This window comes from Oncorhynchus mykiss, chromosome 12 (assembly GCF_057628025.1).
Source record: "Oncorhynchus mykiss isolate SJ-2025 chromosome 12, ASM5762802v1, whole genome shotgun sequence".
Taxonomy (NCBI): Eukaryota; Metazoa; Chordata; class Actinopteri; order Salmoniformes; family Salmonidae; genus Oncorhynchus; species Oncorhynchus mykiss.
Window position 1 is genome coordinate 90,449,487 of NC_143033.1, and position 71,718 is coordinate 90,521,204.

The 71,718-nt window shown below is 46.2% G+C and overlaps 2 protein-coding genes across 10 annotated transcripts in view; both read left to right on the forward strand.

Annotated features, from left to right (window-relative positions):
• The window catches only part of LOC110538761 (centrosomal protein of 112 kDa), a 198,183-nt gene extending 195,061 nt beyond the window's left edge, over positions 1-3,122 (forward strand). For 3 of the 4 annotated variants that reach the window (XR_016485399.1, XR_016485398.1, XM_090193994.1), the window contains 2 exons: positions 1,105-1,169; positions 1,645-3,122. Coding sequence is in view for 2 of the 4 variants with exons in the window: in XM_090193994.1 (XP_090050120.1) it covers positions 1,105-1,169; positions 1,645-1,648 (69 nt within the window). In the remaining 2 variants the exon portion in view is untranslated. Of the gene's footprint in view, positions 1-1,104; positions 1,174-1,644 lie in introns of those variants that run through there. The other variant, XM_090193995.1, reaches the window with a different exon arrangement.
• Positions 3,123-10,935: 7,813 nt separating this feature from the next.
• Positions 10,936-42,347, forward strand: LOC110485226 (axin-2). 6 transcript variants are annotated; one of them, XM_090193996.1, is made up of 10 exons: positions 10,936-11,547; positions 12,971-13,905; positions 19,218-19,349; positions 25,632-25,734; positions 27,740-27,880; positions 28,062-28,792; positions 29,066-29,290; positions 29,518-29,649; positions 30,256-30,441; positions 40,493-42,347. In XM_090193996.1, exons 2-10 carry the CDS (start codon positions 13,082-13,084, stop codon positions 40,617-40,619), a joined length of 2,601 nt encoding a protein of 866 aa, XP_090050122.1. In that variant the 5' UTR covers positions 10,936-11,547; positions 12,971-13,081; the 3' UTR covers positions 40,620-42,347. The 6 variants fall into 6 exon arrangements, with proteins under 6 accessions (XP_090050122.1, XP_090050125.1, XP_090050126.1 ...); XM_090193999.1 differs by having other exon boundaries at positions 29,521-29,649; XM_090194000.1 differs by lacking the exon at positions 10,936-11,547 and adding an exon at positions 11,561-12,797 and having other exon boundaries at positions 29,521-29,649.
• Positions 42,348-71,718: the final 29,371 nt, after the last annotated feature.

Sequence of the window (71,718 nt, forward strand, 5' to 3'; positions counted from 1 at the left end):
CTATGAATTACTCCCTAGCCCCCTACTCCCCTATGAATTACTCCCTAGCCCCCTACTACCCTATGAATTACTCCCTAGCCCCCTACTGCCCTATGAATTACTCCCTAGCCCCCTACTCCCATTTGAATTACTCCCTAGCCCCCTACTGCCCTATGAATTTCTCCCTAGCCCCCTACTCCCCTATGAATTACTCCCTAGTCCCCTACTCCCGTATGAATTACTCCCTAGCCCCATACTCCCCTATGAATTACTCCCTAGCCCCCTATGAATTACTCCCTAGTCCCCTACTCCCGTATTAATTACTCCCTAGCCCCATACTCCCCTATGAATTACTCCATAGCCCCCTACTCCCCTATGAATTACTCCCTAGCCCCCTACTCCCCTATGAATTACCCCCTAGCCCCCTACTCCCCTATGAATTACTCCCTAGTCCCCTACTCCCGTATGAATTACTCCCTAGCCCCCTACTCCCCTATGAATTACTCCCTAGCCCCCTACTCTTCTGTGAATTTCTCCCTAGCCCCCTACTCCCCTATGAATTACTCCCTAGCCCCCTACTCCCCTATAAATTACTCCCTAGCCCCCTACTCCCCTATGAATTACTCCCTAGCCCCCTACTCCCCTATGAATTACTCCCTAGTCCCCTACTCCCCTATGAATTACTCCCTAGTCCCCTACTCCCCTTTGAATTACTCCCTAGTCCCCTACTCCCCTATGAATTACTCCCTAGCCCCCTACTCCCCTATGAATTACTCCCTAGCCCCCTACTCCCCTATGAATTACTCCCTAGTCCCCTACTCCCCTATGAATTACTCCCTAGCCCCCTACTCCCGTATGAATTACCCCCTAGCCCCGTACTCCCCTATGAATTACTCCCTAGCCCCCTACTCCCATATGAATTACTCCCTAGCCCCCTACGAATTGCTCCCTTCAACCCCTACTCCCCCCTACTCTCCAATGCTTGCCCCCTATTGCCTTAACCCTTTTCTATCTCAACCCCTTCTCTATCACTCTACTCCTATACCCTCTTACTGAGCCCCTACTGTGCATTGACCCCTGACCCCCTACTGTGTGTGTTGACCCCTTACTCTGTGTTGGCTGCAGGTGAACTTCCTCCAGAAGAGAGCTTCTGTGTTACAGGAGGACCTGGATGCCTGTCACAGCAGGAGGTAAATGTCCTGTAACGTGACTGTGATCGAGGCCTGGCGGTGGAAGCCTTTGATGTCTCGTCCATCCATCATGCTGTCAGAGACACTGGATGTGTTTATGGAAAGCATCTATACATACCCTGTGATGAGAGTGGCCATTCAAATAGTCTGCTGCTGCCACCTGGGACAATGCTGTGATCTATCTGGGTGAACATAGGAGGCGTCGAAGTCACTCAAATTACACCACCCAAACCCAACTCAGTCATTTCATTTACTACATTGATTTGACAGGGACAATACACATCAATCAATATTTCTGTAAATGTGCCAGATTTTCCATCTGTAGTCCCGGGCAGGTAGTCAAAACTGAATCTTCTCTATCCTCTTTGAGTAATATAATACTGTTGAGAGATGTGAAGTTCATGAAACATGACATGTGCTTAAACAACCCTCCCTTTTCTCTCCTGTCCTAAACCCCTCCCCTCACCCAATCTAGGTAACCATGGACTGTTCTTCCCTTGGCCACACCCATTATCCGGACATGAAGAATAAGACAGTCTATCAGATGTGAGAATCATCGCCACAGTTACCAGGCATCACACATCTGTCATGCCATGGGTGCACCAATCAGTTGTGCCAGTTATGTTGGCCACACCCACACTGTTTTTAACCACTATGGATTTGTACATATTTATTCACTGTCAGATTTTTTTTCACATTCCCAGTTAGAAATCAATCATTTTTCATAACTTTTTGTGGATGTTTAATGTGCGTACTATCCATACATACACTATAAATACAAAGTTATGTGGACACCCATTTAAATGAGTGGATTCTGCTATTTCAGCCTCACCCGTTGCTGGCAGGTGTTTCAAATCTAGCACACAGCCATGCAATCTCCATAGAGAGACATTGACACTAGAATGGCCTTACTAAAGAGCTTAGTGATGTTCAACAATTCAGTTTGTCAAATTTCTGCCCTGTTAGAGCTGCCCTGGTCAACTGTAAGTGATGTTATTGTGAAGTGGAAAAATCTAGGCGCAACAACTGCTCAGCCACAAAGTGGTAGGCCACACAAGCTCCCAGAATGGGACCGCCGATTGCTGAAGTGCGTTGCATGTTCGTTGGGAGCTTCATGAAATGGATTTCCATGGTCGAGCAGCCACATACAAGATCACCATGCGCAATGCCAAGCGTCGGCTGGAGTGGTGTAAAGCTCGCCGCCATTGGACTCTGGAACAGTGGAAATGCGTTCTCTGGAGTGATGAATCACACGTCACCATCTTGCAGTCCGACGGACGAATTGGGTGTGGCGGTTGCCAGGAGAACGCTACCTGCCCCAATGCATAGTGCCAACTGTAAAGTTTGGTGGAGGAGGAATAATGGCCTGGGGCTGTTTTTCATGGTTCAGGATCGTTAGTTCCAGTGAAGGGAAATCTTAATACTACAGCATACAATCACATTCTAGACGATTCTGTGCTTCCAACTGTAGCAACAGTTTGGGGAAGGCCCTTTCCTGTTTCAGCATGACAATGCCCCGTGCACAAAGCGAGGTCCATAAAGAAATGGTTTATTGAGATCGATATGGAAGAACTTGACTGACCTGCACAGAGCACTGACCTCAACCACATCAAACCCCTTTGGGATGAATTGGAAAGCCGACTACAAACCAGGCCTAATCACCCAACATCAGTGCCCGACCTCACTAATGCTCTTGTGGCTGAGTGGAAGGAAGTCCCCGCAGCAATGTTCCAACATCGAGTGGGAAGCCTTACCAGAAGACTAGAGGCTGTGGTAGCAGCAAAGGGAGGACCAACTCCATATTAATTCCCATGATTTTGGAATGAGATGTTCGACGAGCAGGTGTCCACATACTTTTGGCCATGTAGTGTATGTTGTTTTTTGTGATTCCATGAGACATACTGAATGTACATACCGAATGCATTGTTTTATTAAAGTCATTTTTCCATCATATTAATTTGTTTGATTGTCAATGAACACATAATTTCTCATCTTAACAGTGTTTTGATCCCATATGTAATAAAAATATTGTATTATTTTTGAGTTGACACACAACCTCAGCTTGCAACGAATTGAGATCTACTCTTTACGACCAAGCCAGAGACCTTGAATCTTCATTGCTCCCATTGGAGCGTGGCAGCCATTTTCTATTCTGAACAGTAGTTCTGTTGTATTGGGGGTTTGTGGTTGGTGCAGATAGAGACCTCTGGTAGTAATGGTGGAACATCCAGCCAAACAGAACAGTAGTTTAGTATGGTTCTGAATGACTCTGGCTTATACCATTGTCTCCACTGGAAACCCATGATGACCTCAGACGTTCCTGTCCATTAAATGGCAGCCGTTTGTGGCATTGCTGTATTTAAGCAGTCCCCCCTGGTCAAATATATTAACACAATGGTTTTGAATGACATGAAAACAACTAGTACTATTACTACTTTTTCAAACTCCCGTCACAAGTAGATGCTTCAAGATGTAAGAATAAGGACTGTGCAAGAGCAATATTTTGTGAACAGACACAGCATAAACATTGCTACTGCATAGCGGGTTTGATTGAATTCCAGGCCAAGTCTCAGATGCCTGCAGAGCGAGGCTGGTAAGGATGATAACGTTTGTGTGTTTAGGGAGAGGCCTGTATAGTTTACCACTCTTATTACGTATCGTATTATGCTGGACAAGGAGGAATGCATGGGTTTCAATGCTGGCCGGTTCAAGGGAATCCTCATTTCCTGGAAGAAGACGGGTTAGGTTTGAGGCATTATTATTATGTTCCAAAACAGCAGATTTCATTTCAAACAAGCCCTGCGTCCCCATTAGCATTGGAATTGCTTTTCTTGTACGCGTGCTGTTGCGCACTTCCTCAAATTCCCATTGTCCGTGACCTGCTCTACGGTTTCCAAGCGTAACACTACACCACTCCGTATTTATTTTATGTGCTGATTCTGCTGCCTGGGCAGAGAGAGAGAGACTTTCACACCGACAGGAACAGGAATTTAGTGTTTGGGCACCAAGCCTTTGTAGAGTCTGTTGTTTGTGGAAGGGGAGCACGGAGGACTCTCATTCCACCACAGTTGCATCCTAAGACAGTACTAGGACCCCTGGGAGTACTTGGCCTATCCACAGGGGGTACTTGAGAAAACTCATTCAACCATTGGCTTCTTGATAAAATGCACATGAGGGGTACTTCAGGGATGCTCCGGGCAGAGTAAATTCAGTTGGTGTACAGTAAGAAAAGGTTGGGAACCACTGTCCTAAGAGAACATGTGTGACCCTTCTCAATGAGATGTGCTAGCAGAGAAGCTGGGGTTGGTGGGTGGTTGGAGGTTAGGGGTGTGTTTGGGAAGAATGAAGTCAATGGTTTTGGATGTGAATGTGTGTATTTAGGTTGTCTGAATGAGCTCAGCTTTAGGGTGTGTGTGTGTTCATCACTACAGACCCTGGTTTGATTCCAGGTTGTACCACAACCAGCCGAGATTGGGAATCCCATAGGGCGCCGTACAATTGGCCCAGCATTGTCCGGGTTAGGGTTTGTCCGGGGAAGGCCGTCATTGTAAATAAGAATTTGTTCTTAACTGACTTGCCTAGTTAAATAAAGGTTAAATAAAAAATAACTCAGGCTTCGCATGATGCCCAGGCTAGAGCATTGGTGCTAAAGGTCAGAGGAGGAAGTGACCCCAGATTCGCTCATTTACATTTAGGATGCATCTCAATAGTCTAAAGTAACTTTCATCTACATTGATGTGAATGGACTAGACAGGTGTCAAATTCCTGATAGACATTCCACCATATTATCTTACGTCATACTGTGTTCCGACAAGTCACTTCAGACTGTTGAGATGCCAAGAATGTACTCCTTTATATCTGTCTACACATAAAATAACTGAGAGTACCTTTATGACACTTCTTCCACACAGCCAACCCAACTGCATAGATCAAAGGTCTTCCTCCTCTCCTCCCTCCTCTCTGTGTTATCTCCCCATCAGAGACAGAGTGCCGACACTGTGACATCATAAAAGGGAGACGGATGTTCCACTGTCCCAGAGTTCTGTATCCCTCCGCCTGGTGGCACAGAACCGAAGCACACCCAGGCAATCCCAAAGAAAGTGTGTGCTGGGGATTTGTTAGTTCCAAATCCATGAAGCACAAGTGTCTTGAGTGATTTTTGTTTTGGGATATGGTCTCTGTGATGGAGAAAGGTCATAGGGGTACTGTTTAGGGAATTGCAAGGTGATTTGAGGTTGAGTTGTCTTGCTGTCCTGCTAGTATAGTTTGTGGGTTATGCATGGTGATGTGTGGAAGCCTACTGTCTCTGACTGTGTGTGTGTGTGTGTGTGTGTGTGTGTGTGTGTGTGTGTGTGTGTGTGTGTGTGTGTGTGTGTGTGTGTGTGTGTGTGTGTGTGTGAACACGCTAGTAAAGTCAGTGGATCTTTTTATAGAGTTGTTTTCTGACTTAGTCCCCGGGAGACCTGTGTTTGGCTGCTCCGCTCTGCACAAACTGCCTGCATAAATAACCCTGTTTATCACTACAGCATCTACTCACACACACACACACACACACAGCAGTGTCTCCTCACTATTTATTTATTCTGTTTCCCGTCATGTTTTTCCTCTACTCCTAGAGGTTCTAGAGGTTGATATGGCGATGATCACTGATGTTGACGGCAAACAGTGTTGCTAGTTTTTTCCAGGCCATCACTCAACTCCTGAGTTGTCCCTGAGTTGCAGTAATGCTGATACGGTAGCCACCTGAGAGGCCCACACACACACACGAGGCCTGGGATGGCTGTTAGACACTGGGATAGATAGCAGCTAGCTGTGGTGTTTGTCTGAGTGAATTTGTGTGATTGCAGGATGGAGTTTTGTCAGTGCTGATAGTATAAGTTGAAGTGAAGCCCAGAACAGAACGCTGTGCAGGGCGTTAGTATAGTTCCTCTCTACTCCACCCTGTTCAACTCAACTTCACCCAAGCCAGACCTGAACAGAAAGGTCTGATTCCAGTTAAGTCTTGGGTTGAGATGTCTGATTATCAGTCACATACGCTTGTAGAGATCTGTCTTTCTCTCTGTCTCTCTCTCTTTCTCGCTCTTTTATTTTTCTCTGTATCTCTCTTTCTCCCTCTCTGTACCTCTCTCTCTCTCTCTTTCTCTTTTCCTTCTCTGTACCGATATCTGTCTGTCTCCATCTCTCTCTTCCTCCCTCCTCCCTTTCTCTGTCTAGAACACTGTCTGACCCATTGTCTTACCCTCCAGCAATACACTTGGTATGAACTTAAAATGTACCTCAAAACGCTTATCATATATTTATAGACACACCCCATCACCACATTTTATCAGCCCAGGCAGTCTACAACTAGGCATGGCTAGTACATATTTTAAAGGAGTCATTCATTTGTGTAGTAATGTTATGAAATACATTAGCTAGAATGATACTGAATATGAGCGTATAGGTATAAAAGTCTACGCCTAGTATGAGATTTTAAACTAAAGCCTTGGTGGCATGTCCCTTCTCAACCCTCAGGCCGTTAAAGTAAACCCTTGGTGGCATGTCCTGTCTCAACCTTCATGCCCTTAAACTAAAGCCTTGGTGGCCTGTCCCCTGTCAACCTTCAGGCCCTTAAACTAAAGCCTTGGTGGCCTGTCCCCTCTCAACCTTCAGGCCGTTAAAGTAAACCCTTGATGGCCTGTCCCCTCTCAACCTTCAAGCCGTTAAAGTAAACCCTTGATGGCCTGTCCCCTCTCAACCTTCAGGCCGTTAAAGTAAACCCTTGGTGGCCTGTCCCCTGTCAACCCCTGAGGTTGTGTGTCCACATCAGACTATGGTCCACCATCACCATGGTGATAATCCTGATGATGCTCCTGACCACGGTAGTGGAGAAACAGGAAGTAGAAAGTGGATCTATCTGAGAGGTAGTCACTAGATGATCATGTTAGAAAGGACAAAATGGTGACTTTGTTCATATTCCAATGCACGTTTAGGGTTAGAGATAGAGATATCCTTAGAGTGAGGGTTAAGGTTTGTGGTTTAAATCCTTAGGGTTAAGGTTAGTGGTTAAAATCAGATTGGTGGTCACAGCGTTCCATACTTCTGCCCTTTTCTCGCAGGCCAGATATGGATGTCTATCTGTGACCAACCACACATTTTATTGTAGTGAACACCTGAGAAAATACCTACGTTCTGTCCTTACCAGCATGGCCAGATAGTGACGTCCTCTCTGAAACGGGTGTCCATCAGCCCTCAACCCCAGAAAGGCGGTCAGAAAGAGAAATGCAGTAAGAGGAAATGAAAGTTATTTGAGAGGAGAGCTTCATGGCCAAATGGGATTTGACTGTGCATCCCACATTGTTTTATACATTGGTAGACTTAAAAGCCATGTGCAAAATGGGATTAAAACTGGGGGGAAAAGACAAATAAATAACCTTCAATAATAACCTCTCTCTTTTTCTCGAGGCCTACTTCTCTTCTTTCGCTTTCTTTCATCTCCCCTTTCTCCCTATCTATTTAATTCTCTTCATCCTCCTCTCTCTCTTTCATTATCTCTTCCCTCTCTCTCTCCCTCCTCTACCCAGCCTCAACATTTATCACACAGTCGCTCCTCATCAGAATGCACCGGTTGCTGTTGAACTCCTGTACTCCCACACTACAGCTGCCGCTGTGCCGCCACAATCCTTCAGAGGCTATTTGGGGTTGAAATTAAAGTTATTTTCCTCAAATTGAACCTTTTAACAAGACACCCTCTTCCCTCCTCCTCCTCCCTTCCAAACAGCCCCATAACAAGCTGGTGAATTGTTGCCCTTCTTTAGCTCACTCTAAGGGTATTAGGCACCATGTCCAACTTCAAAGCCTCTCTTAACTCCACACTTTAATTGTCTGCTCTCCCGGCTCTCTCACAGCATGCCATCTGATTCTGCTAACAACTGCACTTCTCCTTCTCCTCCTTTCGTTCCATCTCTTTTTCCCCTCTTCCCCTCCTCTCCTCTGTCCCCATGTTGTCCAATTCTTCCATATCTTCTTCTCTTCCTCTGTCCCTCTGTTGCTGTTGTTCAATTCTTCCATATCTTCTTCCCTTCCTCTGTCCCTCTGTTGTCCAATCCTTCCATATCTTCTTCTCTTCCTCTGTCCCCCTGTTGTCCAATCCTTCCATATCTTCTTCTCTTCCTCTGTCCCTCTGCTGCTGTTGTCCAATCCTTCCATATCTTCTTCTCTTCCTCTGTCCCTCTGTTGCTGTTGTCCGTTCCTTCCATCTCTCTTCCTCTCCTCTCACCCCCTGTCATCCTCTCTTTCGTTCCCCATCTCCTCTCCTCTCATCGGCCCCTGGCTCCTTTAAAGGCATTGTCCCCTTGTTGTCACCTCTTTAAAGGAGGGAGACACCATTTCCTCTTTGGAGTTGTTTTGCCTCTGGTGTGTACACACCAAACAAATTAGAAACAGTAAACCCATGTCCTCTCAATTCAATTCTCTGCCTCTCTCTCACTCTACCCCACCCCCCACCTTCTCTCCAAACGGACATTCACACTTACTTGTACTCACGGGCCCTCGTTGATAATTGCCATAAGCCTCCCTCTTGGTTTCATTTTCCATTGTCCTCCACCAAATTCTTGGGTCTGGCTTGAGATAAAGGGATGATGACTTCAAAGGGAGCTGCTAAGAGTTTAACCCCGAGCTGAAAAGGAGCAGCAGACAATAGGATAATTGAGAGCAGTTACTGATCACAGGGCTACAGCACTGAGAGGAGAAGGCAACTAGCACACACACACAGTGACACACTTTCACACGGATTTCCACACTCAGACACTCTCACACACTCATACTCACAGATGTTCACTCTCGCACACACTCACACATACATTCTCACACACATGCTCACGCACACACTCTCACACACAATCTCACATACACACACACACTCTCTCTCTCTCTGTTTAGTGTGGAGTTTACAACAGCAGCTGAGATGGCCGGTAGCTAGCATGGGGAGGACAGGTCAGAGCTGTTCAGGATACAATATACCCCCAGCCATAAAAGCACCAAAACATCAGGGGTAGCTAACCCTGCCCTGCTCCTCTCCCCTGTTATGTATTGTTTTATAGGGCCAGGGCAGAATAGGGGTCACTAGGGCCAGGGCAGAATAGGGGTCACTAGGGCCAGGGCAGCTCTGTTCCAGGTCAGAATAGAGGTCAGGCTCAGTAGGGCCTGAAGGTGGAGACTGAGGTGTCCTCGAAGGGGGCCTTGCCATATCAAAGGCCCTGAGTGGGACACGGGGGCCCATCTGGCCCCTGGCAGCAGCAGGAGGTAGGAGGTATAGGGCTATTTCCATGGGGATGGGGTTTTATCTCTGTGCGTTTACTGTCAGAGGTTAGGTTACCCCCCCCCCCCCCCCCCCCGTTACACCACGAACGGTAAACAAAGGGTTATGGTGTTGGGTTAATGTTCTATGAGTGAGAAGGGATAGATAGAACATCTGCACAGCCAATGGCTTTGAGAAGGAGCTGCATGGATATCCCAATAAACACTGACCTAGACAGCCATCTTGTTCAAAGACTAGTTTACAGCGTACTTTGTTGCTCTACTAATCACTGTATGGAGTCCCAGAGGGGACAAACAAGGCAGTCTTCTAAAGTAACATCCAGATGTCCATGAAACCACTGTCTGCCCCAGACAAAACAAGCCCCACAGCTGCTTGCGTCAGTCAATGAGCGCATTATGGGTAGAATGGCTGGGTTGTCTACTACAGGCCTTCTCTCCATCCCATCACATACTCCTCCTCCTCCTTCCATCATACTCCTCCTCCCCCCTCCTCCCCCCTGGTGTATAAAGCCGGGCATTGATATCATTGATGTAAAAGGTGGCCTCGTGTGCCAGGGTTGTAGAGCAAATGGGACATTGATAGAAAGGAGATGATTGATAAAAAGGAGAAGAGGCTGAATGCTAAATCAAACATAGTGGTTGTACTCTTCAGTCCACTCTATCCATATGATATAGCCTAGCTATTAATCCTACATTGAGGGAAAGATTTCTCTAGTGTGAAATCAACATAATAGTTTTAAACAGATGTATTTTCAAGCTGTTAACCATGGAGTAAATCAGACTCATTTCTCTTTTCAGTTATGATTGGGTAAGGCGGCAGTTCTAAGCTCATGAGACATTAAGAAATGATATTTAAGCAATAAGGCCCGAGGAGATATACCACAACTAAGGGCTGTTCTATTGCACGATGCAACACGGAGTGCCTGGATATTGGCCATAGATCAGAAACCCCCGAGGTGCCTTATTGCTATTATGAACTTGTTACCAACAATACATTAACACAGTAAAAATACATGTTTTGTCTTTCCTGTGGTATATGGTCTGATATACCACGGCTGTCAGCCAATCAGCACTCAGGCTTGAACAACCCAGTTTATAATCTTCAATGACCAATGGGTTATATTATATTGTTAATTGAAATGAACATAGAATTGCAGTAACTATTGCAAATTGCGTCTTTAATAACCCATGTGTATATCATTCCTTTACCCAACCTGGCCACTTGAAGGAGCTGTGGAAAATGTGCTGCTGAGATGTATGTCATACATGCATTTCAACTGCACATGGCATATATGGATTGTCGTTTTATTTGATAATTTGGCATTCTAGGATTACCCTGGGGAAATTGTATACCAGATTAGATAGCCAACACAACGGTGTATTTTGCGCATCCCAAAGATAGAAATGGGTTAATCAGGAAACTATTCGAGTCTTTAAAAGAAAAGAGGCCTGTGTCTTTAAAGTTTATGTAGCAACAGAGGGATTGCAGGGATAATGCTATTGGGGCGGCAGATCTGTTACTTCTGACGTTCCAAAGCCTCAGGGAGTTGGCTCAAGAGTTCTTGTCTTTGATAAGGTCCTAGAAACTTTGTTGTAACTTTGTGATCTGTAAAATCGCCAGTAAAAATTATTAGAATGTTTTTAGTTTTTTTCACCGCGGCCATCAATTCACCATCCTCTGAAAACATGAAAAGATAAATGATGAATATGTGTTGGTGAATTTGAATGCGCTGTGTTCTTTTTGAAAGGGAAAGGGGGAGTATTGTTTTCTATGTTGCTTCCGGGACTAGGCTGTCGGTTCCTTACTTTGAAGTGCGCTGTTTTACGCGGAGCCCAGAACGTATTGGAATAGCCTACAGGAGAGACCTACGGTATGGCATGGCAGACTGAAACATTTGCAAAGAAAAGGGGGAAACTAAGCAGGATTTTTTCCCCCCTGGAAAACTACATTTTTCTTTCTGCAGCTAACACGAAAAAAATCGGACTGTGAAGGGGTCTGTCGTGGAATCGACTATTGTGGATTATTTTTCTGTGGATAAAAAAACGGATACTTTTGGAAGACCGAACTCGTGGATCGATGGTAAGTTACAAGAGTGTGTTCCTCGCGCTGGCCCCATTGGAGTTCCTTTGATGTTCTGTTGACTTTCTTTGAAGTAATGTGGCTGTATGCAATTAACTTAGTTTGCAGGATATAGAGCTCAAACAACTATCATTTGCTGTGTTGTGCGATTACGTTTCGTTGTGATAAGTATTTGGGCACTTTATCTAAACTTTGATACGCTTTTTAGAGGACTATTCATCACGAAATAAGTATTTGGAATTCCTCCCCCCGTGAGATCTGAATACTTTTCTGTGTGGTTGGATGAAGCAATGTAGCCTATTTTACCCACTAAAGATAGAAGAGCGTTATGGAATTAGGTAGTTGCACATTTATATTATTTCTGGTGCAGAATATAAACGGCGATGTAGGCTAATGAGGATCTCGATTCGGCCGATTTATGGATTGAGGTGATTTATTCGCTTTCGCCTCAAAGCAAGTGTTACAACTTCGAAAGGTGATCTTGTTACAGTTTCTGATCGGAGAATACAGTGTAGCGTTTAGCAGCCATCGGTTGTCGGCTCTGCTTCCATGTCTATAGCCTGTTTCTCGTGGATCGTAGCTTGCTTCTCGGAGGCCTTTAAAAATGTGTTTATCAATTTGTGGTTCATGATGTTGGTAGAACAGAAATCAGAGAACCCGCCTATAATTTTTTACCTTGGTTAGCCTACTTCAAAAGGCAAGTTCAGTTCAAAATCAACGCTCTCCATCAAGTTTTCAAAACATGTCCTGTAGCCTAGTCTAGTAACGTTAGTCTGTTTCTTGGATATGTTTAGGGTTGTGTAATCTATTCCATCTATTCCATTTGGACCGTTTGGCTGTTTTGTGACGCGTATGATGAGAAAATAGTGAACGGAAAGTGGCGTCACGCCTCGTTGTGGGTTGGTGTCTGTTGGTCGGTGGTGTACTGGACATGTGCTGCGGCGTGTTCAGGATCAGATTGGGCTTGATGGCCAGCTAATTGTTGAGGTGTTCACGAGAACACCGGCTCACAGATAGCGATCTTCGGTATGCTATTGTGTACAAATGTCTCTCTCTTGCACTTGTGTTGTATTCCATCTAGTCTACTTGATATTTCCGCACAGAACATGTTTCTGTGGTCTTGGATTTATCATTTTCCTATGTAGTTAATGAAGTGGAGCGAGATGATGGGAACATCATCTGTTTTATGAGTTTATGCTAAATCGTGTGATGTTAATGATCACTTTCAACACCAACATTGGCTAAGGAAGGTATGTCAGTGAGCACCCAAATAAAATCTGAGTACTTATGTAAATCTGCCGCACCTCTCCTCTCTCTCTCTCTCTCAAAGTCTGTAAAGGTTCTGAAAATACTTCTACTGCATGTATGCCTTTTGAAGTTTGTGGTGGATCTGAGTTTGATTAGAATAATACTTATGTTTCAGAGAGAAGACTGGCAGAGAAGCTCCCCGGCTGACTATAGAGAGTGAGGAGATTGTTGTAGCGCTCTGAGGCGAACAACGCACAGGATTTCTGTTGCTGCTGCCTTCGGAGCCATGAGCAGAGCGCTTATATCGGACCATATCGCCAATAGCTTCCGAGAAGATGCTCCCCGTCCCCCGGTCCCGGGGGAGGAGGGCGAGGTGCTGCCGTGCTACCCCGGCAAACTCGCCATGATGAGACCCCAGGGTACCGCGGTCAAAGCGCTTTTGCTCGCGCCTCCCGGTTACATTGCGAAGAGGAACGAGGATGGACTTGGGGAACCCGAGGGGAGCGCGTCACCGGATTCGCCGCTAGCCCGGTGGACCAAGTCGTTGCATTCTCTTCTTGGGGACCAAGACGGTGCTCATCTATTTAGGACATTCCTGGAGCGCGAGAAATGCGTCGACACTTTAGACTTTTGGTTCGCCTGTAATGGTTTCAGGCAGATGGACCTCAAGGATACCAAAACGCTGCGAGTCGCCAAAGCTATTTACAAGCGCTATATTGACACCAGCAGCATAGTTGCCAAGCAGCTCAAGCCTGCGACCAAAACCTTCATTCGGGATAATATTAAGAAGCAACAGATTGATTCGGCTATGTTCGACCAGGCACAGACTGAGATCCAGACCAGCATGGAGGAGAGCCCCTACCAGATGTTCTTGACCTCGGACATTTACCTCGAGTATGTGAGGAGCGGGGGCGAGAACCCTGCTCATGTGAACCCTAACGGGCTAGGTAGCCTGAAGCTGGTGTGTGGGTACCTGCCCACCCTGAATGAGGAAGAGGAGTGGAGTTGTAATGATTTCAAAGCCAAAGCGCTGGCTTCTGTGGTTGGACTTTCTGCCCAGGCACTGAGGGCAACAGTGTCTATGAGGACGGTGATGGAGAAGGGGTACAGGTAAGACGCTGGTCCCTTCCTATTTCACGTACTATAGCCAACTATTAGGGAAATGTTGGGGAATGCAGTGACTAGCCTAGCGTCAATGGCTCTTTGTAAGTCATGGATAATAACTAGGATATAACATCAAAAGAGCATATAATGTCTCAAAATAGACAGTTTCCAGATGCGTTTATCTCACCTTGCTTGTTAGCTTTGTTTGAGAGATACTTTACACACACACTCCCCCTCTTGCTCTCTCTCTCTCCCTAGCTCTCTCTCTCTCTCTCTCCCTAGCTCTCTCTCTCTCCCTAGCTCTCTCTCTCTCCCTAGCTCTCTCTCTCTCCCTAGCTCTCTCTCTCTCCCTAGCTCTCTCTCTCTCCCTAGCTCTCTCTCTCCCCTAGCTCTCTCTCTCCCCTAGCTCTCTCTCTCCCCTAGCTCTCTCTCTCCCCCTAGCTCTCTCTCTCCCCCTAGCTCTCTCTCTCCCCCTAGCTCTCTCTCTCCCCCTAGCTCTCTCTCTCCCCCTAGCTCTCTCTCTCCCCTAGCTCTCTCTCTCTCCCCCTAGCTCTCTCTCTCCCCCTAGCTCTCTCTCTCTCCCCCTAGCTCTCTCTCTCTCTCCCCCTAGCTCTCTCTCTCTCTCCCCCTAGCTCTCTCTCTCTCTCTCTCCCCCTAGCTCTCTCTCTCTCTCTCTCCCCCTAGCTCTCTCTCTCTCTCCCCCTAGCTCTCTCTCTCTCTCCCCCTAGCTCTCTCTCTCTCTCCCCCTAGCTCTCTCTCTCTCTCCCCCTAGCTCTCTCTCTCTCTCCCCCTAGCTCTCTCTCTCTCTCCCCCTAGCTCTCTCTCTCTCTCCCCCTAGCTCTCTCTCTCTCTCCCCCTAGCTCTCTCTCTCTCTCCCCCTAGCTCTCTCTCTCTCTCCCCCTAGCTCTCTCTCTCTCTCCCCCTAGCTCTCTCTCTCTCTCCCCCTAGCTCTCTCTCTCTCTCCCCCTAGCTCTCTCTCTCTCCCCCTAGCTCTCTCTCTCTCCCCCTAGCTCTCTCTCTCTCCCCCTAGCTCTCTCTCTCTCCCCCTAGCTCTCTCTCTCTCCCCCTAGCGCTCTCTCTCTCTCCCCCTAGCGCTCTCTCTCTCTCCCCCTAGCGCTCTCTCTCTCTCCCCCTAGCGCTCTCTCTCTCCCCCTAGAGCGCTCTCTCTCTCCCCCTAGCTCTCTCTCTCTCTCCAATCTAGCTCTCTCTCTCTCTCTCTCTCTCCCATTTAGCTCTCTAGCTCTCTCTCTTTCTCTCTCCCATTTAGCTCTCTCTCTCTCTCTCTCCCATCTAGCTCTCTCTCTCTCTCTCTCCCATCTAGCTCTCTCTCTCTCCCATCTAGCTCTCTCTCTCTCTCCCATCTAGCTCTCTCTCTCTCCCATCTATCTCTCTCTCTCTCCCATCTATCTCTCTCTCTCTCCCATCTATCTCTCGCTCTCTCTCCCATCTATCTCTCGCTCTCTCTCCCATCTAGCTCTCGCTCTCTCTCCCATCTAGCTCTCGCTCTCTCTCCCATCTAGCTCTCGCTCTCTCTCCCATCTAGCTCTCGCTCTCTCTCCCATCTAGCTCTCGCTCTCTCTCCCATCTAGCTCTCTATCTCTCTCTCTCCCATCTAGCTCTCTCTCTCTCTCTCTCTCCCATCTAGCTCTCTCTCTCTCTCTCTCCCATCTAGCTCTCTCTCTCTCCCATCTAGCTCTCTCTCTCCCCCATCTAGCTCTCTCTCTCTCTCTCCCATCTAGCTCTCTCTCTCTCTCCCATCTATCTCTCGCTCTCTCTCCCATCTAGCTCTCGCTCTCTCTCCCATCTAGCTCTCGCTCTCTCTCCCATCTAGCTCTCGCTCTCTCTCCCATCTAGCTCTCGCTCTCTCTCCCATCTAGCTCTCTATCTCTCTCTCTCCCATCTAGCTCTCTCTCTCCCATCTAGCTCTCTCTCTCCCATCTAGCTCTCTCTCTCTCCCATCTAGCTCTCTCTCTCTCTCTCCCATCTAGCTCTCTCTCTCTCTCTCTCCCATCTAGCTCTCTCTCTCTCCCATCTAGCTCTCTCTCTCTCCCATCTAGCTCTCTCTCTCTCTCCCATCTAGCTCTCTCTCTCCCATCTAGCTCTCTCTCGCTCTCTCTCTCCCATCTAGCTCTCTCTCTCCCATCTAGCTCTCTCTCTCCCATCTAGCTCTCTCTCTTCTGTCTCTCTGTGTCTCTGTGTCTCTGTGTGTGTGTGTAGTATATAAATGGTGTTCTCTAGACAGAGTGCAGCCCTCTGCTGGCTTGCCTCAGTTTCCGGAGCTTTGAAATAGTTCAGCAGATAGAGGGATCGCCTTCCACGGGAAGTTAACAGAGCACGCCTGGCCTTGGCCCCAGCCTGTCAGCCAATAATACATGATGCCACTACTCTGCTATGCTGTGCCTCAGCCACACACGGCTTTGGCCATTTCTAAGGATAGGGATACATCTCCTTGTATCTCAAACATGACAAATAGTAGGCTAGTCATTTTGAAATGTTCAGAGCCACTTCAGAGCAGTGGTTCGGTTTCACTTATCTGGACATCATGGTCATATGTGTATGTAATATCTATACATGTCAGATGTTCAGTGGGTGACAAGGGAGTGGTGTTTTGCAGAATGTAGACCACGTAGCTACAGGTGAATATTTATTCATATCATACCTCAGTTGTATCCTCCCCTTACTGCTCATATATAAACAGATTGTATTTGCCTTATCTTAATGGGAGTGAAATATGACAACTTGCTAATGTGCTAATCCAACAAGCCATTGACTTGCTGGTCTGTAATGGATGAGGGACCCGAATCAGCTGATGAGGCCCAACCCAAGGCCAGCTGGTTGTCATGAATCAATGGCCATTGACTTGTCAGGCGAACCACTTAAGTTTAACATTTCTAAAGAGGGAGTCTATCAGGCTTTAGAGCCCTGGTGCCAGACTGGTGTTTGGCCTGCAGGGAGGGGAACTGGGCAACTTCTTAGTGGTTTTGGCTGGATTTTGGCTAGAAAGTGTCAATAGAATCAACACACTATAGGGGAGGGACCAGGAAGAACTTGTGTTGACAACCCAGCCTGCCCCATAGGAGGATTGAGAAGGACATGGGTTCATGTCCCAGTGAGGCTTCAGTTCAGACCGATCTCCATTATTCCATCACCTGGTTAGGTGTTGTTTTGAATCAGACTGGTGTCCCTGACTCCCCATCTAGCTGCTTTCCTCTCCCTGGTATGTGGAACTCATTTCTTCTCCCTGAATCAGATTATTCTCAAAAACCACCGAGCAGCGACACCAGACTCATTCTCTCTTTCAATGTTTTTTTAAAACCCCCAATCTCTCCCTCGCTCTCTTTTCACCCTCTCTCTCACTTGTTTACTGTGATTCTCCTCTGATTTCCCCTTCTCATTTTTTCTCTCCTCTTTCTTCCCCACTTTTATCTCTTCCCTTAGAAAACGCTGGGATGTGGGGACTAGATGTACTTTAGAGGGATATCGAGCGGAAAGGAAGGACAGAAAGGGGTTGTGGGGACTGGGAGGAGGTGGGTGGGGGGGTCTCTTCCTGAAAGAAAGCAAAATAATGAATGGGGGGGGTGAGAGAGAGGGAGGGAGAGAGAGATGTAAGGCCAGCTGTGCTAAATACCTGCGTGTTTGCAAGCCCCTCTGAAGGTCAGGTTGGAGCTGGGGCCTATGGCTTTAGTCATGCTGGGCGCCTCTCTCTCTTCCTCTCCAGCTCTCTGGCTCTCTCCTGCCAGTGGGCTGCTCATAAAGAAGAGGCCCTGCTTCCCCTTTTTCTCTGCTCTCCTTTCTTTCCTTTCCCTACACACTCTCACACTTCCTATTTTTTTCTTCTCCCTCTCTTACCTGGCTGTGAGCTCAGGTTCTCTCTCTCCCTCTTTCTCCTCTTCTCTCATTCCCCCCTTTCTTAGTTTCCTCTGCTTGGGTAGGAATGCATCACAGCAGGAGGTGATGGGCTGTGAAGCAAGAGTTTTATTATTATTGTTTATTTCACTTTTGTTTATCTATTTCACTTGCTTTGGCAATGTAAATATAGATTTCCCATGCCAATACGGTGAGAGACAGCTAGAGGGATTGGTCAGTTTTAGGGCCAGTTTGACTCTGATCGGTAACCTAGTGGTTAGAGAGTTGGGCCAGTAACCGAAACTTGCTGGATTGAATCCCCGAGCTGACAAGGTAAAAATCTGTCATTCTGCCCCTGAGCAAGGCAGTTAACCCACTGTTCCCCGGGCACCGAAGACGTGGATATTGGGTTAAATGGGGAAGACAAATTTCAGTTGAAGTCATTCAGTTGACTAGGTATCCCCCTTTCCCCTTTTCTACTAGCCCCCCCCCCCCCCCAGGGAGAGAGAACCCTGTCACATTCCTCAGGCCCTGGAGTGTGGTTGAACTCCAAGTCATTACTGTCCGAGACACACACCACACTAGTGTTGTCGCGACACCACAATCACCATACTAGTGTTGTCGCGACACCACTATCACCATACTAGTGTTGTCACGATACCACTATCACCATACTAGTGTTGTCGCGACACCACTATCACCATACTAGTGTTGTCACGATACCACTATCACCATACTAGTGTTGTCACGATACCACTATCACCATACTAGTGTTGTCACGATACCACTATCACCATACTAGTGTTGTCACGATACCACTATCACCATAGTAGTGTTGTCACGATACCACTATCACCATACTAGTGTTGTCGCGATACCGCTATCACCATACTAGTGTTGTCGCGATACCGCTATCACCATACTAGTGTTGTCGCGATACCACTATCACCATACTAGTGTTGTCGCGACACCACTATCACCATACTAGGAATCAAAGAAAACAAAACATGAAGTGGACATAATTTCTTGAGGAAAACGGTCCTAATGTTGGAAAAAAACTGCCTTATGTTGTCACCAAGAGTCACATTAGTTTTGTTTGGGCAAGCTATAGCACATATCTTACGAAAGTAGGTTTTGAAGGACCTTAGATTTCAGTCTGCTTCGTGTTTTCTTTTTTTGCCAAGGAAAATCTGGTATGGTAGTATCACAATACCAATGTCGTGACAACACATTCTCACACACGTTCTCTCTCTCTCTTTCTCACACACACACACACACACACAAAGGGAGTAGTTTCAAGTTGGCAGCATAGGTCCACAAATATCTACAACCCAGTTTCTCTTATTTCACAAGAAGAGAAATAAGCGCCCTATGGCCTTAGCTGTGGTCTAAACAGATGAAAGGTACTAGTGTATTTCTGATATATTGCTACCTTAAACACGTATTTAAACTGCATTGTCCTTTGTGTGTAGGTCCCACAGGCGAGGGGACCCGGTCAACCCGTACCATGTGGGCTCATTTGCCCCAGCCACCAGCACCAACGACAGCGAGGTGTCCAGCGACGCCACGACAGACGACTCCATGTCCATGACAGACAGCAGTGTGTAAGTAGAGGGTCATGTTTTAAATGGTGTGTTTTCTGAGGGAAAGGACTGGAGCCTCTCTGGTTTGGAGTATACTGATGGTTACTATCGTGAGAAGAGTGTCATGGGAAGTCATGTTTGGGAACGTTCTGGGAAAGAGTTTTGATTCAGAGCCTCTTAGCTGAACCTGAACAGTGTTTGGGAACGTTCTGGGAAAGAGTTTTGATTCAGAGCCTCTTAGCTGAACCTGAACAGTGTTTGGGAACGTTCTGGGAAAGAGTTTTGATTCAGAGCCTCTTAGCTGAACCTGAACAGTGTTTGGGAGCGTTCTGGGAAAGAGTTTTGATTCAGAGCCTCTTAGCTGAACCTGAACAGTGTTTGGGAACGTTCTGGGAAAGAGTTTTGATTCAGAGCCTCTTAGCTGAACCTGAACAGTGTTTGGGAACGTTCTGGGAAAGAGTTTTGATTCAGAGCCTCTTAGCTGAACCTGAACAGTGTTTGGGAACGTTCTGGGAAAGAGTTTTGATTCAGAGCCTCTTAGCTGAACCTGAACAGTGTTTGGGAACGTTCTGGGAAAGAGTTTTGATTCAGAGCCTCTTAGCTGAACCTGAACAGTGTTTGGGAACGTTCTGGGAAAGAGTTTTGATTCAGAGCCTCTTAGCTGAACCTGAACAGTGTTTGGGAGCGTTCTGGGAAAGAGTTTTGATTCAGAGCCTCTTAGCTGAACCTGAACAGTGTTTGGGAACGTTCTGGGAAAGAGTTTTGATTCAGAGCCTCTTAGCTGAACCTGAACAGTGTTTGGGAACGTTCTGGGAAAGAGTTTTGATTCAGAGCCTCTTAGCTGAACCTGAACAGTGTTTGGGAGCGTTCTGGGAAAGAGTTTTGATTCAGAGCCTCTTAGCTGAACCTGAACAGTGTTTGGGAACGTTCTGGGAAAGAGTTTTGATTCAGAGCCTCTTAGCTGAACCTGAACAGTGTTTGGGAACGTTCTGGGAAAGAGTTTTGATTCAGAGCCTCTTAGCTGAACCTGAACAGTGTTTGTGGTTTTCCTGACTTGTCCTGGTCTGATGCTAGCTCCTCTTTGATGGGGTTCTAAGGAGGTTCTCCGGTTCTAGGCCTCGGTACAGCTCACCTGGAATCTCGCACTGTCAGGAATAGGGAACCCTCTTGAGACCACCAATCTACACACACACACAGCCCTGCTAGTGGATGGGAGAGTAGGAGCCCCCCCCCACGTGAAATAAGCCTGGCTGTTCCTCCTGACACCTCAGAGGCCTACTGGCCAGAGTAGAACCAGACCAGGGACAGGATGGCCTGTAGACCTAATCCCCAGGCCCTAGCCTTGGCTCTAACCATTAGGCTACACCCCCGTTTAGCCCCCCCTTGGGCCCTAGACCCCAGCCTTACAATGCATGCTCCAGCCCCATTCCCTAGTACAGTATGTTTGTAGTCTGATTTAGAGGAGAAGTGTTGCCATGGTGGGAGAGATGAAATCTTCGAGTCATGGCTGTAGTTTCTCATGACACATGGCCGTAATCAGAGACACGAGAGAAAGCAATACATTTCATGAGCTCCTTTTTCTCTGCTTCATATAAAGTCAATGAACTAAGTAGACCAGACCCAGCTGCTAATGCATTGGTGCCTATGGTAGAGCCACCCCTTAAGTAGACTGGAACTGGGGAGCATTTTCCCCGATGGTAAACAGCCTTTATAGGATATCTCCATTCATCACCTGTCTTTGACAGTAATGTAGTCTTAAAGTCAGCTCTTCAGGATGATCTTGGGCCTTTGGATCACATGACACTTATCACTGGAATTGCTAACTCGCAAACTGTCGTTCCTGTGAATCACGACCTAGCTAAAGAATCCTGTCTGAAATCGAAATAACTTTATTTTACAGCCAAGGGAGTGGTTTAGAAGGTTTACTAGAGTATAGCAGTTATAAAGAGTTTATGATACGAGTCTGTAACTTTCTGACTGCCTGACCAGTGACCATCTAGACAGGCATAATCAAAGCACCGGTATAGAGCCCTAGATAGTACAGGCCTAGTATCCTGCACCGTACTGAATCTTTGATATTACAGGCCTAGTATCCTGCGCCGTACTGACTCTTTGATAGTACAGGCCTAGTATCCTGCGCCGTACTGACTCTTTGATAGTACAGGCCTAGTATCCTGCACCGTACTGACTCTTTGATAGTACAGGCCTAGTATCCTGCACCGTACTGACTCTTTGATAGTACAGGCCTAGTATCCTGCACCGTACTCTGACTCTTTGATATTACAGGCCTAGTATCCTGCACCGTACTCTGACTCTTTGATAGTACAGGCCTAGTATCCTGCACCGTACTGACTCTTTGATAGTACAGGCCTAGTATCCTGCGCCGTACTCTGACTCTTTGATAGTACAGGCCTAGTATCCTGCACCGTACTGACTCTTTGATAGTACAGGCCTAGTATCCTGCACCGTACTCTGACTCTTTGATATTACAGGCCTAGTATCCTGCACCGTACTCTGACTCTTTGATAGTACAGGCCTAGTATCCTGCACCGTACTGACTCTTTGATAGTACAGGCCTAGTATCCTGCGCCGTACTCTGACTCTTTGATAGTACAGGCCTAGTATCCTGCACCGTACTGACTCTTTGATAGTACAGGCCTAGTATCCTGCACCGTACTCTGACTCTTTGATAGTACAGGCCTAGTATCCTGCACCGTACTGACTCTTTGATAGTACAGGCCTAGTATCCTGCGCCGTACTGACTATTTGATAGTACAGGCCTAGTATCCTGCACCGTACTGACTATTTGATAGTACAGGCCTAGTATCCTGCACCGTACTGACTATTTGATAGTACAGGCCTAGTATCCTGCGCCGTACTCTGACTCTTTGATAGTACAGGCCTAGTATCCTGCGCCGTACTGACTATTTGATAGTACAGGCCTAGTATCCTGCACCGTACTGACTATTTGATAGTACAGGCCTAGTATCCTGCACCGTACTCTGACTCTTTGATAGTACAGGCCTAGTATCCTGCGCCGTACTCTGACTCTTTGATAGTACAGGCCTAGTATCCTGCACCGTACTGACTCTTTGATAGTACAGGCCTAGTATCCTGCACCGTACTGACTCTTTGATAGTACAGGCCTAGTATCCTGCACCGTACTCTGACTCTTTGATATTACAGGCCTAGTATCCTGCACCGTACTCTGACTCTTTGATAGTACAGGCCTAGTATCCTGCACCGTACTGACTCTTTGATAGTACAGGCCTAGTATCCTGCGCCGTACTCTGACTCTTTGATAGTACAGGCCTAGTATCCTGCACCGTACTGACTCTTTGATAGTACAGGCCTAGTATCCTGCACCGTACTCTGACTCTTTGATAGTACAGGCCTAGTATCCTGCACCGTACTCTGACTCTTTGATAGTACAGGCCTAGTATCCTGCACCGTACTGACTCTTTGATAGTACAGGCCTAGTATCCTGCGCCGTACTCTGACTCTTTGATAGTACAGGCCTAGTATCCTGCACCGTACTGACTCTTTGATAGTACAGGCCTAGTATCCTGCACCGTACTCTGACTCTTTGATATTACAGGCCTAGTATCCTGCACCGTACTCTGACTCTTTGATAGTACAGGCCTAGTATCCTGCACCGTACTGACTCTTTGATAGTACAGGCCTAGTATCCTGCGCCGTACTCTGACTCTTTGATAGTACAGGCCTAGTATCCTGCACCGTACTGACTCTTTGATAGTACAGGCCTAGTATCCTGCACCGTACTCTGACTCTTTGATAGTACAGGCCTAGTATCCTGCACCGTACTGACTCTTTGATAGTACAGGCCTAGTATCCTGCGCCGTACTGACTATTTGATAGTACAGGCCTAGTATCCTGCACCGTACTGACTATTTGATAGTACAGGCCTAGTATCCTGCACCGTACTGACTATTTGATAGTACAGGCCTAGTATCCTGCGCCGTACTCTGACTCTTTGATAGTACAGGCCTAGTATCCTGCGCCGTACTGACTATTTGATAGTACAGGCCTAGTATCCTGCACCGTACTGACTATTTGATAGTACAGGCCTAGTATCCTGCACCGTACTCTGACTCTTTGATAGTACAGGCCTAGTATCCTGCGCCGTACTCTGACTCTTTGATAGTACAGGCCTAGTATCCTGCACCGTACTGACTCTTTGATAGTACAGGCCTAGTATCCTGCGCCGTACTGACTATTTGATAGTACAGGCCTAGTATCCTGCGCCGTACTCTGACTCTTTGATAGTACAGGCCTAGTATCCTGCACCGTACTGACTCTTTGATAGTACAGGCCTAGTATCTGCGACGGAGACGAAAGCCTCCAAAGCCACACACACGCTTCCTGGTTGTTGTTTTTTTACTCAGCTCATTTAAGATTAGAATATCTCTGTCTTTATGACTGTTGAAAAGGCTGGGCGGCACACCAAAAATGTTCATCTCATTTCTAGATAAAGAAAATAAAAAGGGGGGGTTATATCTTATTTATGGATTTGCTTGGACGCTGGGGAATGCAGCTGCGCAGACTTCAAACATTACCTTATCTCACAAACCAGCTTTTTGATGTGAGGAGATCAGAGGCAGGCTTGCCAAATGAAGACTGGAGCGGTTCGACGAGGGGAGGGGGGCAATGCGCATGACTGTGGGATTTCAAAGCTTTCAAAGCAACAGTGAGACAAGTGGCGGTCGGGTGCACTACTGGCTAGGCTAGGTCACTGAGACACTGATGTTTTATAGGGCAGGGCTCGCCTGGCCCGGGAGAGAAGCACTGGGTTTTGCTCTTGGTTGTTTGGTGTGGACGAAGTACCTTAAGGCAATACTAGATCAGACAGAGTTGTATTTTGACTACGTCAGCTATAGGCTGTGGATTGTCCCGGCGTGATGGGCCCTATACTATGATTGGATTGTCCCGGCGTGATGGGCCCTATACTATGATTGGATTGTCCCGGCGTGATGGGCCCTATACTATGATTGGATTGTCCCGGCGTGATGGGCCCTATACTATGATTGGATTGTCCCGGTGTGATGGGCTCTATACTATGATTGGATTGTCCCGGTGTGATGGGCCCTATACTATGATTGGATTGTCCCGGTGTGATGGGCTCTATACTATGATTGGATTGTCCTGGTGTGATGGGCCCTATACTATGATTGGATTGTCCCGGTGTGATGGGCCCTATACTATGATTGGATTGTCCCGGTGTGATGGGCCCTATACTATGATTGGATTGTCCCGGTGTGATGGGCCCTATACTATGATTGGATTGTCCCTGTGTGATGGGCTCTATACTATGATTGGATTGTCCTGGTGTGATGGGCTCTATACTATGATTGGATTGTCCCGGTGTGATGGGCCCTATACTATGATTGGATTGTCCCGGTGTGATGGGCTCTATACTATGATTGGATTGTCCCGGTGTGATGGGCCCTATACTATGATTGGATTGTCCCGGTGTGAATGGGTTCTATACTATGATTGGATTGTCCTGGCGTGATGGGCCCTATACTATGATTGGATTGTCCCGGTGTGATGGGCCCTATACTATGATTGGATTGTCCCGGTGTGATGGGCCCTATACTATGATTGGATTGTCCTGGCGTGATGGGCTCTATACTATGATTGGATTGTCCTGGCGTGATGGGCTCTATACTATGATTGCAGAATGTATATGGCGGGTGATCTGAGAGGAGATGTTTTATTAGCCTACATGTTATGATCATTCTCTCTGTAGGACTGACACTTTGATCAGTGGGTTTGTGTGTTAACCTTCCAAACAGTATAGTTTGCTTCTAGACTAGTCTTTTCAGTGGGATTCCAGGGCAAGTCAATGGCAGGATGCTAATGCTAACTTTGTATACTGCTGGTGATGAATGCTAACAGCTAAAGCCTGGCACAGCTCTCAGAGGGCTGAGTGATCCTTTCTGGGCTCAGTTAAAAGGAAGTGCAGGGGTGGGTGGTGAAGTGCCCACTGCTCAGGGAGCCATGGCTGGAGATGAGTGTCAGTTTTAGGGCAGATGAAATCCCCTATTCTGTCAGACACACTGACCTGAGACCTAGCAGAAACCCTATCCAATGTTCACCTCTTGTTCACTACACCTCAGATTCAGAATTGACCTGAAATATATTGTATTTTTTTATCTGGGTTAAATGGGGGGTGATTGAAATAGCTATTAGGTGACCAATGAGCTGCTTCCTGGTTGGGTGTGTGTATTGCTGTGTCTGATTGGCTGTTTGACCTGTGTATCCTGTGTGTTTCCCTGACAGAGAAGGCATCCCTCCCTACAAGCTGGGCTCCAAGAAGCACATGCAGAGAGAGATGCAGCGCAACATGAGGATGAACAGCCAGGTCTCTCTACCTGCCTTCCCTGTAAGTGTACAAACACAAACACACATAAATGTCCTATTGCCCCACTTATTAGTGCTTTTCAGTAGTGCAACATCCATTTCCATGGCCTGTATTCAGGTCTGCTGTTCTATGTATAGTACCACCATCTCTATTCTACGTCTTCCATTCAACAACAACAACAACAACAAAGATCTGAGAGCCAAGCAGATGTCAAAGTCCCCCCCCCCCCCGACACACCACCCCCCGCTACCTTTGTAACCCACACCCCCGTTGGGTTCCTTGAAGTCTGCAGGAGACTGTTTCTAAGCTGTTTATCCGGTGCATTCTAAAGACCAGTGTCTTCTCTTCACACACTGATGATGAAAATATACATAGAATGGCGAGATGGGGGAGAGCTCCCCCTCTCTCTCAGCTTTATCTGGAGGCTCTGGAATCAACTCCCGGCTCCTCCACACACACACACACACACACACACACACACACCTCTTTGATCAGAGGATGAATGGAGCAAACGCAGAGGAAAGTGACAACTTCCAACAGCGCTTTCCCCTCCACAACCCCACCCCTCTTCAGGCTGCACCCCTAAAACGAGGGATCTGAGGGAAGAGTTGGAGTGTGTCAGGGGGGAGTTGGTAACTGACGGGCTTTGGAAAGGCCAAAAGAAAGGAAAGAAGAGAGTTGGAGAGGGGAGACATGGGAAAATTAGTTTTGGGAAGGCCAAACTAGCAACATCGGTAGCTAGTTGAATCAAACTTTTTGATCCCTCTTTCTTCTCCTCACAAATATATGCTTTCTTAAGAGTCCAAGATTCTCTCTCCATCTTTGTGCTCTTTCACACTCCCTTCCTCGCCCCCCTTTCTCGTGTTAGTTTCTCCTCTGATTGGGGGATAGCTGCCATTGTCAGGACACGTGGGCCGGGCAGACCGCCTCTGTCTGTCTGTCTGTCTTCTCTCCCTTCATCTCCACTACAAAGAGATGGAAGGAACAAAAAAGAGAGGAAGAGGAATCAAGAAAGCCCCAGTGCAACAATGACAATGATAAAATAACACACACACACACACATAAGGGGTATAATGACTCTACTGTACCTCAGAGGTGCCCAGCGTGCAACAGTGAAATAAATTACCCCTGCTCCTCTCTGATCTCCCTCCATCTCTCCCTCCCTCCCCTGCTGCCTGCACACATCTCCCCATCTTCTCCTTTTAATCCTCCCTTTCCTTCTCCTCCTTCCCCCCTGTCGATATGTGACTTTTATTCCTAGATGTAAAGCCACTGCCCTCCCTTCTCCCTCCCTCCCCTAGTGAATGTTTGATATTTGACGAGGGCCCTTTGAAGTGTACAGACTTCAGAGGGAAGCGCTGATGGCTTGGTTGCACTACAGAGGGAACACGCAGAGAGCCCAGGCTCCAAAGAGTGTAACCAACTGCCACCACAGACCCAGGGCCCAGGGGTGGCACTGCCAGGGGTGGAGGGGGCACTGGGGCAAGGATGAGATGGCTAGCAGGGATGGGGGGGGGGGAAGATAGGAGGAGAGGGCTCAGGTGGAAGACAATGTGGACACCGACCCCTCCTTTAACTGTTACATATCTTAACTCTCTCTCCATCCCTCTCTCTCTCTCCATCCCTCTCTCTCTCTCTCTCTCTCTCTCCATCCCTCTCTCTCTCTCTCCATCCCTCTCTCTCTCTCTCTCTCCATCCCCCTCTCTCTCTCTCTCTCTCCATCCCCCTCTCTCTCGCTCTCTCTCCATCCCCCTCTCTCTCGCTCTCTCCATCCCCCTCTCTCTCGCTCTCTCCATCCCCCTCTCTCTCTCCATCCCCCTCTCTCTCGCTCTCTCCATCCCCCCCTCTCTCTCTCTCTCTCTCTCTCTATCCCTCTCTCCCTCTCTCTCTCCCTCTCTCTCTCTCTCTCTCCCTCTCTCTCTCCCTCTCTCTCTCTCTCTCTCTCTCTCTCTCTCCATCTCTCTCTCTCTCTCTCTCCCTCTCTCCATCCCTCTCTCTCCTTCCCTCTCTCTCTCTCCCTCCATAGCGGACACAGAGATGTCCTAAGGAGATGACTCCGGTAGAGCCGGCAGCGTTTGCGTCTCAGCTCATTTCTCGTCTGGAGCGTCTGAAAAGAGAACAGGAGACCATGAGTTCCCTGGAGGAGAGGCTGCAGCAGATGCAAGAGGTGTGGATGAACTAGTAGTTGGATTTATAGATGTGGGAATCCTTATCTCAGAGGTCTATGGCAATGGTCTAATGGTTTCCTTGATTGTGTCATTCAATACTGTTCTTCTTTCCTGTCCATGTGTGTATGTTTGTCATTGAGATCTGTCCTGACTTAACCGTTCTGTTCTGGTTGTGTGTAGGAGGAGGAGAGGGACGAGGCTGAGGTGCCCGGCAGTAGTGCCCCCCTGCTCTCCCCCCACCCCCTGTCCCTCCAGCCCACCGGCCCCAACGACGAGGACCCCCAGGCCATTCTGGATGACCACCTGTCCCGTGTCCTAAAGACCCCTGGCTGCCAGTCCCCGTCCACCGTGGCCCGCCATTCACCCCGCTCCCGCTCTCCAGAGCACAGGACTCTTTCCCGGGGAGGCCCCGGTCTCAAGCCCCTGGTCTCACCCGGGGCCTCCAGCCCCAGTGGCACCTCCAGCTTAGGGGGCTTCTCAGTAGGTTTCACTCCAGGAAGGGCCCTCTCCCTGGGCAGGCCCAGCAGCAGCACCAAGCACATCCACCACCACTACATCCACCACCACGCCGGTTCCAAGAGCAAGGAGCAGATGGAGAGAGAGGCAGCCCAGAGGGTGTTGTGTCTGTGTCCGGTGCGGTCTGGAGGGGCGGAGGGTGGTCCCCCTTACCCACGCAGTCGCAGCCTGGGCAGGGAGATGGTGTCCTGTGGCAGCAGTCCCGCAGAGTCCAATATGGGGCGCTCCAGTTCCCTTTCCCGAGGGGGTTGTCGGCCGGGGGCTGAGGAGGGGGCAGCAGAGGGGGGTGAGGTCGTGCCCCTCCAGCTACCCAGTGACAGCACAGACCGCTCCCAGAACGTGTGGCAGTGGATCCTGGAGAGTGACCGGCAGGACAAGCACCACAAGCCCCACAGGTAGGGGGGTCTAGCCTCTCCACTTCCTGTTGTAGTCCTCTCCCAATGCCTCAGAGATACATTTCCCTTCACTTGTTTTCCTTTCATTGCAACTTATTTATTGTCGTCCTCTCAGTACATTTAAACACAATTTTCATCATTTTGTTTCACAATTGCATCCCAATGTCATTTTACATGCATGCAAAGTACATTTCCCAACATTCCCCACAATTGACCCCTCCCACTTCCTTCCATTCTCCATGCTGATTGGCTGTTTTTATCTTCGCCCAACAGTACCCAGGGCACTAAGAAGGCGTATGGCGGCGGAGCGGCGTCCAACCAGACACACACGTGGGGCGGCGGAGGTGCCAGCGCCCATCTCCGTGCCCACCAGCCCGCCCATCCCTTCATCCAGGACCCGGCCATGCCCCCCCTGCCCCCGCCCAACACCCTGTCCCAGCTGGAGGAAGCCTGTCGCAGACTAGAGGAGGCCTCCGTCTCCAAACCCCCCAAACAGAGGTAGGAGCCGCACGCCGACCCACACAGAGGTTGATACTAAAACGTTGGCTGTAGTTCTCCCTGTAGACAGTGGAGTACATATTGACACTACCATGCATTGATCAGTTGTTTTACTATACCATTGTGATTCCTGCTGTTGAAACCTGTCTGCGGTTAGATAGTGTGATGCCGGAGACTGGACTACCACATTGTACTGTAATAACGTTGGTCTATTCTGTTCTCCCCAGCAGACACTCTACATCCAGCCTCCAGAGAGAGAAGTGCCACCCTATGCCTGTCCAGAGTGGGCCCTGCCCAGTGCCGTCCCCCCTCAGCCCCGGTCCCGGCTCCGGTCCTGCTGCTTCTCTCCAAACAGAAGAGTACGCCTCTCATCTCTCTGCTCATCTTCCTCCTCCTCATCTCTCTCTCCTCCTCCTCCTCTCCTCTGTTCACTAACATGATATTACATATGTGGAGGAGGAAGATATGCATTCACACACACACACACACACGTGAAGTTCCATTTGCAAGAGGCCAACCTTGTCAGTTTTCTTCTTTCTTTCTTTCCCTGATCTTTCTTTGGTGTGTGTGTGTGTGTGTGCAGTGTGTGTTGTAGTCCTTTCCCCCTGACTGCAGAGCCGTCTTTCATGGTGCTGAATTGTCTGACCTTCAGAGAGCAGTTGTAGAACAGAACAGGCCCTAGTTAACCTCCCTCCTTCTGAAGTAACTCTACAGAGCCTTGGACATGGCTGAAGGGGAGCAGAGAACACACACACACACACCCCTCTCTCCTCTTTCTAGACAGATGTTATCTACTCTCTAGTCAACCATCAGTCTTTTCTAGATCATATACCAGCCTTTACTCCTGCCCTGGTTCCTCTGTTTCTGTGTAACCATAGCTACGACCCACCAAGCGAGCTTGTTAATAATAGTGTTCTATAGGGGAAAGTGAAGGTCTGTGTTCACACCTCTCCTCTCCCCCTCAGGCTGAGAGACACCAACAGGGTGCTGCAGGTGACGACAGGCTGCCATGTTGCTCCAGCCATGGGGAGTGAGACAGAGGTAACCTACTTCTTCTGTGGTGAGGAGATCCCCTACCGTAGGCGGATGAAGACACACAGCCTCACACTGGGACACTTTAAAGAACAGCTCCGCAAGAAGGGACACTACAGGTATGGAGAAGGGAGACTACAGCGCACATTCAATGCACGGACACACACACATTCATGCATACACAGTCTGACATTCTCACACTCTAGGTCACTGTTATGATCATCTTGGTAAGAACACACACACACACACACACACACACTAGAAAAACAGCCACCCACAAAGTGTCTTCATAGCTCCATTAGTTTCCCAGATCTCCTCCCCAGCTGGTATTTTACCTTTATTTAACTAGGTAAGTCAGTTAAGAACAAATTCTTATTTACAATGACGTCCTAGGAACAGTGGGTTAACTGCCTGTTCAGGGGCAGAACGACAGATTTTTACCTTGTCAGCTCAGGGATTCAATCCAGCAAGCTTTCAGTTTCTGTCCCAATGCTCTAACCACTAGGCTACCCGCCTCTAACCACTAGGCTACCCGCCTCTAACCACTAGGCTACCAGCCTCTAACCAGTAGGCTACCAGCCTCTAACCACTAGGTTACCAGCCTCTAACCACTAGGCTACCCTCCTCTAACCACTAGGCTACCCGCCTCTAACCACTAGGCTACCAGCCTCTAACCACTAGGTTACCAGCCTCTAACCACTAGGCTACCCGCCTCTAACCACTAGGCTACCCTCCTCTAACCACTAGGCTACCCGCCTCTAACCACTAGGCTACCAGCCTCTAACCAGTAGGCTACCCGTCTCTAACCACTAGGCTACCCGCCTCTAACCACTAGGCTACCCGCCTCTAACCACTAGGCTACCCGCCTCTAACCACTAGGCTACCCGCCTCTAACCACTAGGCTACCCTCCTCTAACCACTAGGCTACCCTCCTCTAACCACTAGGCTACCCGCCTCTAACCACTAGGCTACCAGCCTCTAACCAGTAGGCTACCCGTCTCTAACCACTAGGCTACCCGCCTCTAACCACTAGGCTACCCGCCTCTAACCACTAGGCTACCCGCCTCTAACCACTAGGCTACCCGCCTCTAACCACTAGGCTACCTGCCGCCCCAGGTAGGGTCTTTAGAATGCTCACATGAGTTGGAGTATTGACTTCATATGCCTGTGTTTGTGGTTAAAATGAAGGAAGAGGAGAGAATGAGAGACGGATGGGGGGGGGGTTGCAGGAAAGAGGGAGGGAGAGAATTTGAAGTGAGGAGTGTTTTGGGTCCCATCTGGTATTGATTTCCATGGCGAGGCACACTTAATACGCACGCCTTTGAACCCGGCCCCTTTCATTTCAACCAACAAAGACTCACACAAACGGCCAGCCGTGCAAATTCCTCACTGATGCTATCAGGCAGCCTGCTTTAAGGATGCGCACGTTGAAGTGCACGCACGTTAAAGTAACACACAGAATAACACACTGTAGTTTGGGTTTACACGGCGGCATCATTTTCTGGGAAATGTATTGGTCATATTTCAGGCTTGGTTTGTTTGTATGGCGCGTGGTTAAAGGAAGGACGTGCTTGTTTGGGATACTACATCCTGTTCACTATTAGAGGTGTGTCCAACGCACTTCAGATGACAACTCTGTTCCATTGTGATCTGGAGTACAAGAATGGTATCAAGAGTCAAGCATTGGTTCATAACTAGTACAGATGGTTTGTAGGGATGTGATGGGAATGCATCACACATTCAGTTTCTCTTTTAGGCCATGGAGCAAGGGAACACTCTAGGGCTGTAGCTCTGGTCCAGAGTTTTCCCTGGTCCGGTCATGTGAACCTAGGTCTAAGGTGTGAGAAGCAGGGCTGCATAGTGGACATCATCTCTCTCTTGTCTATGTAGTTGATTGTCTTGTCTTTCTGTCTAACCATCCACGTTGTTAGAGGGGAGGATAGGGGGATTCAAAGCTTATGGTTTTAATAGCAGTAGCAGGGGGGGAGGTGTGGCGTTGGGTCATTTGGACATGGCTTACGTTCAACAAAGAACAGTACGGCCCGGCCCTGCCAGACAATATTGCTGCCAGATGTTGCACACTGAAAATTCTGCCACATAAAACATGTTCCAATGGAAATAGTTATTTCTCTCTCTCTCTCATTCCCTCTTTGAGCAAATAAGATCCGTGCTCCTTTGAAGTTTTTTGGAGAAGGATCGAGCCCCTTCTCAGAAATAAGGCTCCAATTATCTAGCGTGTCTTAGTTCCTCTTTCATGTCCTCTTATTTACCCAGTTCATACTTGTCCCGCCAGAGAACAATGATTATTTCCCCAGTCAGAGTATTGTTGTTCTGATTTAATAGAAGCTGTGTGAGACCCTGTTGCACCCCGTTTAGTGAACTCTTCCTGTGTTTCAAATGGAGACTGGTTTTTATTAGTGAACACCCTTTGTGTGTGTTTGAGAATACTTTTTTTGTTTAAAAAATGTTTTTCCTCATTTTTACGAGCATTGTTTGTATGACTTTGTCAGCTCTCTCGTAAAACACGAGCTTTAGGAATTCCAAGGCGCACGACGTGCACCCCACACATGGGCAAAATGAGGCATTTTTCCATTACAGAATGAATGGCTGAGGTATACAGCACTTACCCTTCCTCCCCTGCTGGTTCCTCTTCCTCTAAAAAGAAGGGAGGTAGTTTTGGGGGGTAAAGGGGGTCATTAACAGGGCCAGTGTAGTCATCATGGCTGACAGGAAGAGGTCCCCCCTCAGGTGGTTGGCTGCTTAGATTAGATGACGCCGCCCCCTCCCTGGCTGCCTACCGGGACCCTTCTACTGCGTCCTATATACCTCTCACAGAGGGAAGGGCAGTGACTAGGAGAAAATATGATGCGTGTGTCAAGGTCAGGGTTTATAACAGGCAGACTTGCAGGCACCCAAAATCTGAGCCTTCTTTATATGAAGTGTCCTTTCACTGAGGGCCTAATGATAACCAGTTAGTCAGCCGGAGTAGCTCAGTACCAGGGCAGGACTGATGAAATGAGAGGAAACGGGTGGATTTTGAATTAGTCCAGACCCTCTTATATCCAATAAGCCCCTGTAGAACCCGAGACTATCAAAGACCACCCCTATAATACAGAAGCCATTGGTTCAGTCTGAGGGTTAGTTGAGAGTGAAGTGTTGTTGGTGCATTGTAGATCACAGGAGTTTGTCTCTCCTCCCCTCAAGAGTCCAAAGGGCTGGGGGAGGCTAGCTCTTGACCTCTGACCTCAGTGGCTGTCTTCTCTGGCCCCTTGCACAATGGCTCCTTTATCTGGGGTAGGGGAGTAGGGCTTAATGAAGGAAAAGAGACACACGGTGCGCACACACAACCTGAGGTTAAACCAGATCATATTGAATCCACATGACATTATCTTCATTGTGTATCTTGCTGAATATATGTATGTGTTGGATAGCATGCTGTTCAATAGTACTGTTCCACGTATGTGTTGGATAGAGTACTGTTCAATAGTACTGTTCCACGTATGTGTTGGATAGAGTACTGTTCAATAGTACTGTTCCACGTATGTGTTGGATAGAGTACTGTTCAATAGTACTGTTCCACGTATGTGTTGGATAGCATACTGTTCAATAGTACTGTTCCACGTATGTGTTGGATAGAGTACTGTTCCACGTATGTGTTGGATAGCATACTGTTCAATAGTACTGTTCCACGTATCTGTTGGATAGAGTACTGTTCCACGTATCTGTTGGATAGAGTACTGTTCCACATATGTGTTGGCTATAGGACTGTTCAATAGTACTGTTCCACGTATGTGTTGGATATAGTGCTGTTCAATAGTCCTGTTCCACGTATGTGTTGGCTATAGTACTGTTCAATAGTACTGTTCCACGTATGTGTTGGATATAGTGCTGTTCAATAGTCCTGTTCCACGTATGTGTTGGATAGAGTACTGTTCCACGTATGTGTTGGATAGAGTACTGTTCCACGTATGTGTTGGATATAGTACTGTTCCACGTATGTGTTGGATAGAGTACTGTTCCACGTATGTGTTGGATATAGTACTGTTCAATAGTACTGTTCCACGTATGTGTTGGATAGAGTACTGTTCAATAGTACTGTTCCACGTATGTGTTGGATAGAGTACTGTTCAGTAGTACTGTTCCACGTATGTGTTGGATATAGTACTGTTCCACGTATGTGTTGGATAGAGTACTGTTCAATAGTACTGTTCCACGTATGTGTTGGATATAGTACTGTTCAATAGTACTGTTCCACGTATGTGTTGGATAGAGTACTGTTCAATAGTCCTGTTCAATAGTACTGTTCCACGTATGTGTTGGATAGAGTACTGTTCAATAGTCCTGTTCAATAGTACTGTTCCACGTATGTGTTGGATAGAGTACTGTTCAATAGTACTGTTCCACGTATGTGTTGGATAGAGTACTGTTCAATAGTACTGTTCCACGTATGTGTTGGATAGAGTACTGTTCAATAGTACTGTTCCACGTATGTGTTGGATAGAGTACTGTTCAATAGTACTGTTCCACGTATGTGTTGGATATAGTACTGTTCAATAGTCCTGTTCCACGTATGTGTTGGATATAGTGCTGTTCAATAGTACTGTTCCACGTATGTGTTGGATATAGTACTGTTCAATAGTACTGTTCAATAGTACTGTTCCACATATGTGTTGGATATAGTACTGTTCAATAGTACTGTTCCACGTATGTGTTGGATAGAGTACTGTTCAATAGTACTGTTCCACGTATGTGTTGGATATAGTACTGTTCAATAGTCCTGTTCCACGTATGTGTTGGATAGAGTACTGTTCAATAGTACTGTTCCACGTATGTGTTGGATAGAGTACTGTTCAATAGTACTGTTCCACGTATGTGTTGGATAGAGTACTGTTCAATAGTACTGTTCCACATATGTGTTGGATATAGTACTGTTCAATAGTACTGTTCCACGTATGTGTTGGATAGAGTACTGTTCAATAGTACTGTTCCACGTATGTGTTGGATATAGTACTGTTCAATAGTACTGTTCCACGTATGTGTTGGATAGAGTACTGTTCAATAGTACTGTTCCACGTATGTGTTGGATAGAGTACTGTTCAATAGTACTGTTCCACGTATGTGTTGGATAGAGTACTGTTCAATAGTACTGTTCCACGTATGTGTTGGATAGAGTACTGTTCAATAGTACTGTTCCACGTATGTGTTGGATATAGTACTGTTCAATAGTACTGTTCCACGTATGTGTTGGATATAGTACTGTCCAATAGTACTGTTCCACGTATGTGTTGGATATAGTACTGTTCAATAGTACTGTTCCACGTATGTGTTGGATAGAGTACTGTCCACGAATGTGTTGGATATAGTACTGTTCAATAGTACTGTTCCACGTATGTGTTGGATAGAGTACTGTTCAATAGTACTGTTCCACGTATGTGTTGGATAGAGTACTGTTCCACGTATGTGTTGGATATAGTACTGTTCCACATATGTGTTGGATAGAGTACTGTTCCACGTATGTGTTGGATAGAGTACTGTTCAATAGTACTGTTCCACGTATGTGTTGGATAAAGTACTGTCCAATAGTACTGTTCCACGTATGTGTTGGATATAGTACTGTCCAATAGTACTGTTCCAAGTATGTGTTGGATATAGTACTGTCCAATAGTACTGTTCCACGTATGTGTTGGATATAGTACTGTTCAATAGTACTGTTCCACGTATGTGTTGGATATAGTACTGTTCCACGTATGTGTTGGCTAGAGTACTGTTCAATAGTACTGTTCCACGTATGTGTTGGATATAGTACTGTTCAATAGTACTGTTCCACGTATGTGTTGGATAGAGTACTGTCCACGAATGTGTTGGATATAGTACTGTTCAATAGTACTGTTCCACATATGTGTTGGCTATAGTACTGTTCAATAGTACTGTTCCACGTATGTGTTGGATATAGTACTGTTCAATAGTACTGTTCCACGTATGTGTTGGATAGAGTACTGTTCCACGTATGTGTTGGATAGAGTACTGTTCCACGTATGTGTTGGATGGAGTACTGTTCAATAGTACTGTTCCACGTATGTGTTGGATAGAGTACTGTTCAATAGTACTGTTCCACGTATGTGTTGGATAGCATACTGTTCAATAGTACTGTTCCACGTATGTGTTGGATATAGTACTGTTCAATAGTACTGTTCCACGTATGTGTTGGATAGAGTACTGTTCCACGTATGTGTTGGATAGAGTACTGTTCCACGTATGTGTTGGATGGAGTACTGTTCAATAGTACTGTTCCACGTATGTGTTGGATAGAGTACTGTTCAATAGTACTGTTCCACGTATGTGTTGGATATAGTACTGTTCAATAGTACTGTTCCACGTATGTGTTGGATAGAGTACTGTTCAATAGTACTGTTCCACGTATGTGTTGGATAGAGTACTGTTCAGTAGTACTGTTCCACGTATGTGTTGGATATAGTACTGTTCCACGTATGTGTTGGATAGAGTACTGTTCAATAGTACTGTTCCACGTATGTGTTGGATATAGTACTGTTCAATAGTACTGTTCCACGTATGTGTTGGATAGAGTACTGTTCAATAGTCCTGTTCAATAGTACTGTTCCACGTATGTGTTGGATAGAGTACTGTTCAATAGTCCTGTTCAATAGTACTGTTCCACGTATGTGTTGGATAGAGTACTGTTCAATAGTACTGTTCCACGTATGTGTTGGATAGAGTACTGTTCAATAGTACTGTTCCACGTATGTGTTGGATAGAGTACTGTTCAATAGTACTGTTCCACGTATGTGTTGGATAGAGTACTGTTCAATAGTACTGTTCCACGTATGTGTTGGATATAGTACTGTTCAATAGTCCTGTTCCACGTATGTGTTGGATATAGTGCTGTTCAATAGTACTGTTCCACGTATGTGTTGGATATAGTACTGTTCAATAGTACTGTTCAATAGTACTGTTCCACATATGTGTTGGAAATAGTACTGTTCAATAGTACTGTTCCACGTATGTGTTGGATAGAGTACTGTTCAATAGTACTGTTCCACGTATGTGTTGGATATAGTACTGTTCAATAGTCCTGTTCCACGTATGTGTTGGATAGAGTACTGTTCAATAGTACTGTTCCACGTATGTGTTGGATAGAGTACTGTTCAATAGTACTGTTCCACGTATGTGTTGGATAGAGTACTGTTCAATAGTACTGTTCCACATATGTGTTGGATATAGTACTGTTCAATAGTACTGTTCCACGTATGTGTTGGATAGAGTACTGTTCAATAGTACTGTTCCACGTATGTGTTGGATATAGTACTGTTCAATAGTACTGTTCCACGTATGTGTTGGATAGAGTACTGTTCAATAGTACTGTTCCACGTATGTGTTGGATAGAGTACTGTTCAATAGTACTGTTCCACGTATGTGTTGGATAGAGTACTGTTCAATAGTACTGTTCCACGTATGTGTTGGATAGAGTACTGTTCAATAGTACTGTTCCACGTATGTGTTGGATATAGTACTGTTCAATAGTACTGTTCCACGTATGTGTTGGATATAGTACTGTCCAATAGTACTGTTCCACGTATGTGTTGGATATAGTACTGTTCAATAGTACTGTTCCACGTATGTGTTGGATAGAGTACTGTCCACGAATGTGTTGGATATAGTACTGTTCAATAGTACTGTTCCACGTATGTGTTGGATAGAGTACTGTTCAATAGTACTGTTCCACGTATGTGTTGGATAGAGTACTGTTCCACGTATGTGTTGGATATAGTACTGTTCCACATATGTGTTGGATAGAGTACTGTTCCACGTATGTGTTGGATAGAGTACTGTTCAATAGTACTGTTCCACGTATGTGTTGGATAAAGTACTGTCCAATAGTACTGTTCCACGTATGTGTTGGATATAGTACTGTCCAATAGTACTGTTCCAAGTATGTGTTGGATATAGTACTGTCCAATAGTACTGTTCCACGTATGTGTTGGATATAGTACTGTTCAATAGTACTGTTCCACGTATGTGTTGGATATAGTACTGTTCCACGTATGTGTTGGCTAGAGTACTGTTCAATAGTACTGTTCCACGTATGTGTTGGATATAGTACTGTTCAATAGTACTGTTCCACGTATGTGTTGGATAGAGTACTGTCCACGAATGTGTTGGATATAGTACTGTTCAATAGTACTGTTCCACATATGTGTTGGCTATAGTACTGTTCAATAGTACTGTTCCACGTATGTGTTGGATATAGTACTGTTCAATAGTACTGTTCCACGTATGTGTTGGATAGAGTACTGTTCCACGTATGTGTTGGATAGAGTACTGTTCCACGTATGTGTTGGATGGAGTACTGTTCAATAGTACTGTTCCACGTATGTGTTGGATAGAGTACTGTTCAATAGTACTGTTCCACGTATGTGTTGGATAGAGTACTGTTCAATAGTACTGTTCCACGTATGTGTTGGATATAGTACTGTTCAATAGTACTGTTCCACGTATGTGTTGGATATAGTACTGTCCAATAGTACTGTTCCACGTATGTGTTGGATATAGTACTGTTCAATAGTACTGTTCCACGTATGTGTTGGATAGAGTACTGTCCACGAATGTGTTGGATATAGTACTGTTCAATAGTACTGTTCCACGTATGTGTTGGATAGAGTACTGTTCAATAGTACTGTTCCACGTATGTGTTGGATAGAGTACTGTTCCACGTATGTGTTGGATATAGTACTGTTCCACATATGTGTTGGATAGAGTACTGTTCCACGTATGTGTTGGATAGAGTACTGTTCAATAGTACTGTTCCACGTATGTGTTGGATAAAGTACTGTCCAATAGTACTGTTCCACGTATGTGTTGGATATAGTACTGTCCAATAGTACTGTTCCAAGTATGTGTTGGATATAGTACTGTCCAATAGTACTGTTCCACGTATGTGTTGGATATAGTACTGTTCAATAGTACTGTTCCACGTATGTGTTGGATATAGTACTGTTCCACGTATGTGTTGGCTAGAGTACTGTTCAATAGTACTGTTCCACGTATGTGTTGGATATAGTACTGTTCAATAGTACTGTTCCACGTATGTGTTGGATAGAGTACTGTCCACGAATGTGTTGGATATAGTACTGTTCAATAGTACTGTTCCACATATGTGTTGGCTATAGTACTGTTCAATAGTACTGTTCCACGTATGTGTTGGATATAGTACTGTTCAATAGTACTGTTCCACGTATGTGTTGGATAGAGTACTGTTCCACGTATGTGTTGGATAGAGTACTGTTCCACGTATGTGTTGGATGGAGTACTGTTCAATAGTACTGTTCCACGTATGTGTTGGATAGAGTACTGTTCAATAGTACTGTTCCACGTATGTGTTGGATAGCATACTGTTCAATAGTACTGTTCCACGTATGTGTTGGATATAGTACTGTTCAATAGTACTGTTCCACGTATGTGTTGGATAGAGTACTGTTCCACGTATGTGTTGGATAGAGTACTGTTCAATAGTACTGTTCCACGTATGTGTTGGATAGAGTACTGTTCCACGTATGTGTTGGATAGAGTACTGTTCAATAGTACTGTTCCACGTATGTGTTGGATAGCATACTGTTCAATAGTACTGTTCCACGTATGTGTTGGATATAGTACTGTTCAATAGTACTGTTCCACGTATGTGTTGGATAGAGTACTGTTCCACGTATGTGTTGGATAGAGTACTGTTCCACGTATGTGTTGGATGGAGTACTGTTCAATAGTACTGTTCCACGTATGTGTTGGATAGAGTACTGTTCAATAGTACTGTTCCACGTATGTGTTGGATAGAGTACTGTTCAATAGTACTGTTCCACGTATGTGTTGGATATAGTACTGTTCAATAGTACTGTTCCACGTATGTGTTGGATAGAGTACTGTTCAATAGTACTGTTCCACGTATGTGTTGGATAGAGTACTGTTCAATAGTACTGTTCCACGTATGTGTTGGATAGCATACTGTTCAATAGTACTGTTCCACGTATGTGTTGGATAGAGTACTGTTCAATAGTACTGTTCCATGTGATCCAGGTCTTCTATGGTCTGGTTGTGTTGGCTGTACTGTACAGATGATTGACATGTTGTCACTAACCCCCTCTCTCCCCTCCTGGGTTACAGGTACTACTTCAAGAGGGCCAGTGATGAGTTTAAGTGTGGAGCCGTGTTCGAGGAGGTGTTGGATGACAGCTCTGTTCTGCCCAGGTACCAGGGGAAGATCCTGGGCAAGGTGGAGAGGATGGACTGATACCCCTCCAGAAGTACCAGAGGAATGTATTACAGAAACACTCCATGTACACCACCCCCCTGTTCCACCAGAGAGTCTTAAAGCTAAGGACTGATGACTGGAGATTCTGTTGAAGAAGCTTGGCCAATGAAGGATGGAGAGTGGAGTACAGGAGTAGTGGAGTAGAGGAGTAGCCATCAACAGGACTATTTAACAACATCTCGTCTTGGAGATGAAAGAGGAGAAAATGGTGGACTGTGGGTTGGGTTTGGATACGGGTGTTGGGTTCCAGAAACTATACGTGAATTGAATGACCACTATCTGAGGGAGTAGGCTGGGACCTCTGAAAGCTGAGAGACTGCTAGAGGTGAAAGGTTGAGAGGTGAAAGTTGGGACTGGTGCCCTATCTGAGCCTGCCTCTACCAACAACCCTAGATGTATATGCAGATGGACATATAATGATTTTTTTGATAAATGTAAAGAGTTTATAAATAATTTATTGAAATGTCACTCCCCTCCCCATAGTCCTGTGGATGGACAAGCTGCTTGGAGAATTGGGAGATGTCGTCTCCAATATTTCAAATGCAAAGTATTTAGTTTTCCACCCTCCCCTTTCCTGCCTTGTCAACTAATCCTGTGGCAGTGTTTTCTGTTCTGATCAGTGACTTCCTGCCCTAACTTCACGGTGTGGTATAGCACAGGTACCACAGCCCTGTAAGTCTCATCTCTCAGTGCCTTTGTTTTGTTGCCCAGGCTTTGCACAGGGAACGAGCCCACACTTAGGACAACACTACCCCCGAACTGGCCCTAAACTGGCCCAGAGCACCAAACTACCCCCGAACTGGCCCTAAACTGGCCCAGAGCACCAAACTACCCCAAATTGCAGAAACATGCTAACATAGATTTACACCTGTTAAAGACAAGCCCACCAAATGAATCTATACCAGCCAAGCTCAACAGTTGTTTTGTGTATAGCCACCCCTCATTCCTTGATGTCCTGGCTTGTGAGCAGAACGACAGATCCAGGGGTGTATTCATTAGGTCGAACGGAAGGAAACTGACAAAGGGGGAGGGACTACCTTTCCTGGATCTGTCCAATAAGAAACGCACATTTTCATGTTGTTTAGCAAAACCAGTTCTGATACATGTCCTAATGAGTATGTCTGCCTTCGAGAGACTAGTCCCCCCCCCCCCAAAAAAAAAAAAGTTTTGTCCCCCCCACAAATGTTAGTGGTATTTACACCTCTGATTGTGTTGAATTGACCAGTCTCTCCTGTGTGTCTTGTTGACCCTTGACAGAGGAAGAGGTTATGATGCTAACACACACTACGATGCTGCGTCTGAAATGGAACCCTCTTCCCTATGACCAGGGCAAGAGTAGTGCACTCCATAGGGAATAGGGTGGCATTTGGAGGAAGCCGTAGTGTTTAACTGAGTACAGTAGCTGTGCCTACATGGGTCCCTTTACCATGTTACTACCCTGTTATCGGGGTATGATACTCCCTTGGTTTTCACAAGGGGCTTATGTTCAAAAGAGATTTTATTACTATGCCTTTTTACCATCTCCTTGTAATCACGTTTGTTTTATATTTTTCATGGCTTTTTTTTGTTCCACTTGTATTAAAACTGTAAATGATGCATTCTATTCTGTAGAGCTCCATTGGAAAGATGCCTCGGTACTTTAATTCATGTAATTATTATTATAAAGAGATGTAGCCTTTATTAAAATGTTATATTTTTCAAATGAAATGAGAATGCTCTACTCTGCTTTTTTTCAACTGTGTATGGGATCGTGTGTGTGTTCAGACTTGTCTAACAAACTGGGGACGTGTGTGTGTGTGTGGTCTTGACCTGAAATCCCCAAAAGGCGTTAGTGCTGACCGATTAACAGAAATATTGGTTATGTTTTGGTATTTAAACAACTAATTGACCAAAGTTGGTTCAATCATTTTTATTGAATGTAGTTTTTTTCTGTGAGCTCATTGTTCATATTTCCCTGCAGATTCTCTAGAGATAAATCAGTTCATGTCTGAACTGTGTAGGAGTTGTAGATTCCAGCAGGCCAGTGTTCTACATAGTTTTGCACAGAAAACGTGATGATTAACTACAATGACCATAATCCAGTGCGTGCCTACTTGTCTGGTCTGTCTCTTTTACGCCTGCTGCATAACAGACTGAAGAATGTGTGATCGAGGGATACATGGAGTACTTGCTTCGATGCGCTACCTGAAAATACTAAGAACTACTAAAACAGTCATTTTGCCAGACAGTATAGGCAGCAGCTCTATAGAGATGAGATGACTTGGAACTAAATAGTCTTCAAAGAAAACAAAACATTGTAAAAGAGAATGTGAATAACTTGTGGTTAATAAGTAATTGTCAGTCACTGCCATCATGGGACTTTATTTTATTAATTGTTTTATTCTATGGTACATCCTTCAACCCACAATGAATAGTGCATTTAATCTTTAAAAAAGTAATGAAAACCGTGATTATTTTTTAATTATCAAACTGACCTCAAAGTACTGATTGCCCAGCACTAGTTTGGCATGTCTACATGAAGACGATGGATCGCCCAGCACTAGTTTGGCATGTCTACATGAAGACGATGGATTGTGGATGTACATCTTTGAATGACATTTGTCCACACGTTTCCTTTCCCAGTTCTACCTCTACCCAGGGAGGTGTGGGGGGTCCTGGGCATGCCGGAGGGACCTCCTGGAGATAACTGGAGGATTAGGCTGGGTACCCCTGATCTCTAACACTGCTGTGGTGGGCTGCTGGAGCTCTCAGGACCCAGAGAGAAGTCTGTCATATGTGTTCCTATTATCAGCTTTAATATGCTCCCTGCTGGAAATGAATACACAGCTCTAATTTGACCACTAGAGCCCTTCTCTTTGTGTGTGTGTGTGTGCATTTCTGACATGAATACAATTTGTATTTTAATGAGTGGATTGTGGGGATATGATTTCTGACTGATTTATTTTCTCTAAACACTTTAGATTGGTCCATGATGATTGTCATCACACTGCACATCTGACATACCCATCAGCTAGGATGGTAGGCTTGTATTACTAGGATGGTAGGCTTGTATTACTAGGATGGTAGGCTTGTATTACTAGGATGGTAGGCTTGTATTACTAGGATGGTAGGCTTGTATTACTAGAGGCAGGCTTGTATTACTAGAGGCAGGCTTGTATTACTAGAGGTAGGCTTGTATTACTGGGATGGTAGGCTTTTATTACTAGAGGCAGGCTTGTATTACTAGAGGCAGGCTTGTATTATTAGAGGATGATCACCACTTCCTCAACACACACGCCGTTCTCCTTCCTATGCATTCATTGGCTGAGAGCATCCCCTATACCGCCGCCTTTCATATTGAAAGGGCATCACAATATTGTTAAAATACCATTTTCACAGCTTTCATCCGCAAAGGTTACTTAATACAGTTGAAGGCCTTTTTCCGTCTTCACAGGCAAGCTGCTGTATTCAGAGAGGCTCTATGGAGTCAAGACTCAGTGAACTGCTCTTTGTATGAAAGGCTATTTTGGATAGGGTCAATCTTTAAAAAGCCTGGACGAAGCTAGGTAACCTCCAAATTGCTTTTCAAAACCGTGGCTACTTTGGAAAACGGTAGCTATTCAATATGGAGGGCAGCTGGCATATTGAATCATTGAAACCTGCTGTGGGAAGTTTCATGGAGCACATTGGAGGACAGTTGGTGTGATGGTGGTGTTCTGTCAAGTATAGGACATGCATGCTTCATTCCTTAACCCAACACCCAAATCTGTTCAATCAGGAGGTCATAGCCATTTCAACCAGATCATCATCCTCCTCTTCCAACTCCTCTTCTTCTTCATCCTCCATCTCTTCCTCCTTCTCCGTCTCCTCCTCATCCTCCCCCATCTCTTCTTCCTCCATCTCCTCTTCCTCCTCCTCCTCCGCCTCCATCTCTTCCTCCTTCTCTTCCTCCTCCTCCTTTTCCATCTCCACTTCTTCCTCATCCTCCTCCTCCTCCATCACTTCCTCATCCTCCCCCATCTCTTCTTCCTCCATCTCCTCTTCCTCCTCCTTTTCCATCTCCACTTCTTCCTCATCCTCCTCCTCCATCACTTCCTTGTCCTTTTCCATCTCCGCCTCATCCTCCTCTTATCATCATCCATCAAATCCACACATTTGTTTGCATTTAAATTCTTCCCTTACATTCTCCCATACTGTGCTTGATTCCCTGTCCATGGGAATGAATAGTGACAGTGATCATTATCACTGCAGCACTGGGTGTTTCTTACCAATACACATTCATAATGACTTGGCCAGCCTGTGTGCCTATCTGATATCTCTCTGTCTCCTGAGCCCGGACTGTCCACATCTCTCTCTCACTCTGTTGTTATTCCTCCACAGATACCTAGCATCTGTTAATCTGCTCCTTGTGTTGCCTGTCACAGGAGAGATCAAAGACTGTTGGCGCGACAACAGTACTAAACAGGAAGTGAGGCCTCGAGATACAGAAATTGTATTGTATCAATACAGAAATTGTATTGTCGTCATAGAGACAAACGGGGCTGCCTAAAAACACGCCACTTCAATACAGCTATGACCGGAAGTGACTTTCCGAAGCAGGTTAGGAGAGCATTTTTGCTAACCCTTTTCCTAACCTTAACCTAATTCTCCTAACCTGCTACGTTCATTCTCCTGACCTGCTACGTTCATTCTCCTGACCTGCTACGTTCATTCTCCTGACCTGCTACGTTCATTCTCCTAACCTGCTACGTTCATTCTCCTGACCTGCTACGTTCATTTTCCTGACCTGCTACGTTCATTTTCCTAACCTTAACCTAATTCTCCTAACCTGCTACGTTCATTCTCCTAACCTGCTACGTTCATTCTCCTGACCTGCTACGTTCATTCTCCTGACCTGCTGCGTTCATTCTCCTGACCTGCTACGTTCATTCTCCTAACCTGCTACGTTCATTTTCCTAACCTGCTACGTTCATTTTCCTGACCTGCTACGTTCATTTTCCTAACCTGCTATGTTCATTCTCCTAACCTGCTACGTTCATTTTCCTGATCTGCTGCGTAAATTCTCCTAATCTGCTACAAAAAAAGACATTCCAGTCGTAGCTGTATGGAAGTGGCGTTTTTATAGGGAATCTCAGACAAACATGGTTTCAACAGTGAAGGTCTTCATCAGGTGGTCCATAGAGGACAGTAGAGAAAGCACATCGCAAAGTTCTACACAATATTAGAAAGCACAACATTACAAAGCACAACACAGTAGAACACAGCCCAGCCCAGTAGTGAGACACAGTTCTGCTCACTGTCTGTCATCACCATCCTCAACCCCCTTCTCTCCCCAACCAACCCCCTCCTCCCTCCTCCATTCCCCACCGCGCCTCAGACGGATGTGAGGGAGCGAGTCCCCCAATTTGGCTCCTGAACCCCGTCATTTTGTGTCTGCCTGAGTTGTGCTCTGAGTCTGCAGATCAGCGCTCCACTCAGGCATCTCCCTAGACGACCGTGGGACTGTGGTCAGGACCCCGGGCCTGGTCTGGACCACTGCCAGGCGCCGCTGTGGTAACAGAACCCTGGCATGTGACCAATCACATGACTAGGTACTTATACGCTCCGGTCTTCTGATGTAACACACTCACCACACACATACATAAATACACACACACACACACAAACACACCCCTCATGAATGACGGCTGCTAGGGCCAGAGGAGCAGAAAGGTATCAATCAAAAACAGTTTAGGGTTTAGGCTTATTATTTCAGACCGACATGCAGAGGACTCTTCAATTTTAGTCTTACTGCTCAACTGACTGAGTGGAACAAAAACGTCACACATATATCCAGATTAAAGTAGAATGACCTCAAGCAGAATCCCATTAGAAGCAGCTATCTATAGGCACACAGTGCCTTCGGAAGGTATTCAGACCCCTTGAATTTTTCCACATTTTGTTATGTTACAGCCTTAATCTAAAATTGATTCAATAGTTTTTTCCCGTCATCAATCTACACACAATACCCAATAACGACAAAGCAAAAATAGTTTTTTTTATTTTTGCTAGTTTATATTTTTTTAAACGGTAATATCACATTTACATGAGTATTCAGACCCTTTACTCAGTACTTTGTTGAAGCACCTTTGGCAGTGATTACTGCCTCGATTCTTATTGGGTATGACGCTCCAAACTTGGCACACCTGTATTTGGGGAGTTTCTCCCATTCTTCTCTGCAGATCCCCTGTCAGGTTGGAAGAGGAGAGTTGCTGCACAGCTATTTTCTGGTCTCTCCAGAGATGTTTGATTGGTTTCAAGTCCGGGCTCTGGCTGAGCCACTCAAGGACATTCAGAGACTTGTCCCGAAGCCAATCCTGCATTGTCTTGGCTGTGTGCTTAGGATCGTTGTCCTGTTGGAAGGTGTACCTTCTCCCCAGTCTGAGGTCCTGAGCGCTCTGGAGCAGATTTTCATCAAGGATCTCTCTGTACTTTTCTCTGTTCATCTTCCCCTCGATCCTGCCTAGTCTCACAGTCCCTGCCACTGAAAAACATCCCCACAGCATGATGCTGCCACAACCATGCTTCACCGTAGGGCTGGTGCCAAGTTTCCTCCAGGCATGATGCTTGGCATTCAGGCCAATAGAGTTTAATCTTGGTTTCATCAGACCAGAGAATCTTGTTTCTCATTGTCTGAGAGTCTTTAGGTGCCTTTTGGCAAACTCCAAGCGGGTTGTCATGTGCCTTTTACTGAGGAGTAGCTTCCGTCTGGCCACTGAGGCCTGATTGGTCAAGTGCTGCAGAGATGGTTGTCTTTCTGGAAGGTTCTCCCATCTCCACAGAGGAAGTCTGGAGATCTGTCAGAGTGACCATCAGGTTCTTTGTCACCTCCCTGACCAAGGCCCTTCTCCCCCGATTGCTCAGTTTGACCGGGCCGTCAGCTCTAGGAAGAGTCTTGGTGGTTCCAAACATCTTCCATTTAAGAATGATGGAGGCCACTGTGTTCTTGGGGACCTTCAATGCTGCAAAAATGTTTTTGTACCCTTCCCCAGATCTGTGCCTCAACACAATCCTGTCTCGGAGGTCTACGGACAATTCCTTTGACCTCATGGCTTGGTTTTTGCTCTGACATGCACTGTCAACTGTGTGTCCTCATATAGACAGGTGTGTGCCTTTCCAAATCATGTCCAATCAATTGACTTTACCACAGGTGGACTCCAGTCAAGTTGTAGAAACATCTCAAAGATAATCAATGGAAACAGGATGCACCTGAGCTCAATTTTGAGTCTCATAGCAAAGGGTCTGAATATTTATGTAAATAAATTATTTCTGTTTTTTATATTTAATACATTTGAAAAAACCTGTTTTCTCTTCGTCATTATGGGATTTTGTGTGTAGATTGTTGAGGATTTTTACTTTATTTAATCCATTTTAGAATGAGGCTGTAACGGAATAAAATGTGGGAAAAGTCAAGGGGTCTGAATGCTTTCCGAGGCACTGTACATCTATGACTCAGGGAAGCAGACATCAGATAGATTACTATTTGTCTTGGTAACTTAATGGTATGTACCCAGAACAATGGAAGACGTGCATTGTCGTAGGCTCTGAAATGACACTGGAAAAAAAGGAATTCTATTTCTTGTTCCCCATCACAAGTCACTGATATGAGGAGATTCCCTATCTCATAAATGCTTTGGATAGCACAGAAGACAGGGTTTTGACGTTCAGGAACACGATACACAAAAACAGATAGGCTACATATGGAGTGGGTACTGAGGACACATGGCGAGGTGGGATATCTCCTCTACACCCAGCCAACGGCAGGAGCAAAAATACACCTTTGAATGAGACAGTGGAGACCGAGGACCATTGTCCTGGTATGTTTACGCTTGTCTAATGTTTCAGTGGGGTAAGCTAGTGATGCCCCGTAGAGAGCAACAGGATAGTCATTGTTCAGGACCCCTGGTGGAATGGTAGCCTGCAGTCACTTCTCTCTCTCTCTCTTCCTTTCTCCATAATTGTCTCTATTGTCCCTCTGTTAGTTTCTCTCCACCACAGAGACAGCCTTGATTGTTGTCCCTCTGCCTATTCCTCTCGTCTCATTGTCTTACTGTCTCACTGTCTCCTCTCATGCCTGCTCTTGTGGGGATATGTGTTGGGGGGGGGACAGAGAGTGCATGTGAAGTTTTATGGCTAACCAAGTGTTTTTGGGTCTCTGTGCTTCCATGTTTCCCAGGCAGAGGCAACAGGGGGATGGGGGGGTTGGGGAGGGGTAGAGTGGGGTGGAGGTGGACTAGGTATGGGGAGGATAAGAGAGTGTCACGCCCTGACCGTAGATTGCTTTGTATGTTTCTATTTTTAGTTTGGTCAGGTTGTGATGTGGGTGGTTATTCTATGTTGTAGGTCTAGGTTTTCTTTTTCTATGTGTTTGGCCTGGTATGGTTCCCAATCAGAGGCAGCTGTCTATCGTTGTCTCTGATTGAGAGCCATACTTACAGTGCCTTGCGAAAGTATTTGGCCCCCTTGAACTTTGCGACCTTTTGCCACATTTCAGGCTTCAAACATAAAGATATAAAACTGATTTTTTTTGTGAAGAATCAACAACAAGTGGGACACAATCATGAAGTGGAACAACATTTATTGGATATTTCAAACTTTTTTAACAAATCAAAAACTGAAAAATTGGGCGTGCAAAATTATTCAGCCCCCTTAAGTTAATACTTTGTAGCGCCTTTTGCTGCGATTACAGCTGTAAGTCGCTTGGGGTATGTCTCTATCAGTTTTGCACATCGAGAGACTGACATTTTTTCCCATTCCTCCTTGCAAAACAGCTCGAGCTCAGTGAGGTTGGATGGAGAGCATTTGTGAACAGCAGTTTTCAGTTCTTTCCACAGATTCTCGATTGGATTCAGGTCTGGACTTTGACTTGGCCATTCTAACACCTGGATATGTTTATTTTTGAACCATTCCATTGTAGATTTTGCTTTATGTTTTGGATCATTGTCTTGTTGGAAGACAAATCTTCGTCCCAGTCTCAGGTCTTTTGCAGACTCCATCAGGTTTTCTTCCAGAATGGTCCTGTATTTGGCTCCATCCATCTTACCATCAATTTTAACCATCTCCCTGTCCCTGCTGAAGAAAAGCAGGCCCAAACCATGATGCTGCCACCACCATGTTTGACAGTGGGGATGGTGTGTTCAGCTGTGTTGCTTTTACGCCAAGCATAACGTTTTGCATTGTTGCCAAAAAGTTACATTTTGGTTTCATCTGACCAGAGCACCTTCTTCCACATGTTTGGTGTGTCTCCCAGGTGGCTTGTGGCAAACTTTAAACGACACTTTTTATGGATATCTTTAAGAAATGGCTTTCTTCTTGCCACTCTTCCATAAAGGCCAGATTTGTGCAATATACGACTGATTGTTGTCCTATGGACAGAGTCTCCCACCTCAGTGTAACAGGGTTATATTGGTGATTCCACTTGCCACTTTATTGTTAAGCCAATGGGTTTTTGGTCTGTTATTTGTTTTGCTTTTACATCATTGTGAACATGATTAGAGGTTGCAGGATGGTAATGGACGGATATGATAGTCTCTTATGGTGGTTTATTTTATTACTTGGATGTTTTAAAGTCACTGAGTGTACTTAACATGTGACAGGCATGTTTACCTATGAGGGCTAAGGGGTTTGATAAACTGCTTTTCACTCTAATTCTCAAGGAGAATAGTCTAATGACTGGAATATTTAGTGACTGATTTAAAGCAGGGTCTGCATCCTTGATATACACAGCTTTACCTTTTAGTTCTCTCTATTAGGTAGTATATATATTTTTTTTCTCTGGATTATTCTGTACATATGTTGAGTGTCTCTGTATCTGGTATGTTTGCACAGTGCCGTTTTGTATTTTGTTATTTTTCTTGGCAAGTGGAATTCAGTAGGGGGGAGTGTAACAGGGTTATTGTCACGACTGCTGCCAAAGTCGTTGCCTCTCCTTGTTCGGGCGGTGCTCGGCGTTCGACGTCACCGGTCTTCTAGCCATCATTGATCCTTTTTTCATTTTCCATTGGTTTTGTCTTGTCTTCCCATACACCTGTTTTCAATCCCATTCATTACCTGTTGTGTATTTAACCCTCTGTTTCCCCTCATGTCTTTGTCAGAGATTGTTTTATTGTCAGTGTAGTGTGATTGTTGTATAGGTGTGCGTCGGGTCCTTGTACCCATGTTTATGTACATTTAGTGTTATGGAGCATACTCCGTGGACTTTATTAAAAGACTCCATTTTACACTCAATTTGTCTCTCCTGCGCCTGACTTCCCTGCCACCTATTACATCTACGCATGACAGAATCTCTGACCCTAATATGAAGTCAGCAGGAGAGGACACTATGCCCATGGAGCTGGAGGAACGCGTTCAGGAACAAGCTAGGGAGCTTGACGTTATCAGCTCCGTCATGGATCACATTGCCATGAAAATGGATCGCTGGGAGAGACAGGGAGTTTCTCCAGCGCCACCACCACCACAACCGGAATCTCCCGTGAACGATTTTTCCTCTCCGGAATCGAGGATCCATTTATCCCTACCTACGGGATACAACGGAGATACTGCCGGCTGCCAGGGTTTCCTCCTTAAACTGAACTTGTATCTAGCCACGGCCTCCCCAGTACCATCTGACCGTGAGAAGAGTTACGCCCTCGTCTCATGCCTCACCGGGAAAGCCCTGGAATGGGCCAGCGCTGTGTGTAGTAGGGAGGATGCGGCGCTGGACCATTTTGAGGAGTTCACCCGCCAATTCCGGATAGTATTCGATCACCCACCTGAAGGCAAAGCAGCGGGTGAGCTTCTCTATCATCTGAGGCAGGAGACGAGGAGTGCACAGGATTTTGCTTTGGAGTTTAGGACCTTGGCTGCCGGCGCTGGATGGAGCGACAGGGCCCTGATCGACCATTACCGTTGTAGTCTACGCGAGGACGTCCGTCGGGAGCTGGCCTGTAGAGACACCACCCTCACCTTCGACCAGCTGGTGGACATGTCCATCAGGCTGGACAACATGCTGGCTACTCGTGGACGTCTAGATCGGGGTCTGGTTGTTCCATCCTCCCGCACCCTCTCTCCCGAACCTATGGAATTGGGAGGGATGGTGCGCAGGGAGACCGGAGGGGGTTCCCGCTCGAGCACCATTCAAGGTCGCAGAGAGCACACTGCTGGTCGGTGCCGGGTTGGTTCCTCTGGGAATAGAGAGGGCAGGCAGGGCATTCTGGCGTCACCCCAGGTGAGTAGGCACCATTCTCATCCAGAGCCCTCTGCTGCACTAATGTTTGTCTCTGTCTCTTTTCCTGACTTTTCACTGCATTCCCAGTATAAGGCGCTAGTAGATTCGGGTGCGGCTGGGAATTTCATTAATAAAAGTCTAGCTCATAGTTTAGGGATCCCTATTGTTCCTGTGGATATGCCTTTCCCTATTCATGCCTTAGATAGTCGACCATTAGGGTCAGGGTTTATCAGGGAGGTAACCGCACCTTTGTGTATGATAACGCAGGAGGGTCACAAGGAGAAGATTAGTCTTTTCCTTATTGATTCTCCTGCGTATTCTGTGGTGCTAGGCCTACCCTGGTTAGTTTGTCATAACCCCACTGTTTCTTGGCCACAGAGGGCTCTCACAGGGTGGTCGCGAGAATGCTCAGGTAGGTGTTTAGGGGTTTCCGTTGGTGCTACTACGGTGGAAAGTCCAGACCAGGTCTCCACCGTGCGCATTCCCCCCGAATATGCCGATTTGGCTCTCGCCTTCTGTAAAAAGAAGGCGACTCAATTACCACCCCATCGACTGGGGGATTGTGCGATAGATCTCCTGGTAGACGCTGCATATCCCAAGAGTCACGTGTATCCCCTGTCGCAAGCGGAGACGGAGGCTATGGAGACATATATCTCTGAATCCCTGCATCAGGGGTTCATTCAGCCATCCATTTCACCCGTCTCTTCGAGTTTCTTTTTTGTGAAAAAAAAGGATGGCGGTTTACGCCCGTGCGTTGATTATCGAGGTCTTAATAAAATCACAGTGAAATATAGTTACCCGCTACCTCTGATCAATACGATTATTGAGTTAATGCACGGGGCACGTTTTTTCACAAAATTGGATCTCAGGAGTGCGTACAATCTGGTGCGTATTAAGAAGGGTGATGAGTGGAAGACGGCATTTAGCACCACCTCAGGTCATTATGAGTACCTGGTCATGCCATATGGGTTGATGAATGCTCCATCAGTTTTCCAATCATTTGTAGATGAGATCTTCAGGGACCTGCACGGGCAGGGTGTAGTGGTGTATATCGATGATATTCTGATATACTCTGCTACACGCGCTGAGCATGTGTCCCTGGTGCGCAGGGTGCTTGGTCGCCTGTTGGAGCATGATCTATATGTCAAGTCTGAGAAATGCTTGTTTTTCCAACAATCCATCTCCTTCCTAGGGCATCGGATTTCCACTTCAGGAGTGGAGATGGAGAGCGACCGCATTACAGCCGTGCGTAATTGGCCGACTCCAACCACGGTAAAGGAGTTGCAGCGTTTTTTGGGGTTTTCCAATTACTACCGGAGGTTTATCCGGGGTTTTGGTCAGGTGGCAGCTCCCATTACCTCACTGCTAAAGGGGGGCCCGGTGCGCTTGCAGTGGTCGGCTGAGGCGAACAGGGCTTTTGAGCACCTGAAGACTCTGTTTACTTCTGCGCCTGTGCTGGCTCATCCGGATCCCTCTTTGCCATTCATAGTGGAGGTGGACGCATCCGAAGCTGGGATAGGAGCAGTGCTCTCTCAGCGTTCGGGTACGCCACTGAAGCTTCGCCCCTGTGCTTTCTTTTCTAAGAAGCTCAGCCCGGCGGAGCGAAACTATGATGTGGGGAACCGGGAGCTGTTAGCTGTCGTAGAAGCTTTGAAGGTGTGGAGGCATTGGCTTGAGGGGGCTAAACACCCTTTTCTCATCTGGACTGACCACCGCAATCTGGAGTATATCCGGCAGGCAAAGAGATTGAATCCTCGCCAGGCAAGGTGGGCCATGTTTTTCACTCGTTTTGTGTTTACTCTTTCTTACAGACCAGGCTCCCAGAACGTTAAGGCAGACGCATTGTCTCGGCTGTATGACACAGAGGAGCGGTCCATGGATCCCACTCCCATACTCCCAGCTTCGTGTTTGGTGGCGCCAGTAGTGTGGGAGCTGGACGCGGACATTGAGCGGGCGTCACGTGCAGAGCCTTCTCCCCCTGAGTGTCCAGCTGGTCGTCTGTACGTTCCGTCTGCTGTACGTGACCGATTGATATATTGGGCTCACACGTCACCCTCCTCTGGTCATCCTGGGATAGGTCGGACGATGCGCTGTCTTGACGGGAGATACTGGTGGCCCACTTTAGCTAAGGACGTGAGGATTTATGTTTCTTCCTGCTCGGTGTGCGCCCAGTGCAAGGCTCCTAGACACCTGCCCAGAGGTAAGCTACAACCTCTACCCGTTCCTCAACGGCCGTGGTCACACCTGTCGGTGGATTTTTTGACCGATCTTCCACCTTCACAGGGTTACACCACGATCCTGGTCGTTGTGGATCGGTTTTCTAAGTCCTGTCGTCTCCTCCCTTTGCCCGGTCTCCCTACGGCCTTACAAACTGCAGAGGCCCTGTTTACACACGTTTTCCGGCACTATGGGGTGCCTGAGGATATAGTGTCTGATCGGGGTCCCCAGTTCACATCAAGGGTCTGGAAGGCGTTCATGGAGCGTCTGGGGATCTCGGTTAGTCTTACCTCAGGTTTTCACCCCGAGAGTAATGGGCAGGTGGAGAGAGTTAACCAGGATGTGGGTAGGTTTCTGCGGTCTTATTGCCAGGATCGGCCGGGGGAGTGGGCGAAGTTCGTGCCCTGGGCAGAGATGGCTCAGAACTCGCTACGTCACTCCTCCACTAACCTTACTCCCTTTCAATGTGTATTAGGGTATCAGCCGGTTCTGGCTCCTTGGCATCAGAGCCAGACCGAGGCCCCTGCGGTGGACAATTGGTTTCGGCACGCTGAGGAGACCTGGGAGGCAGCCCACGTCCACCTTCAGCGTGCCATAAGGCGCCAGAAAATTGGCGCAGACCGTCGCCGCAGTGAGGCCCCAGTGTTCGCACCAGGGGACAGGGTCTGGCTCTCGACCCGAAACCTGCCCCTTCGCCTTCTCTGCCGGAAGCTGGGTCCGCGGTTTGTGGGGCCGTTTAAAGTCCTGAGGAGAGTGAACGAGGTATGTTATAGGTTACAACTACCCACTCATTACCGTATTAACCCCTCGTTCCATGTGTCTCTCCTCAGGCCGATGGTGGCTGGCCCGCTCCAGGAGGCTGAAGTGCGTAATGTTCCTCCGCCTCCTCTAGACATCGAGGGGGTTCCGGCGTACTCTGTTCGATCCATTTTGGATTCGAGACGTCGGGCGAGGGGCCTTCAGTACCTCGTGGACTGGGAGGGGTACGGGCCGGAGGAGAGATGCTGGGTTCCGGTGGAGGACGTGTTAGATCCTTCCATGTTATCAGAATTCCACCGTCTCCATCCGGATCGCCCTGCACCTCGCCTTCCGGGTCGTCCCCGAGGCCGGTGTCGACGCGCAGCTGGAGCCGCGCGTCAGGGGGGGGGTACTGTCACGACTGCTGCCAAAGTCGTTGCCTCTCCTTGTTCGGGCGGTGCTCGGCGTTCGACGTCACCGGTCTTCTAGCCATCATTGATCCTTTTTTCATTTTCCATTGGTTTTGTCTTGTCTTCCCATACACCTGTTTTCAATCCCATTCATTACCTGTTGTGTATTTAACCCTCTGTTTCCCCTCATGTCTTTGTCAGAGATTGTTTTATTGTCAGTGTAGTGTGATTGTTGTATAGGTGTGCGTCGGGTCCTTGTACCCATGTTTATGTACATTTAGTGTTATGGAGCATACTCCGTGGACTTTATTAAAAGACTCCATTTTACACTCAATTTGTCTCTCCTGCGCCTGACTTCCCTGCCACCTATTACATCTACGCATGACAGTTATATTGGTGATTCCACTTGCCACTTTATTGTTAAGCCAATGGGTTTTTGGTTTGAGTTTGTTTTGCCTTCACCTACTCAACATGGCATCTTATTGGCTGGTTTGCGTAGCTTGCTTACGAGGGGGATGTTCCAGTTAGAATCGTCCCAGTGAACAAGCACCAAACCAGCGGTAAGTTGTTGGTTGCAAAGCACTGTACATCAAAAGTGATTTTTATACTCTCAAGTGATAATTTAAATGTACAATTTATATCAAATTGTTTGTAAATGTTATTCGATAAGATGCAGCGGTTTTTGGAGAATATTTGTTGTGCATTTTGTTGTAGAGAATTCCCGCCAGTATTAGCTAGCAACTTACTGTGTCTGGTGGGGGGGGTTCATATATTTTGTACAGTGCGTGAGTGCAGAGTTGGATGGTGAGACGTGCAATTTTGTGTCGTTCTTATCAGGTACATTGTTAAATATATATTGTAATTGTATTATTTTGGTAACTGTCCCAGTGAACAAGCACCAAACCAGCGTGCGTGAGTGCAGAGTTGGATGGTGAGACGTGCATTGCATGACGTGCAATTTTGTGTCGTTCTTATCAGAATAAAGCTACATGACTGGTGCTACATGTTGGAGTTCCGTGTCGATGACTGATTGTACACAACGCAAGACGAGTACTGTTACATCAGCTGTAGATCTCTGCAGTTCATCCAGAGTGATCATGGGCCTCTTGGCTGCATCTCTGATCAGTCTTCTCCTTGTATGAGCTGAAAGTTTAGAGGGACGGCCAGGTCTTGGTAGCTTTGCAGTGGTCTGATACTCCTTCCATTTCAATATTATTGCTTGCACAGTGCTCCTTGGGATGTTTAAAGCTTGGGAAATCTTTTTGTATCCAAATCCGGCTTTAAACTTCTTCACAACAGTATCTCGGACCTGCCTGGTGTGTTCCTTGTTCTTCATGATGCTCTCTGCGCTTTTAACGGACCTCTGAGACTATCACAGTGCAGGTGCATTTATACGGAGACTTGATTACACACAGGTGGATTGTATTTATCATCATTAGTCATTTAGGTCAACATTGGATCATTCAGAGATCCTCACTGAACTTCTGGAGAGAGTTTGCTGCACTGAAAGTAAAGGGGCTGAATAATTTTGCACACCCAATTTTTCAGTTTTTGATTTGTTAAAAAAGTTTGAAATATCCAATAAATGTCGTTCCACTTCATGATTGTGTCCCACTTGTTGTTGATTCTTCACAAAAAAAATACAGTTTTATATCTTTATGTTTGAAGCCTGAAATGTGGCAAAAGGTCGCAAAGTTCAAGGGGGCCGAATACTTTCGCAAGGCACTGTAGGTAGCCTGTTTTCCCATTTTGAGTTGTGGGTGATTGTTTTCTGTTTTGTGTGAGTACCTGTCAGAACTGTTGTGTTTTGTTCCACTTTTGTTTTTGTTTCAGTGTTCCGGTTATAATAAACAACATGAACACTTACCACGCTGCGCATTGGTCCGATATTTCCTACTCCTCCTCAGAAGAGGAGGACGAAAATCGTTACAGAGAGAGAGAGAGAGAGGATAGAGAGATAGGGGATAGAGAGAGAGAGAGAGAGAGAGAGAGAGAATAGCGAGAGAGCGAGAGAGAGAGGGGATAGAGAGAGAGAGAGAGAGGGAGAGGATAGAGAGAGAGAGAGAGAGACAGAGAGAGAGCGAGAGAGAGAGAGGGGATAGAGAGAGGAGAGAGAGAGAGAGAGAGAGAGAGAGAATAGAGAGTGGTAGAGAACGAGACAGAGAGAGAGATACATGGGTCGCGTTTGGAGAGTCAAGACATGGAGACTAGGTTTGTTCGCTCCAATGTGCGTCTGCAATCTAAACATCCTCCTGATTATTAAACAGTATGTTGCTCTTTCTCCCATCCACTCAACAACAGACAGAAACACAACACACAGCATAACAAATACATCAACCAACCCTCTCCAATCTCAAATCAGAAGGGCAAAGACTAGGACTGAAACCCTTTTTATCATGGTATAGTACGCACATATACACTGTACAAAACATTAGGAACCCCTGCTCTTTCCATGGCACAGACTGATCAGGTGAATCCAGGTGAAAGCTATGATCCCTTATTGATGTCACCTGTTAAATACACTTCAATCAGTGTAGATGAAAGGGAGGAGACAGGTTAAATAAGGATTCAAGCCTTGGGACAACTGAGACATGGATTGTGTATGTGTGTTATTCAGAGGGTGAATGGGCAAGACAAAACATTGAAGTGCCTTTGAACAGGATATGGTAGTAGGTGCCAGGCACACCGGTTTGTGTTAAGAACTGCAACGCTGCTGGGTTTTTCACACTCAACAGTTTCCCATGTGTATCAAGAACGGTCCAAAAGCGGGTGCGATTCAATATTAGGAAGATGTTCCTAATGTTTTGTACACTCAGTGTATATTTCAATTCTGTATATTTGTACAGCCAAGTCCCATTGGCTGTAACTGATAGGTAACAGACTCTGGCCCAGGGCTCTGCATGATGTTGAAGTACTCCTGCTCTTACAGAGGCATATTTACAGTGGAGATCGTTGTGGAGTACTATGTGGTGCTGTTACACTGACACTGGTGCTGCAAATGGTGTTGATGGAGCCTTTTCTTCTGTCAAGTTAATGACTGCAGAATGTAGTATATTGATCTCCATGGTCCCATAGTGCACTAACCTGAAGCTGAGGGAGAATAAATCTGTCCCCCTGGCTTGGTGTGTGAGGGAGAGGTTACCCTAGGAGTTATGGAGGAGGCTGTTTGGTATTGAGTGTTAATAAGCTGGGATACAGTGTTCTAACCGCTGGTCTGTAAGCATTCCCCTGGTGTTGTCATCCCTCCATCCTTCCATCCTCCTCCACTGCCTCCTTTAAAGGAGAGGAAGAGAGCGAGGGGGGGAGGCGGGAGACGAGAGAGAGAGAGAGGGGGGGGAGAGAGAGAGAGGGGTGGGAGGCGGGAGACGAAAGGTGGGAGACGAGAGAGAGAGGGGGGGGAGAGAGAGAGAGAGAGAGAGAGAGAGAGGGAGGATAGCAGGTCTCAGATCTAAGTCAGACGTGCCTGCCCAGCAACCCCCTGCCTGTCTGCCTGGGAAAGGAATGGTCCTGGCTAGAGATCACACACATCACCTCAACCTGCACCAGACCTTCTCACAGAGAGAAAGAGATGGGGTTTAATGTAGTGTATACTGTGTTTACGGATAGAGGCGAGGGGAGGGGCAGGAAAAGGGTTGAGGGGTGACTGGGGAGGGGATACAGGTACACACCGAGAAAAGAAGGGGTTAGGGAAGGAGGGAGGGAGGGAGAATGGGTTAGGGACGGGTGGAGGGAGGGAGGGAGGGAGAAGGGGTTAGGGACGGTTGGAGGGAGGGAGAGAGAAGGGGTTAGGGACGGGTGGAGGGAGGGAGGGAGGGAGGGAGGGAGGGAGGGAGGGAGGGAGGGAGGGAGGGAGAAGGGGTTAGGGACGGTTGGAGGGAGGGAGGGAGAAGGGGTTAGGGACGGGTGGAAGGGGGAGGGAGGGAGAAGGGGTTAGGGAAGGGTGGAGGGGGGAGGGAGGGAGAAGGGGTTAGGGAAGGGTGGAGGGGGGAGGGGGGGAGGGAGGGAAAAGGGGTTAGGAAAGGGTGGAGGGGGGGAGGGAGGGAGAAGGGGTTAGGGAAGGGTGGAGGAAGGGAGAAGTGGTTTGGGAAGGATGGATGGAGGGAGGGAGGGAGGGAGGGAGGGAGGGAGGGAGAAGGGGTTAGGAAAGGGTGCAGGGAGGGAGGGAGGGAGAAGGGGTTAGGAAAGCGTAGAGGAAGGGAGAAGTGGTTTGGGAAGGATGGAGGGAGGGAGGGAGAGGGATTGGGGAAAGTCCCAAAAGCAGGTACAAATATGTGAAGAAAAAAGGGAAAGGGAGGTGTTTAAAATGACAGGCTGTTCAGAGAGAGGAGAATGTTATAGTGAGTAGGGTGAAAGAGGAAGGGTTGAGGCAAATGTGGAAAATGAGCAGTGCTGCTTGCATATCTCTCTCTCTCGGTGGGTGTGGGTAGGAATAAACAAACCCTGAGCTTATGAGAGTGTTTGATCTGCTGAACCGTGAAATGTTTCACCCAGAAAACAGGAAAATGAGCGTTGGTTGGGAAAGACAGAAACTGCAGGATCACAAAGACTAGCAAGAGATGTTTTCATCTGTTGATGTTTTCAACCTCAGGTTATCAACCAATAAAGGCATTATGAAGCCTTCATAAAGCCTTTATGAGCCCTCCATAGATGCTTCCTAAATCATTCATAAAGCCTTTATGAGCCCTCCATAGATGCTTCCTAAATCATTCATAAAGCCTTTATGAGCCCTCCATAGATGCTTCCTAAATCATTCATAAAGCCTTTATGAGCCCTCCGTAGATGCTTCCTAAATCATTCATAAAGCCTGTGTAATGTCATATTTTGTTATAGTTTCCCCATATAGAGATATTCTAGCAACAGGTTCCGAAGTCGTTTGATATCTTGGTTTATCCTAAGCAATGAACCAACACACCAATTGAGATGTTGTTATCCGCTAGATGAAAGCCAGAATGTGAAGCCTTCAAAGGGACAACACAGCGTTTAGCAGGACTCTGACACAGAAGATCAGAGCCCTGCGTGACTCTTACTGTTCTCAGAGCTCTCTGAACCTCGGCTACCTTTGAACGCTTGTTATTTGGCTGAAAAGGAATACGTGAAGCGGAAGAATCTTAACCACGATGCTTTGCTTTGCCTTGAAGAAGTTCAAATTAGTATTTAAAAGGGGATCAATTCAAAGGCAGCAGCATGAAAAGGGGCGAAGAAGGGCTGAAATGTTGGTGCTGCCGTGTTAAAAGGGAGATGGAAGATGAGAGATACTAGTGTCTGACTTTGGTGTCCCTTCAAAGGGCTTGGGCTTTAAAGCAGCCAGCCAGGGTCCTAATGCTGAGCAGATAGGAAGACTGCTGCTGTGCCTGGGTGAGCCCAGACAGCTGGCGAGCTTGGGACAGAGGGCTCAAGGCCAGTTTCCCTGTCTGTGTGTGTGTGTGTGTGTGTGTGTGTGTGTGTGTGTGTGTGCGTGCGTGTGCGTGTTCTTGATGTGTGTGTGTACACGTGTGTGTCGGTGTGTGTGTGTGTGAGTGAAAGGGTGTAAGATGTATAGCTCTGCCATGCCCTCTCTTCCTCCACGTCTGTCTCTTTCCCCTCTTGTTAAGATTTAAACCCTCATTTAAACCCAGCTGTATCCTCCTCTACGGTCTCACCACCGTAGCTGAACCCACTAAAGACTGTCTGCGCCACGACACTATAGCATCTACCATTAAAAACCATCATGCTAGCCACACAAACTGCATAGCAGTTGGCAAGTTTGTATATCATGGTCTACGTCCGAAATGCCACCCTATTGCGTATGTAGGGCACTACTTTTGACCAGGGCCCATAGGGCTGTGGACGGGCCCTGGTCAGAAGTAGTGCATTAAAGGGAACCGGGTGCTACTTGGAAGGCAGCCAGGCGTTATAAAAGCAGGATGTTCCTTTGATGGGGGTTGTAAGGAGCTGGTCTGAACATGACGTCTCTTTTTCAGCTCAACTTTTCCCCTCGGAGAAAGACGGAATCTTTCATTTATGATCTGGTAAACAACTTTTTTGTTAGAAACTTTAAAGGCATGGTCATGGAAAATCCATTCCATGTATACACGTTTTCCAAAAGTTCCATTCAACTTATTAACTATTTAATTGTGTAAAATGTATTTAAGACATTAAGACTACATTGATACTCATGAATAGATGAAGTTCATGATGGTTTTGTCGCTAAAAAATAAACTGATGTGGGAGAGGTCTATTGGCTGTTTGTAAATCTCTCTCTCTCTCTCTCTCTCTCTCTCTCTCTCTCTCTCTCTCTCTCTCTCTCTCTCTCTGTCTCTGTCTGCAGTAACTCCATCACAGCCAGGCCCAATCTCTCTTTGATCCCTCTCTACTCCCAATCCTTCGCCTGTGTATTTCTGACATCAGAGGAAAAGTGGCTGCAAGCTCATTTCTTTATAACTCCTCTGTTGAGATAAAGCTGTGAAAGTCAGGCACAAATTCCTCAGCATCAGAGAGAGAGAGCAAGAGAGGGACATGGGTAATAGAGAGAGAGAGAGAGAAAGTTGGCTTGTAGTTGTTTCTTTAACTAACTTCACTCTATGCTTATTGAGATGACCGTCACCTCGTTCCCCTCTATCCCCCCCTCTCCCTCCCCCTCACACCCCATTGTCCAGCTGCCCTCTCCCTCGCGCTCTCTCTCTCTCTCTCTCTCTCTCTTTCTATCTCTCGCCCTCTCTCTCTTTCTCTTTCTTTCACTCCCCCTTCTCTCTCCCCCTCTCTCTCTCTGTTCCTTTTGGTGTTTCTCTCCTTATCTCTGAGAGCTAGCAGGCCATAAAGAGAGAGCAGTCTCCTTCCTGTTTCTGCTCTTTAAAGTCATACAGGCAGGACACTGCTGAGAGCTGCTGCCTCTCCTCTGCTCTCCACCGCACCCGTTTGTTCTCCCCTTCTCTCTCTCCCTCTCTCCCTCTCCCTCTCTCTCTCTCTCTCTCTCCCTCTCCCTCTCTCTCTCTCTCTCTCTCCCCCTCTCCCTCTCTCCCTCTCCCTCAACCTCTCCCTCTCTCTCCCTCTCTCTCCCTCTCTCCCTCCCTCTCCCTCTCTCTCTCTCTCTCTCTCTCTATGCCTCTCTCATATATATATATATATATATATGTGTTTCTCTCTCTCCCTCCCCATCTCTTTCTCTCTGTCAGTCTTTGTCTCTTTCTGTATCTCTCTCTTTCATCTTCAGTCAGCAGAACAATCTATCTGTTTGGAGGTGGAGAAAAGATAGAACAGGAACAGCATGGTTAAGGACATGAGGTGAATACATGTTGGGGCACATGCACACACACACATCCTGGGCACACACTGGTCGAATCAATGAGGTTTCCACGTCATTTAAATGAAATCAAGTTTAACCAACTTGGAATATATGTTGAATTCTCTGCCCAGTGTGCTATAATGTACTTGTCATGATGTCACGGTATGAAAACATCAGCAGCAGCTGTGAGTGGTCCTGCACCTGATTAGTCAAGGAATGCGCAATGCACAGCTATAACTTTGTCATCAAGCACTTAGACAAAACCATGAAACTAAAGCTATCGCTCGTCTCTCTGTTGTGCTGTTTTTTTCATCCTCAAAGTGAACAGAACATGTATATGGGCTGATCACATGTCATTTCCAACGGTCGTCTCTGGGTTGTGATTCCGTCCGCTGCCCAGTGGGAGAGCGGCGAGGGAAACATCAGGAAGCCACCACTTCGCGCCACGCAATGTCGTGCCCAGATCCCACTTTGAGGAAGGACTTCAAGCGCACCATATCTAAACGTCATGTTCACAGAGACACGCAGAAAAGAGAAGGTAGATGAAAATAAAACAGCGTGCCTCTTGGTTGTTTCCTTCACCAGGGAGTCAGTTGATAAGCTTTACTAAACCACATTTCTCTAATTCCATCCAAGGATTGCCATAGCTTTTAAAGCTTTGTGTGTGTACGTGCCTGCACGCGTGTGTGTTTGCTGTGTGTGTGTGTGTGTTTGTGTCTGTGTTTTTTTCTGGTTTGTGCTGAGATGCAGGTTGGGCTGGTGAGATAATGCTACTTCTGAGGGAATATTAGGACTTGGAAGTCTCTCTCTTTCTCAACTATTAACAGGCCCAGATTTGATGCTATTCTTGCTCCCATGGTGAATTTGCATCTGTCTTGGAAAAAGCTAATCCTGTGCCTTCATGTACTGGGGAGAAGCCACTGATGATAGCGCACCGCTGTGTGCTGAGACGATGCGTACAAGTCAGATAACCAGATGGATGATAGTATTACACTGAATGGATTTGAATATCTTTCTTCTACCTCTTCCTCCTCTTTCCCCTCCTCCTCCTCCTCCTCCTCCTCTCTCTTCTTTTTCTTGTTCCTCCACTTCTTCTTCAACTCACCTGTTGTTTTGTTCTGTCTGTTCTCTGTTGTCATTGGGGTTAATGTACAGCGGTCTGCCATGCTGTTCCTGTGATGAAGTTTTAATATGACCGTGACATGCATTGTGTGGCAGATGGCATGTGTTTGTTCTCCTCTCTCTCTCTACCCCCACCTCTCTCTCTCTCTCTCTCTCCCTCTCTCTCTCTCTCTCTGCCATTGTCCTGTTAAATGTGTGACTTCTGTATAATGCATTCTATGGATTAGTTTATACCGGACCAAGCGTACATTTTCATTAACTATAATTTTGTTAGTTCTACTCCAACTTTCCCTCCATATTGTGCCAACATCAGTTCTTTTTAAGTCTTGGTTCCAACAGTTTATATTTAAGAGATTGTCAGTTGGATATGATCTCTGCAAGGCTTTGTATATCTTACCTATCATATGAACATCTTTTTATGACTCAAATAAGATTCCCTCAAGGTTGCCCTGATGTGAAGACTGTTTCAAATTGACATTTTGTGATATGTAACTTTTAAGTTGCATGTATTTGAAACTTTTGACATTGTTCAGTCCAAATTTAAATTCTGTAACGGAAATAAATGTATTTCCTGTTCATTTATGGTGCCTTCAGTTTTCCATGTGGACCAATTTACAGATGAATTCTGAAAAGCTATCCAATTTTATGGGAGTGATATTGGTTCTTATAGAATATGATTCATTTTCTTCCATATTGTTAAAGTGTTCTTAACTATGAAGTTGTCAATGTTCTTAGCTTTATCCTTTGAAAATAGACACATGAAAAGATTCTGGGGATGAGCATGTGCATCTTCAATATGAACCCATTGTTCCTCTTTAGTGAGTTCAACTACAGTGGGGAGAACAAGTATTTGATACACTGCCGATTTTACAGGTTTTCCTACTTACAAAGCATGTAGAGGTCTGTAATGTTTATCGTAGGTACACTTCAACTGTGAGACAAAAATAAAAAAAAATCCAGAAAATCACATTGTATGATCTTTAAGTAATTAATTTGCATTTTATTGCATGACATAAGTATTTGACCACCTACCAACCAGTAAGAATTCTGGCTCTCACAGACCTGTTAGTTTTTCTTTAAGAAGCCCTCCTGTTCTCCACTCATTACCTGTATTAACTGCACCTGTTTGAACTCGTTGCCTGTATAAAAGACACCTGTCCACACACTCAATCAAATAGACTCCAACCTCTCCACAATGGCCAAGACCAGAGAGCTATGTAAGGACATCAGGGATATAATTGTAGACCTGCACAAGGCTGGGATGGGCTACAGGACAATAGGCAAGCAGCTTGGTGAGAAGGCAACAACTGTTGGCGCAATTATTAGAAAATGGAAGAAGTTCAAGATGACGGTCAATCACCCTCGGTCTGGGGCTCCATGCAAGATCTCACCTCGTGGGGCATCAATGATCATGAGGAAGGTGAGGGATCAGCCCAGAACTACACGACAGGACCTGGTCAATGACCTGAAGAGAGCTGGGACCACAGTCTCAAAGAAAACCATTAGTAACGCACTACGTCGTCATGGATTAAAATCCTGCAGGGCACGCAAGGTCCCCCTGCTCAAGCCAGCGCATGTCCAGGCCCGTCTGAAGTTTGCCAATGACCATCTGGATGATCCAGGGGAGGAATGTGGTCTGATGAGACAAAAATATAGATTTTTGGTCTAAACTCCACTTGCCGTGTTTGGAGGAAGAATAAGGATGAGTACAACCACAAGAACACCATCCCAACCGTGAAGCATGGAGGTGGAAACATCATTCTTTGGGGATGCTTTTCTGCAAAGGGGACAGGACGACTGCACCGTATTGAGGGGAGGATGGATGGGGCCATGTATCGCGAGTTCTTGGCCATCAACCTACTTCCCTCAGTAAGAGCATTGAAGATGGGTCGTGGCTGGGTCAGCATGACAACGACACGAAACACACAGCCAGGGCAACTAAGGAGTGGCTCTGTAAGAAGCATCTCAAGGTCCTGGAGTGGCCTAGCCAGTCTCCAGACCTGAACCCGATAGAAAATCTTTGGAGGGAGCTGAAAGTCCCTATTGCCCAGCGACAGCCCCGAAACGTGAAGGATCTGGAGAAGGTCTGTATGGAGGAGTGGGCCAAAATCCCTGCTGCAGTGTGTGCAAACCTGGTCAAGAACTACAGGAAACGTATGATCTCTGTAATTGCAAACAAAGGTTTCTGTACCAAATATTAAGTTCTGCTTTTCTGATGTATCAAATACTTATGTCATGCAATAAAATGCAAATTAATTACTTAAGAATTTTCTGGATTTTCTGGATTCCGTCTCTCACAGTTGAAGTGTACCTGTGATAAAAATTACAGACCTCTACATGCTTTGTAAGTAGGAAAACCTGCAAAATCGGCAGTGTATCAAATACTTGTTCTCCCCACTGTATATGTCACGAGTAAAAGCCTTGGGTAGCAAGTTGATACAATTCAAAGTCTGGAAGGTTAAAACCTCAGACAGGAAGATGGAAAACTTTCCTCTTTATTCTATGAATTGTATTTGCCCATATAAGGTCTGTTTCGATCAAGTATACTTTCTTAAAGAATGTCTTCGTTGGGGATAATTGGTATTACTGAAAAGAAATACAAAATAGTTGTCAGACATGCCCTTCTAAAGAGGTAAGATTACCTGTAAGATTCATGGGAAAAGGATTCTATTTAATGATGTCTGCCTTCATATTGTTGAGTAACGGAATAACTTTTATATTCTCTGTATTGAACTGTATCTGTACTTTAAATGGTCACTCAGAGGTCTCTGCTAATGAATGGAGGAGGACTTTTATGATCGTAGCTTTGCTTCCTCTCACCTCCCTTTACCCTGTGGTATAGGCGCTGATTGTGTCATTCCTGGAAGGGGGAGAGAGAGAGAGAGAGGGGGAGAGAGAGTGGGAGCGAGGGGGAAAGGGGGTGAGAGGGAGAGAGAGTGGGAGCGAGGGGGAAAGGGGGTGAGAGGGGGGGTAGTTGTATTTTTTTTCCCCCATTTCTAATGAGAAGAGAGGAAGATGATCAGATGGCCCAGGGAATGAGGGTACCAGGACAGAACATGAGTATGATAGGATGGCCCAGGGAATGAGGGTACCAGGACAGAACATGAGTATGATAGGATGGCCCAGGAAATGAGGGTACCAGGACAGAGAATGAGTATGATAGGATGGCCCAGGAAATGAGGGTACCAGGACAGAAAATTAGTATGATAGGATGGCCCAGGGAATGAGGGTACAAGGACAGAACATGAGTATGATAGGATGGCCCAGGAAATGAGGGTACCAGGACAGAGAATGAGGCTGACACAAAGAGGGAGCTCGCTAATTTCCACTAACAAGCCACTCAGCTAACTAAAAAGGGAACGATTTGTTTGGCTCATTTGGGGTTGTGTGTGGTGTGTGTGTGCACGTACGTGCGTGCGTGTGTGTGTGTGCATGTTAGGTGGAAGCGTGTACGCATGTGTAATGGTGCACTAGGGAACTGAAAGGGTAGTTGGGATGTGTGTGATTGTTCATGTGTGTGTATCAGTTCTGTGTGAGTGTGTGTTCACTGGACAGGGTGTTCTCTGTGTCCTACTGATTATAGTGATCAGGCATCCTGTGCCAGCATGGGGCCCGGCTGCTGATTAAAAATGCTAATGTCCCCCGCCGGGTCTTTGATGTGGCACAATGCCAGGGAAGGTTACGGAGGGCCCATGTAAGCCTTTCTGTGGGGTGGGGGACGAGGAAGAGGGCAGAGGGGGACGGGGAAGGGGGCAGAGGGGGACAGGGAAGGGGCAGAGGGGGACGGGGAAGGGGCAGAGGGGGACGGGGAAGGGAGCAGAGGGGGACACCCAGCTGAGAGCCCTGAGAGTCACAATCAATCATGTCAGGGGTGCGCCACGCAGGCTGTGGGGATGTAGGGGATACCCCCATTGACACGTTGCACTTTAATTAGCCAGGCTGTGTACTGGGAGAGAAGGAGAGAGAGAGAGAGAGATGGAGGGAGAGAGAGAGAGATGGAAAGAGAGAGGGCGAGAGAGAGAGAGAGATGTAAAGAGAAAGGGAGAGAGAGACAGAGTGAGATGGAAAGAGAAAGGGAGAGAGAGACAGAGAGAGAGAGATGGAAAGAGAGAGGGAGAGAGAGAGAGAGCGAGAGAGAGATGGAAAGAGAAAGGGAGAGAGAGAGAGACAGAGAGAGAGACAGAGAGAGAGGCAGAGTGAGATGGAAAGAGAAAGGGAGAGAGAGAGACAGTGAGAGAGAGAGAGAGAGAGAGAGAGAGAGAGAGAGAGAGAGAGAGAGAGAGAGAGAGAGATGGAAAGAGAAAGGGAGAGAGAGAGACAGAGAGATGGAAAGAGAGAGGGAGAGAGAGACAGAGAGGGAGAGAGATGGAAAGAGAAAGGGAGAGAGAGAGAGACAGAGAGAGAGACAGAGTGAATGAGCGAGAGGTTGGGTGGTGGGCATCAAAGAGATTATTCATGTTTGTATGTCTGACACAAACACAGACGCTCACATTTTCCCACACATGTGTAATGCAGGCTGCAGAGGATGGGTTGACTTGGCCTGAGTTTAGAAACACAGTAGATTATCAAAACATCACACAAACAATATCAAGTTCCAGCTGGTGATTAGCAGAAATGTCTGTGTGTGGTAAGTGTGCATTGTGGGATGTGTGTTTATTGAGTGACTGTGGGTGTGTATGTCTGTTTATTGAGCGTGTACGTTTGTGTGTGTGTGTGCTGACATTTTTGTGGGGGTGTGTGTTTTTCCACTGTTGTGATCTGTGCCAATCACATTTTAATCTCTCCCTTTATGATGATGGAAAAAAGTGTTTGAAAAAGACCTCTGGTTTGTTTTGAAGTGGCGTGACATCATGTTAACAAAGCCTGGGATACATCCCAAATGGCACCCTATTAACTACTTTTGACCAGGGCTCATAGTGCACTATATAAGGACTAGGGTTCCATTGGGGACGCAGACATTTTCTAATCCACCAGATGGAAGTCTGGGCCAGATGACCCTTTATATGGGAAGCTAAGGCCTCCTCCATCACTGGAACACAACACACTGTAACAAACAGACCACTGGCTGTGGGCCAGAGCAACAGTCAAGCCGGGATTCAATCTGAGGCCCGTTGTAGAGTCATGTCGACAATACACTTTTTAAAGGCAATGTTCGCGTATTCACCGAGATCACATTCACGGTACACACTGCAGATATAGGCTCAATTTGAAATTACCTTTAAATGTCAAGCTCGCTACTAAGTGCCTCGGATTGAGTCCTAACCTCAGGCAGTCAGTCAGTCAGGCAGTCAGTCAGGCAAGTAGTCAGGCAGTCAGTCAGGCAGTCAGTCAGGCAGTCAGTCAGTCAGTCAGGCAAGTAGTCAGTCATCCAAACATCTAAAGAGTCACATTTCAATCCCCTGGAGAAATGAAGCATGGAATAGAGGTTAAAGAAATAAAATAGTTTAGAGTTGGTTTTCCACTGGGCAAAAACGGGTTGTTTCAATGTTGTTTCCACCTAAATTCAACAACAATGTGATGGGAGTTCAATCAACGTGGAAAAGTCATTGGATTTGCAAAAAGTCATCAACATAAGAAAATGTCTTTTTTCACCCAACTTGTGACCTAAATCGTCTGACACGGGGATATGTTTTGTTTATTTCACATTGAATTCACGTTAGTTGACAACTCAACCAAATGAAAATCAACCAACCAGGGTCGGAATTTGAAGAAAAATGTAACTTTTTGGATTAACACAATAAAATAACCATGAATATAGTTTCAAAACAGTAGGATTTGTTGACTCCGAACAACGACAGTTCATTTGCTGCTACCATGTTGTGTTGCTACCATGTTGTTGTCATGTTGTGTTGCTACCTTGCTATGTTGTTGTCTTAGGTCTCTCTTTACGTAGTGTTGTGTTGTCTCTCTTTACGTAGTGTTGTGTTGTCTCTCTTTACGTAGTGTTGTGTTGTCTCTCTTTATGTAGTGTTGTGTTGTCTCTCTTTACGTAGTGTTGTGTTGTCTCTCTTTACGTAGTGTTGTGTTGTCTCTCTTTACGTAGTGTTGTGTTGTCTCTCTTGTCGTAGTGTTGTGTTGTCTCTCTTTACGTAGTGTTGTGTTGTCTCTCTTTACGTAGTGTTGTGTTGTCTCTCTTTACGTAGTGTTGTGTTGTCTCTCTTTACGTAGTGTTGTGTTGTCTCTCTTTACGTAGTGTTGTGTTGTCTCTCTTTACGTAGTGTTGTGTTGTCTCTCTTGACGTAGTGTTGTGTTGTCTCTCTTTACGTAGTGTTGTGTTGTCTCTCTTGTCGTGAAGTGTGTTTTGTCATTATATTTATATTTATATTTTATTTGATGTTTATTCCCAGCTCCCGTCCATGCAGGAGGCCTTATGCCTTCTGGTTGGCCGTCATTGTAAATAAGAATTTGTTCTTAACTGACTTGCCTGGTTAAATAAAGATAAAATAAAAAATAAATAAAACATTTGCAGAACTTGTTCACACTCTTCACATGCTCTTTTACATAATTTATTGTTGGTTCCCCTCAGCTTTATGACCCATACAATATTGTTGGTTCCCCTCAGCTTTATGACCCATACAATATTGTTGGTTCCACTCAGCTTTATGACCCATATACTATTGTTGGTTCCCCTCAGCTTTATGACCCATACAATATTGTTGGTTCCCCTCAGCTTTATGACCCATACAATATTGTTGGTTCCCCTCAGCTTTATGACCCATACACTATTGTTGGTTCCCCTCAGCTTTATGACCCATACAATATTGTTGGTTCCACTCAGCTTTATGGCCCATACACTATTGTTGGTTCCCCTCAGCTTTATGACCCATACACTATTGTTGGTTCCCTTCAGCTTTATGGCCCATACACTATTGTTGGTATCTTTTCAGCTTTATGACCCATACAATATTGTTGGTATCTTTTCAGCTTTATGGCCCATACAAAATTGTTGGTTCCCCTCAGCTTTATGGCCCATACATTATTGTTGGTATCTTTTCAGCTTTATGACCCATACAATATTGTTGGTATCTTTTCAGCTTTATGGCCCATACAAAATTGTTGGTTCCCCTCAGCTTTATGACCCATACAATATTGTTGGTTCCCCTCAGCTTTATGGCCCATACACCATTGTTGGTATCTTTTCAGCTTTATGACCCATACAATATTGTTGGTTCCCCCTCAGCTTTATGGCCCATACACCATTGTTGGTATCTTTTCAGCTTTATGACCCATACAATATTGTTGGTATCTTTTCAGCTTTATGGCCCATACAAAATTGTTGGTTCCCCTCAGCTTTATGACCCATACAATATTGTTGGTATTTTTTCAGCTTTATGACCCATACAATATTGTTGGTTCCCCTCAGCTTTATGACCCATACACTATTGTTGGTTCCCCTCAGCTTTATGACCCATACAATATTGTTGGTTCCACTCAGCTTTATGGCCCATACACTATTGTTGGTTCCCCTCAGCTTTATGACCCATACACTATTGTTGGTTCCCTTCAGCTTTATGGCCCATACACTATTGTTGGTTCCCCTCAGCTTTATGGCCCATACAATATTGTTGGTATCTTTTCAGCTTTATGGCCCATACAAAATTGTTGGTTCCCCTCAGCTTTATGACCCATACAATATTGTTGGTATCTTTTCAGCTTTATGACCCAAACAGTATTATTGGTTCCCCTCAGCTTTATGGCCCATACACTATTGTTGGTATGCGTTCAGCTATATGACCCATACAATATTGTTGGTATCTTTTCAGCTTTATGGCCCATACACTATTGTTGGTTCCCCTCAGCTTTATGGCCCATACACTATTGTTGGTATCTTTTCAGCTTTATGACCCATACAATATTGTTGGTTCCCCCTCAGCTTTATGGCCCATACACTATTGTTGGTTCCCCTCAGCTTTATGGCCCATACATTATTGTTGGTATCTTTTCAGCTTTATGACCCATACAATATTGTTGGTATCTTTTCAGCTTTATGGCCCATACAAAATTGTTGGTTCCCCTCAGCTTTATGACCCATACAATATTGTTGGTTCCCCTCAGCTTTATGGCCCATACACCATTGTTGGTATCTTTTCAGCTTTATGACCCATA

What these genes read in the sequence shown, in the direction of transcription:
- LOC110485226 (XM_090193996.1), top strand. Translation starts at nt 13,082, where the DNA reads ATGAGCAGAGCGCTTATATCGGACCATATCGCCAATAGCTTCCGAGAA. An exon ending in GGCTGCAGCAGATGCAAGAG is followed by an intron (nt 27,881 to 28,061) that starts GTGTGGATGAAC and finishes GGTTGTGTGTAG; the next exon opens with GAGGAGGAGAGGGACGAGGC. An exon ending in GCTTCTCTCCAAACAGAAGA is followed by an intron (nt 29,650 to 30,255) that starts GTACGCCTCTCA and finishes TCTCCCCCTCAG; the next exon opens with GCTGAGAGACACCAACAGGG.